The 71,441-nt window shown below is 37.6% G+C and overlaps 4 protein-coding genes and 1 pseudogene across 7 annotated transcripts; 4 read left to right on the forward strand and 1 right to left on the reverse strand.

Annotated features, from left to right (window-relative positions):
* Positions 1 to 2,006: 2,006 nt before the first annotated feature.
* Positions 2,007 to 2,726, forward strand: LOC115668088 (importin subunit alpha-9-like; annotated as a pseudogene).
* Positions 2,727 to 8,905: 6,179 nt separating this feature from the next.
* On the forward strand, positions 8,906 to 50,438 carry LOC115663711 (putative disease resistance RPP13-like protein 1). 3 transcript variants are annotated; one of them, XR_008818264.1, is made up of 5 exons: positions 48,154 to 48,173; positions 48,624 to 48,777; positions 48,970 to 49,030; positions 49,119 to 49,384; positions 50,330 to 50,438. XR_008818264.1 is itself a non-coding variant. In XM_056319132.1 (3 exons), exon 2 carries the CDS (start codon positions 12,414 to 12,416, stop codon positions 16,542 to 16,544), a length of 4,131 nt encoding a protein of 1,376 aa, XP_056175107.1. In that variant the 5' UTR covers positions 8,906 to 9,360; positions 12,400 to 12,413; the 3' UTR covers positions 16,545 to 16,584; positions 50,330 to 50,438. The 3 variants fall into 3 exon arrangements, 1 of the variants encoding a protein (XP_056175107.1); XR_008818263.1 differs by having other exon boundaries at positions 48,158 to 48,777; XM_056319132.1 differs by lacking the exons at positions 48,154 to 48,173; positions 48,624 to 48,777; positions 48,970 to 49,030; positions 49,119 to 49,384 and adding exons at positions 8,906 to 9,360; positions 12,400 to 16,584.
* Positions 11,794 to 54,804, forward strand: LOC115663653 (putative disease resistance protein At3g14460). Its single transcript, XM_056319131.1, has 10 exons — positions 11,794 to 12,415; positions 43,864 to 47,943; positions 50,522 to 50,606; positions 51,163 to 51,230; positions 51,654 to 51,878; positions 52,473 to 52,575; positions 52,682 to 52,781; positions 53,084 to 53,437; positions 53,986 to 54,050; positions 54,460 to 54,804. The coding sequence occupies exons 2-3, from the start codon at positions 43,864 to 43,866 to the stop codon at positions 50,570 to 50,572; spliced, it is 4,131 nt and encodes a 1,376-aa protein (XP_056175106.1). The 5' UTR covers positions 11,794 to 12,415; the 3' UTR covers positions 50,573 to 50,606; positions 51,163 to 51,230; positions 51,654 to 51,878; positions 52,473 to 52,575; positions 52,682 to 52,781; positions 53,084 to 53,437; positions 53,986 to 54,050; positions 54,460 to 54,804.
* LOC115663713 (uncharacterized) lies at positions 22,630 to 25,098 on the reverse strand. Its single transcript, XM_030585696.2, has 7 exons — positions 24,854 to 25,098; positions 24,568 to 24,759; positions 23,927 to 24,034; positions 23,681 to 23,769; positions 23,431 to 23,584; positions 23,180 to 23,359; positions 22,630 to 22,662 (listed from the first exon to the last, which is right to left on the reverse strand). The coding sequence occupies exons 2-7, from the start codon at positions 24,757 to 24,759 to the stop codon at positions 22,636 to 22,638; spliced, it is 750 nt and encodes a 249-aa protein (XP_030441556.2). The 5' UTR covers positions 24,854 to 25,098; the 3' UTR covers positions 22,630 to 22,635.
* A 10,080-nt stretch (positions 54,805 to 64,884) lies between the features above and the next one.
* LOC115693230 (protein tesmin/TSO1-like CXC 2) lies at positions 64,885 to 70,841 on the forward strand. 2 transcript variants are annotated; one of them, XM_030620212.2, is made up of 11 exons: positions 64,885 to 65,069; positions 66,294 to 66,457; positions 66,548 to 67,037; positions 67,137 to 67,304; positions 67,876 to 68,360; positions 68,459 to 68,533; positions 69,338 to 69,518; positions 69,622 to 69,717; positions 69,797 to 69,863; positions 70,023 to 70,185; positions 70,292 to 70,841. In XM_030620212.2, the coding sequence occupies exons 1-11, from the start codon at positions 65,019 to 65,021 to the stop codon at positions 70,641 to 70,643; spliced, it is 2,292 nt and encodes a 763-aa protein (XP_030476072.2). In that variant the 5' UTR covers positions 64,885 to 65,018; the 3' UTR covers positions 70,644 to 70,841. The 2 variants fall into 2 exon arrangements, with proteins under 2 accessions (XP_030476072.2, XP_030476071.2); XM_030620211.2 differs by having other exon boundaries at positions 64,886 to 65,069; positions 66,548 to 67,304.
* The last annotated feature ends 600 nt before the right edge of the window (positions 70,842 to 71,441 follow it).

Here is a 71,441-nt window from a genome sequence, read left to right on the forward strand (position 1 = left end):
AGTTGGAGAGAGATGTAAAGTCTTTGTGGGAAGAAATTAAGGGCTTTAATGGGTGCTATAGAGTGTTCTCTCCCTAGTGGAGTAGGCAAGTCTCGACCCTACATGTTCCAGATAAACGGTGAAGGAGTTACAAAACAAGAACGTGCAACTTACGTACAATCAAGTGGGGCACGCTTGGCGGGTTCGGAAAATTATGCACACTTTTTGCAAGAAGAAATTCAAATGAGGAAGAAGTGGAGAAAGATGTAAATGCACGAGTTGAAATATTTATTTTGCAAAAGTTTGTTGGAGATTTGGAAGCAAAGAATTTATCCCTTTAATTAGAATGTGAGAAACATGTTGGAGCCTCCAAATTATCCAATAAGTTGATTAATGAACTGGAGAGTGAAAATCTTGAGCAGCCGGTAAAAAGAGAAATGTTGGTAGATGAAATTGGAAGGTTGAAGACAACATTTTATCAAGTGTTCAGGGCTCATTCAAATTGATGCGGAAGTCGGGTGGGAAGGTGAGATCACAAGACAGCATATACTTTCCCAACTTGACAAATTGCCTCTAGAGCATATTTTGGATGAGGTATGGACAATTAAAGAAATCGCTGACAGAGAATAGGGATGAAGAGCAAAAGTTGCTGGTTGAGATAGGTTATTTTCTTGGTTAGAAAAGGAGAATTTATATTGGAGGTCTTGCTATGTGGCGATATTTGGTATGAGAAGAATTGATCTTAGAAGTTATAAGCTTGAATTGACATGTGAGATAGAGATTTACTTATGGTAAATAGGTGCGATCAGCTTGTGAACTTCTGAATAGCAGGTTATGATCTTATTCTACAAAAAAAAAAAAAATTTGTGGAACTAGTGGAGGCTGTCAGTTTCAGTTGCGGTTTTCGGTAAAATGATAGCACGAGGCAAGTGCTTCAGTCTTTGAATTAAGAAGAGATAATTTTAAGTGATGATTCTATAAGTTGAGAACTTGAGATCATTGAATTTAATGGAAACTAGATATGTTCCTATCTTAGTGATTTGGGAAGTTGTAAGCGTTCAATCGTAAGAGATGATCTCTTAAGTGGTAAAATGCTTAGAATTTATGGGTATTTGGGGAGACAATTGAGATTGGAAATTTGAATAAGTGGATCTTGTCTTGAGAGTGTTAAGAGTTAAGTATCTTATGGTATTAGATTGGCAAATTTTGAAATAGTGTTATCAATAATCTCTTCTTGAGGTGTTAGTAAAGACAGGAAAAGAATTCGAAAGTTTTTGTGCAATAAATAAGAGTTGATTTGCGCGAATCTTCAAGTGGCTGATGTGATATTCTTGGACTATGTACGTAATTGAAGTAAATGGAATGTTGAAAGGAGAATAGACAACTTGTGGAAATTCAGGTTGTGATATGTTTTGATTTGATAGATATTCTGTGGATTATATTTCAAGTGTTAGCGAATGATTATCAACTTTATGGTACTAGAGAAAATTGTTGTAACGATATTTTGTTAATTGATGATACTTTGGAGATAGTATAGACTATGTAGGAATTGATAATTTGGAGATAGTTTGGATACTAGTATACTGCGGTAGTATGATATTTTAGGCATGATAAATTGCAAGCAATAATTTTCGGTGGATTGATTTGAGGATAGTAATACAAAATGGGGAGACTAAGCAATAGATGTGAAATTTGGTGATGATTAGTAGAAGTGGACGGAAAAAGGAATTTCAGAATTTTGGTGATGAAAATGGTAAAGTTGGGCTTATGCTTGTAGACAGTTGAAATCACATGGCAGCGAGGTGCTTATGTCTTACCGAAGGCTTGATCTAAACCTAGCGACAAGGTAGTGAAAGGTTCACATGTTGCGCCATTCTTCAACTTCCCTCTCTCTCGATCGATTAAATTCTCTTGCTTCTCATGGGTGTTCGACAATGGCCAATGACGTCTCGCCTCTCTAGACAGATCCTATCCAGTCTTCAGTTGGCAATGTTGCAGCACAAAGGAGGTGGTGACAAGTTGCGGCTATGGGGAAAGAAAGAAGAGAATCATTAGTTTGTGCGAAGCGGTTATGCAGGATTGGGGTTAGTGGCAGTGCTAATGGTGATGATGATGGTGAAGGTGATGTCTCCTTTGGCAATGTATGGTGGTCAATGAGGTGCAGTCTTTTTTGGAAGCTCAAACTTCCTTAGTTGTCGAAGAGTTGAAGGCTACTATTACATACTAGGGAAAAAGTGCAATGCAGAAAAAAAAAGTGAGCACCAAGTCTTGAAGAAGGAAGTAGCATGGGTGTCATCTAATATAGCCAATGGTTAACACAAAAGGTTAATATATTCGAGTGAGGCATTGCCATGATCATTACGCCTCGTTTTATCAGCCCCATTTGATGTAAGAAAGGAGGTGGCATATGCCCTGGGAAATCTTTGTGTTGGCCCAACAGAAGGGATACAAGGCCCTATCTCACTTAGGAACACTTAATTTCACTTGTGGGTGGTGGATGCCTCTCAGAGTTTATTGATCTAGTAAGGTCTGCTGATATTGAGGTGGCAAGAGTGGGACTTTTTATAGAGCTGGTTTTGAAGGGAATGCCTAATGGTGAAGGGCTGAAGCTTGTAAAGCGAGAAGACAGGATTGAAGCCATGTAGAGGTTCCAATTTCATGAAAATGAGGACTTGCGAAATATGGCAAATGGTTTGGTCGACAAGTACTTCAGGGAGGATTACGAGAATGGTAAATTGGCCAGTTAATTCAAAAATGACCCTAATTATTGGCTTTTGAGCTTGCAATTGTGTACATGAGGCTTGCATGATAAACCTGAAATAGAAAAGAAAGCAAAACTGATTTTTGATCAGAGGCGCAGCGGAAGCGTGGTGGACCTTTGGGATGTGCTGATAAGCTTAAAAAAAGCAGAGGAGTTTATTGAGAATATATATAAAGATCCAATGACAAAATCGGAAAGGGCTTCTTGGGAATTTTTTTAGGACGAGAAAACACGCAAATATCCTTATTTGTTTGTTGATTGAGGTAAGTGCAAATTTCGAGGACGAAAGTCAAATTTAAGGAAGGATGGATGTAATATTCGGGTATTTGAAAAAAAAAAAAAAGTCAAAAAGTCAGAAAGTCAAAAGTTGCTACAGTGACTCAGTTTTTCTCATTTAAGCCGAGAGCTTGCTCGGCCAAGACAGAGAGAAAAAGGAGAAGAAAGAAAAAGAGAGAAAGGGAAAGGAAAGGAAGAAGAAGAAAAAGAAAAAGGAAAGGCTCACGTCACCGGAGCCTCGCCAGCTCGGATCAACTTCGTATTACAACGTCCGGTAAGCATTCGCGCCCTTCGTTCATCTAATCGGAGAAGTTTTCCGATTTAGGGCTTGAAATTCGGAATTTTGGGAAATTCGAGCGGCGAAGTCTGATTTTTGAGTCGTAGGGCTGCGTATTTTTATAGAATTGATAGTTTAGGGTGCTATGGAGCCGTGGGATTTTACGGAACCTGATTTGGACTTACGGTTTACCGGATATGAATTTTTGAAGTTAGCCGCGCAAGTGAACAGTGCGCGACCAGCAGGCTTTAGGCCGATTTTCGTCGGTTTTTGGCTCGATTTCGGGATGGGCAAGTTGGGGTTATTGTAGTGCTATGAATGGGCTTTCTATTGACTATAAGCCCGCTTGAAACGGGGTTCGGTGGAAAAAGTTATGGCGCGATCAAGTTTCGCGTTGCGGACGATTTGGATAATCGCTTTGGAGGAGCAATTTGTGGGCGTGTCTGAGTCGTTTTGGTTAGCGTCTAAGCTTAGTTTAGTCTAGTCGTTAGTGAAATGGTGTTTTATTTGGTGTTGACGTCGATTCTCGTTTAATTGATAGGATTACGAGATCTTCGGTTTGAGTGAGAGCCGTGGTGTGATTTTTGGGGATTCCAGGTGAGTGGTACTATCTCTTCTTTGAGTTTGTAAACTCATATTTCGAAAGCGATATGAATCGGATATGTTATGAATTAAATAGCATTGTTATTGCATAAAAGCTCGGATCGAGCATTTACTACCTGTTGATTATTTGAAATGGCATGGTAAGGCATTTCTGAAAAAGGCTTATATATCGATTATCGTGAAATGGATTATGAAATGATTTGGGAAAACTATTGTAATTTATGAAATGGATTATGCAAAGGTTTTGGAACCACATTATGATTTATGAAATGATTTAAGAAATGGTTTGAGAAATGGCGGATGAGCCGTGTTACGAGAAAGTTATTTGTTTGGTTTGTGGAATGTATTCTGGATTGGATTTCTTATATTGGATGATGATTGTTTGATGCTCAGTATCGCTGTGAGCCCAATGAGAGGCTTTGGGGGTATGCATACCGAGTTTAGGATATCCTTCTGGGCCGAGCCACCGGCTTTGTAGGTGGAGACCTTGCCAAGGGGGAATCTTGGTAGCCTTGTCACAAGGCTTTGTGTCGTGACCATGGTTAGATATTGAGCAATAGATTGGTCGATGGAATGGACCATCGACGTGTGATGTTATATGAGATTTATCAATGGAATAGACCATTGATGTGTGATTTTGAGATTAGTCAATGGAATGGACCATTGATGTGGTTTTTATAGAGATTGATCAATGGACTTGACCATTGATAGTTTGAATTGTGATGATAGATTTAAACATGTATTTGGGACTTGTATAAAGCTTTGATGAAATAAAACAACTCGTATTTGATTGATATATATATATATATATATATATATATATATATTATATCTTTGGTTTGAAGTATGAGTTTCTGGTATGACTTTATGTATACATGTATAGTGGTTGCTCGATCTGCTTAGAAGAGATACGCACTGCTTACTGAGCTGTGGTTGCTCACCCCCCCTCTTTTCCCAACCTTTCAGGTTCTTTGTTTAGCAGCCAATAGAACGAGAGCAATGTCATTGGGACTCTTGGGTAGTTTGAGGCTGCGTCCTTTAGGCGAAAGGACGGCCGTGTCATTCCCCATCTTGGTAGGTTTCGGGGTGTGACAGTAAATATATCATATAGGTACAAATTTAGAATTGTTTGTGTCACGAAAAATGTTTATGGTAAATATATCACGGTGCTTGTAATTGGAGGCTTTTAATGGCTTTTCCCCTAGATCAAACAAGATGATTGAGCTTTATTCTACTTTATCGTTAGTAATATGTCTAATTAATTTAAGAAAGGTGAAAGAATTGAGTTTTGTGATAACATGACTCAGCCATTTAACTGCACTCTACCTAACTTTCCTATCATTGATAGATATGTATATATATTCATAGTTTTGGTCACAAATGACACATAATAGCTGAATTTTCTTAGCACTCGTTTGTTTGTGTTTCTTAAAACTCAAAAACAATGTTTACTTTTTTGTTAAAATTCAAAATATTATTCAAATACAAAATATATACATAATTTGGTTTTACAAATAACACACGATAAAATAAAATGAAAGAAGGTAATCATGATGAATAAAGTTAACGGAGTTTTCTTAGGACTTATTTGCTTTTTAAAATGCAAAAACTAAATTTTACAATGTTATTTAAATATTAAAATATTTTGAAAAAATTTACGAATAAATTCCATATCAAGATTTAACGGTTGTGAAAATTTGACAAGCATCAACAAAAAAAAACTGTAAAAACTTGTTCAAGACTAGATTAGATTAAATATATATTATATATTATTTATGCTTTTTAAAATGCAAAAACTAAATTTTAAAATGTTTTTCGAATATTAAAGGATTTTGAAAGATTAAGCATAAATTAAATATTAATATTTAAGTGTTGTGAAAATTTCATATGTTTTAAGCCAAATAAAGGCCTAATTCCCTAAAAAACCCCCAACTTTAGGTTAAGTCCAAAATCTGCCATGAATATTTTTTTATCTAAAAAAAAATCCCAAACTTTAGGTTCAGTGCCAAATCTGCCCCGAACTTTTTTTGTCTTGGAAAAAATCCTAAACTTTAAGTCCAGTCCCAAATCTGCCCCGAATTTTGTTTTGTGTAAAAAAATCACCAAAATTCAATTTATTTTAAAAAATATACCCCCATGATCCGGTCTCAACTTGACGTGGCACTTCCACGTCGATAACAAATCCATATCAACAAAGTAATGGGGCTTTTTTTTAGACAAAAAAAAGTTCGGAGTAAATTTGGACCGAACCTCGGTTTTTTTAAAATTAAAAAAAGTTTTTTGGGGTGGATTTGTTATCGTCCCTAACTTTCATATCCCAAAATGGTTTTATTTTGGAAAATTTTAACAATTTTTATTTGGTTTAATTTGTTATCGAAGTGAAAATGCGACGTCGGTCTATACCTATCGTCCCATTATTTTGCTGATGAGGATTTGTTATCAACATAAAAGTGCCCCATTAAGTTGGGACTGGATCATGGGGGTATATTTTTGAAAATAAATTGAAATTTGCTGATTTTTTTTACATAAAACAAAATTCGGGACAGATTTGGGACTGAACTTAAAGTTTGAGATTGGATCACAGGGGTATATTTTTGAAAATAAATTGAAATTTGCTGATTTTTTTTACATAAAATAAAATTCGGGGCAGATTTGGGACTGAACTTAAAGTTTGGGATTGGATCACATCGGTATATTTTTGAAAATAAATTGAAATTTGCTGATTTTTTTTTTACATAAAACAAAATTCGGGGCAGATTTGGGACTGAACTTAAAGTTTGGGGTTTTTTCTTAGACAAAAAAAAGTTCGGGATAGATTTAGGACTTGACCTAAAGTTTGGAATTTTTTCTGAGATAAAAAAAAGTTCGGAATAAATTTGGGACTTGACCTAAAATTTGAGATTTTTTTAAGGAATTCACCTGCCAAATAAATAAAAAAAAACTGGTTCAAGACAAGATTAAATTATATATATGTAGATATTTTGTTAAGGACTGTGAGAACGCAAAGCATGAAATTCACCACAGGTGGTATGATATCATTGTCCTACGATTTGATGTGTCTTCTTTTTCCATTTGTCCTTTTTTTTCCTTACTTTTCTCCTTTTTTTTTTCCAAAGGCAACCATGAAAAGGGTAAAAAGATCACGTGTTTGGTAAAGCAAGGCAAAACAAAAAACAGCGCAAAAGCATCGTTCAGGTGGGATGCAATTGGACTTTCGGGGTGTGGGGGTGGAGATTTCGTGGGTACGTGGCAAATTTGGATTGGACAACTGCACAAAGATAGATAGGACGAGTTGGGTCCCACGGTTATGCACGACTAAGGCCGCCTTAAATAGGGTCGTGTGTATGAAGTCGTACTGCCATCTGCAGCTTGAGGAAAGCACAATAATTGCTACGCGATGGACATGGCCAAAAGGCAAGTGAACTCTACCATGGTCACCTAGTAACCCCACTATTTTCTTTTTCTTATTTTCTTGCTTGCGTCACCGTTGTCTTCTTCTTCCTGCTTTGCGTTCTTAGAGAGAGAGAGAGAGAGAGAGAGAGAGAGACTTGGCGCTTTTGAAACTCTAGATATTACGGGAAACTTAACTTAACATAGGTGCCCTGCCTCAATCATTGTACAAAAACACTCGTAAAGATAATATATAAATGTATAATAACATTAGACAATAAAAATTATTTAAATGATAAATACTGACTGCAGAACTTCTCGTGTCATCGATATATATATATATATGAAATGCAAGTTGATATTGATATATTATTTTAGAAACATTGTATTAGATTAAATAAGACGACAAAAATTTTTCTACTGTATTATAAAGTAATACGTTTGAATTTTGTACTAATGAGGCTGAATTTTGTAAAGAATTTTGTTATAAGAAAGCAGGATTGTGCAAGACATGCAAGACTCCAAGACTCCAACTTTGATGTAATATGATCGATCTCTCTCTCTCTCTCAAACCCCTCGAGTCGTTTCATGTCCACACGCATCATGTGTTCCACTCATGCATAGTTAGATTCTTGACTGTTGTTGATTCTTATAACTTACGATATCTAAAACATGATTGATAAAAGTATTCGAGATGATATGGCTAATTCTATGATAACAATCAGTAGTACCATACGAGTCTAATTTGCTCTTCTTTTCAAGTGAAGAACGGTGAACATTTTCATTTGAATCTAGTAAAAGATATGATTGTATTAATTGTGTGGAACTTTGCAGCCTTTAATTTTTGGCGGATGAAAGGCCCCTAATGCTATGCTTGATTGGACACGGTGACAAAAACGGCTAAAGCAAGTGCTTCCAGTTCCATCATTTTGTTTTAGCATATGTGGGACCGATCTTTGGTCACTATTGGTGAACATGATCCAATAATTGTTTTAGCATATACATAGCCTCCATGATTCCTCACATCCTTGGGTAAATTAAAGTTATGCCAAGCGTGAATGTCAAAAACTAACTAATCTATTAAATCAGGAAATTTGGTTGGACCCTTAAAAAATCTCTCCGTGACTCTTAAGTCGAGCTGATATGGGTTTCTACTCTTTACCATGTAAAATGCAAGGCAGTAAAAACTTTAACTACTTAAACTACTTTGATAGAGAACAACAAGAGGATTTGGCTCAATTCGATCCGAAAGAGAAACGTAATAGAAAATCCGAATAGGATTAGAAGTCGGATATAGATCCCAGTGTCCGAATCTGCACTGACATTACTTTGCAAAGAGAGGCGAAACGTGGGCAATAAGCAGACAGTTACAGCTAGGATCATCTGACCATCCCACATCACCTAAAATTAAGGAACCTCGAGTTACCAAAATAAGTATAAATAGCTCAAAAATAATCATTTGATAGATAAAACTTGTTGATACCTAAATTTTGCCCAAAGTCGATTTCATATATATTTGAAAAAATGGAACCGGTTTTCCTCAACAAAAAAAAAGTTTCTTGCATTTAAAGCATTTTATAAGTATATACCAGAATTTTAACAAAAAGGATTAGGTTCCTTCGAATTTATTCCCCAAAGAAAAAAAGAAAAGAAGAGATAAAATGGGAACCTCTGAGAAAAAATGCACACCTTAAAGCCACACCGCCTCACTTTTTCCTCAACCACCATCATCAGCTTCAAACTCACACCCACAGACTCCGCTTTCATTCAATTCACTTCTCGCATGCATGTTGATTGTCGCCAATCACCACCGTCTCTGATCTGCCCAATCCCCTACAAACCTGCTATAGTCGTAGCTCCATCAGTATTGTCGTTCGTCGTTGCAAGCGGTGGCCACGCATTGCCGGAGCAGAATTCACATACACAAACTGTGATCCGCCGAAACTAGTGAACGCCCCCCCTCTCAACGGTGTTCTCTTCCTGCTCGTTTGAACCTGGTGCTCATGCTTGCTGGATTACTGTCGTTGATCTAATCCCGTTCACCGGTCTACTCCAGGAAGTCTACTTGGAATAGGTAAGAGACATCTATCTACTTGCTCTCTTTGTCCCTCAAACTGATGCAACAACAATAATATTTTGGTTCTTAAACTAATTTCATGCCTATCTATAATCCCAATTCAAGTTGATGTCAAGTTTAACAAAAAATAATTGTTATTTTAATTTTTGTTAGATAGTAATATTAGGACATTAAGATTAATTTTTAATCTCTCTATCATTATTTTTTTGCCAAAACACACACTAACGTGAAATGGTTTTACACGATTAACAATCCCGAGATCAAAGTACTCAGTTTAAAATGGAACCAGCATTTTTATCCAGCTAACAAAGTAATTATTTTACACGGTGAATGTATTGGAATTTTAGTCCATGAAATTAGGTAAGCAACAATAAATATTGTAGGAGGATAGCTTCATTCCTGTTTAGCAGAGATTCATGAGAAAGTCACTATTGCCATAATTTCGCGGTGCCAAACCAAATAAATGACTTTTGTTGTGTCTTTAAATATTCACTCTCATAATAAAAAGTCCTTATTATGTAGATATAGTGGATTTACCATCAACCACAAGAGGTAAGATGAATTAAAAAGGTGTTTGAGATTTAGTATCTTTTAAGGTATGCTAGTGTAATCAATCGAGTCAAGTCAATACGGTTGCAATTCAAACTTCATGTGAAGTAGTTCCTGTTGAAGCCACAAGGGTGTTGCATGTGGACGACTTGTTTTCATCGTGCGAAAACCAATGATAGTTTAGTGCAAGAAAACTAATCCATTTATTTTCTTTCAAGACAAAGAAAACTGTCAGTTATTTGCGATAAAGAATTAAATTGTGAATTATGAAAATCAAAATTGTGCTTGTTAGAAAAAGAACACACATAGACTCGTGTTTTGTTAAAAAAAAAGGTATTTCTACATCAGAAATTTTTTTGAGATTGTTCATCTTTTATAATGCGCATTAATGTCATATCAAGCAGACTTCGCTTATTGTTCAACCCTAAAAAGCCCAGGTTGTCATTTTGTATTGCTCACTCCTTAAAGTGACCACTCCTTAAAGTGAGTAACTATCATATATTTATTGACTCCCCCTTCTAGGTTCTAATTCGCACCAAAGAATCTTTAGTCGGTCGTTTTTAAATTTAATTTTTGCGGGCGAAAAAAAAAATTATGATATAGAATCAATAGGTAACTTCATTATTTCTGCTCTATATTTTTTTTCTTTTACCTTTGAGAGAGAAAGAGAGAAGGGGGACCAATAATGCATGTAATCGGCAAATTAAGGGTTTAGTACATGTTTTAGAAATAATTCATAAAAAGAAGTGTGAATGAAAAGTAAATGTTTATCATCGGGCATGCCCACTACGAGAAAGTAAAAGATATGATATAGAGAACTGAGAGGGGAAAAAATAAAATACAAAGTCACCACCTAAAAGAAGTGAAATGCTCACACCAGAAAAAAATCATATTGTTAAGCACATAAATGTGGCTCCAACATCCTTGCGAATTTTTTAATATGATGTTATCAAATCGTGGAAAACTCGTCATTTTTTTCTTAATCGCAAATCAGTAAAACACGAAAAGAAAAGAGGAACATTTGCTTTCACCCAAGGTAAATAGGAAAAACATTGCTGGTAGCGACCTTCTTGTTTGTTCTTCACACTGATCAGAATCATCAGATCACCATTGCCTATGATGGAGAGGACATGATTTCTAGTTGAAATGCACATCTTTCTGAACAATTCCAAATATTAAACGTTTAAAGAACGATTCCAGAGAGGATGCCTTTCTCTGCTGCACATAAAGATCCAATATAAACAAATGAAAAGGCTGGATGGAGAGCACATGGTTTCTGAACGATTCCGAATACAATGTATAATAAACGAGTCTTCCTAGGCAGGTTTCTGTCGATTAATCCAATGTTAAAAGTTAATTTGACTGGGAGCAATGCAATGCATTTATTTTCTTTCCAATGGACCTCACCTTCTAGTCAAGCCAATATTGTTGGGTTGTGTCTGCTCTATGGACAAGAAGAGTATGGCTAATCTTTATCTCTAGATGCGAGCCCCCAAGTCAAGGCCAATCTTCGATGGAGAGCACATGAGTTATGGGTGGAGAGCATGTGCTTTCTGAATGATTACGAATCCTAAAATATTTAATAAAGAAAAGATACCTTCCTGCTGCACAAAAAGATGTCGATAAACAGATGAAAAGGCTGGATGAAGAGCACATGCTTTCTGGGTGGAGAGCACGTGCTTTCTGAAAGATTCTGCTCATTGGTCGCATATTTCGTATGCAATCAATGTAGGCTTTAAGTGGCAGTTACAGTGCTGAAATTCACAGCAAGATGGGTAGCAATGATCTGCCAAAGGGTGATGAGGTAATAGTTTGATGATCGAGAATCGCTTGATAGGAGATCATGGTCCTTTGAACACAATTTTCCTGTTAGTTATTGTGATGTGCAAAGGATAATTTTCAGTAGGTTATATAATGTTAGTTGGTGATTTTTGACTCTTCAATACTTGCAGAGAAAAATAAAGCAACTTGCTTAGTGGATTAGTTGGTGTGCTTGACCCTTTCTCTTGTTTAGCCCAAAGCATGTGTTTTGGTTTCCTTATTGAGCACATATGCACCAATAAAGCATAAAATAAAGACATTGAAATCATCTGAAAATATACAGATGCCAAGAAAGCCCACAAAACACTTGTAAGCAATTAAGTTTTTGACGAAAATATGCTTGCCCTCTAAATTGGTCATATATAGAAAAATCACCTTTTATCCTCTATTTTAAGTGCCCACAGAAAAGGTCCTCTATTTCGAATGATGGTATAAAAGTCTCGATCCGAAGAAAACGGAGAACAATTGATGAAACAAGCACTCATGGATTAAAAACTATTTTATTTTGATTTGTCTAACCTTTGGTGTGCATCCCTTGAAAGTCTTGGTCATTTTCTAATCTATTTGGTAAGTGAACATCTTGGGCTTCCTGGACTTCATAGTTTTCTCTCTCCATTAGCTCATTTTTACTTTGCTTCACCAAAACACCTTTGTTGTTCTCTACAGTGACCGATTCACCCATGGCCACCGGAGAGATCGTTTTGGGTTCCTTCTTGGCTTCCTTCTTTCAGGTCCTGTTCGACAAGTTGACTTCTCTCACATTGGGCTATGCACAACGGGAAGGAATCAGCACCGCCCTGCTCGAGGAGTGGAAGGAGATGTTGGTCACAATCAATGCAGTGTTGACTGATGCAGAGGACAGGCAACTCAGCGGTAACCCTCTAGTGAAGCTATGGCTAGACGATGTTAGGGACTTGGCCTATGACATGGAAGACTTGCTTGATGAGTTCGCGATCAAAGCCTCTCAGGTTGAGTCGGAGGCAGGATCCAGCACAAGCAGAGGTTTGGAGAAATGGAAGTTCTCTTTCTTTGGCCGAGATAAATCCTCCAGATCGAATCCAAACCTACGCTCGCTTGTGTCTGAAACCAAGGTACAAGAGATCAATGGTAGGTTGAAAGCGATTGTCACCAGGAAGGCTTGTCTATGCTTGAGAGAGAATGTTGTGGACAGATCTAACTACATCAACAAAAGGGATCCCACCACTTCTTTGCCGGAGCCTCAGTTTTTTGGCAGGGAGAAGGAAGAAGCACAACTACTCGAATTATTGATCAATGAGGTCGAAAATTTCAATGCCACGTTGACCATTGTCCCTATAGTTGGGATGGGTGGTGTTGGAAAGACGGCCTTGGCTCAATGGCTATATAATGATGCCAGAATATACAACTATTTCGAGATGAAAGCTTGGGTTTGCGTGTCAGATGTTTTTGATGTTCTTGACATAACAAAGACTATTTTGCGATCAATCACCGGGTTGTCTTGCGAGGGTGAAGATCTTAACAGCCTTCAAGTTAAGTTGAAGGACAATCTATCCGGAAAAAAGTTTCTTGTGGTTTTAGACGATATATGGAATGAGAAGTACGAAAAATGGACTGCCCTCTTAAAGCCATTTGAAACAGGGGCCAAGGGAAGCAAGATGATTGTCACCACTCGCAACCTTGCCGTTGTTTCCATAACAGGAGCATCTCCGTATCCTTTGAAGGAATTGTCCCTTGATAATTGTACAAGCTTATTAGCCTTTCATGCTCTTGGAGCAACAAATTTTGAGGGCCACCCGGATTTTGAAACAATAGGCAAGAAAATAGCCGAAAGATGTAAAGGTTTACCTTTGGCAGCGAAGATGTTGGGCGGAGTCCTACGTAATAAAAGGAATCCCGATGAATGGGAAGACACCTTAAATAACAAAATATGGAATCTTCCAACAGTAGAGAATGATGAGGTTCTCCCTGTTTTGAAATTGAGCTATATCCATCTTCCTTCCTATTTGAAGAGATGTTTTGCTTATTGTGCTGCATTTCCCAAGGATTACGAAATTGAGAGGGATGAGCTGGTACTCTTATGGATAGCGGAGGGCTTTTTAGATGGACAAAAAGCAAAGGAGAATAACTTGAGATTAGGACGGGATTACTTCAATGAGTTAAAATCTAGATCATTTCTTCAACAATCGAGTGTTGATGCATCTAAGTTTTCAATGCATGATCTTTTGAATGATCTAGCAAGGTCAATTGCGGGTGGGACTTGCTTTAGCTCAATGGAGTCTCAGCTGACAACTAATGAACATGATGTATCATCTATTGAAAAAACTCGTTGTGCATCATTCATCTCGTCAAGGTATGTCACATCAAAATGCATGAGAGCATATCACCGAATGAAGGTACTAAGAAGTTTAATCTTAGTGCGTGTTGGATCTAAAGGGGCCTCTTTATCTATTTCCAACAAGGTGCTACATGACTTGTTAACGGAATTGAAGTACTTGAGGGTGCTCTCAGTATGTCATTGTGACATCATAGAGGTGCCGAATTGTGTTGGTGATTTAAAACATTTGCGATATCTCAATTTCTCTTATACTAATATTAAAAGGCTACCTGAGTCAATTGTCGGCTTGTGCAAATTACAAGCTTTGATCTTACGAGGTTGTCAAAACCTTTCAAAATTGCCTCAAGAAATCACAAAGTTGGTCAGCTTACAATTTCTTGATATTAGAGATACTGGGAGTCTAAAAGAGATGCCATTGGATATCAGTAATTGGAAGAATCTTACTATCTTGTCCAAGTTTATGGTCGGACCAAAGAAAGGGTCACGGTTGGAGGAGTTAAAGAACTTGTCACATCTTCAAGGAGAATTATTTATATCAGAATTGCAAAAGGTGGAAGAAGTTAGAGATGCAGTTGATGCTAATTTGCTTCGAAAGCGAGGCCTTACCAACTTATCCTTGCATTGGGATGAACATTCAGGAAATCTCCTGAATCATGAGCGCGATGCTCAGGTGCTTAACTCTCTGCGACCTCACACTAATCTTGAAAATCTCACTATTTTGAACTATGGTAGTGCAATATTTCCATCATGGTTAGATGGTTCATCCTATTCAAAGATAGTGTCTTTGTGCTTACGAGGTTGTCCTAATGTTACATCGCTACCCCTACTTGGACAACTACCTGCTCTTAAGGAATTGTCTCTTGAAGGTCTACATGCAGTGAAAATGATAGGCTCCGAATTTTACGGAGGTAGAAGGCCTTTCTCATCCTTAACAACTTTGAAGTTGAAAGAGATGTTGGCATGGAAGGATTGGTTTCCTTACGCCGGGGGCCCAAAAGAAGAAGTCCCATTCCGCTGTCTTCAGCATCTTGTTGTCCAGAGTTGTCCTTCATTGGTCGGGACATTGCCTTGTCAACTTGATAGTCTCATAAAGCTTGAAATTCATTCATGCCCCCATTTGAATAACTCGACTAGTGAGGTTTGTCTTCCATCTCTCCGTGAGCTATACTTGGAGGATTGTAATAAGGAGATCTTAAAGAGCTTGGTCAACCTAACTTCTTTGACCATTCTCAGAATTGAAAATCTTGCCGAGCTTGTTTGCCTTGATCATGGGTTCATGAGCTGCTTGGTCAAGCTAAAAGAGCTTCATATAAGAGGGTGTGACAAGCTAAAGTACTTGTGGCAAGATGGAAATGAAATGCTTAATCTTACTTGCCTCCAGGAATTAGCCATTACAAGTTGTCGTCGATTCATATCTTTTGTGGCCGGAGAAGGACTAATAAAGCTACCCTGCAATCTTGAGAGAATGGAATTGAGGGATTGCACAAGTTTAGAAAAGCTTCCAAGCAAGATGGATACACTCAGATATTTGAAAATTTATGAGTGTCCAAAACTCGTGGGACAAACCATTCCTCCAAATGATCCCAACAGTAATAACACGATGTCTCAACTTGAATATCTTGAAATAGGTAAATGTGATGCTCTGACATCCTTTTCGTTTGTCAAGGGTAGACTTGCTGCTTTGAAGGAACTTACAATTATGGAGTGTAAGGGAGTAGAGTCGTTGAAAGAGATCACCGTGGGACAATCGCTGGAAATTTTTACGATTTACGGGTGTGAGAATCTGGAAAGCCTACCACAATACTTTCACACGTTCTCCCATCTCACTCGTTTGGACATAAGTAACTGTCTAGCATTGGAGATAGAGGACTTCCCTCCCCTTCCCATCACCTTGTCATGTTTCTGGCTCAGTAATTGTCCGAAGATAAAGTCCCTACCAAATGAGTGGCATTGTCTTACATCCCTCAGGTCGCTATGTATTATCAATTGCCAAAATATCAAATCCTTCCCCAAAGGGGATTTGCCTCCCAATTTGCGGCGGTTTGAAATTTGGGGGTGCGAGAACCTGAAGCAGCCAGTGAGAGAATGGGGCTTACACATGCTCACTTCCCTTGAGACATTTGGAATTGACGGAGCGAGCATGGGAGGGGAGGGAGAGAAGGTGAGGTTTCCTTCGGAGGAGAACGAGGAGGAGGAGGATGCGTGGAGTCTTCTCTTCCCTTCCTCTCTAACCGAACTTGGCATTTACGGGATGAAGAACTTGGAAAGACTGTCGAGCGGTCTTCGCAACGGTCTCTCCTCTCTCCAACTGTTATGGATTTACGATTGCCCGAAGTTGAGGTACTTGCCAGAGGATGGCCTCCCTCCCTCCCTCCAATATTTGTGGATAAGAGGATGCGAGATGCTGAAAGATCGATGCTCAAACCTCGGTGGCGACTATTGGCCCCTCATCCAAGACATCCCTCGCATCTTCATTGATGGCCATCGGATCCGGTGAATTGATTCGGCCATGTACGGTGGGGTTTTCTAGGGTTCGGGTGAGTTTTATGGTTTTTGGAGGCATCGATTTCCATTTCCAGATTTTTGGATGAGAACTATGGGCAATGTGGAAAGACTATCAACGGTGGAGGATGTATGATGCATGGAGTCTTCCGTTTCCTTCCTCTCTAACCTCTCTTTGGATGAGAAATATGAGTAGAAAGACTGTCAAGTGGTCATCACAGCCATCTTTTCTCTCTCAAACAGTAATATTTTCCAAGTTGCTCGAAGTTCGGGTACTCGCCAAAGGATGGCGTCCTTCCCTCCCTCAAAGTATTCCGCATAATTCAATGTGAGATTCCGAAGGATGGATCCTCTCTCGCTGGCGACTACTGGCACCTTATCCAGGATATCCCACTCGCCGTGGATCTAGTTCGGATCCAACGAGAAGATTTCTCTCCACTGTCTAAGTTTTGTTCTTCAGGTAATGATTCAGACTTCTTTCTTTCTTGCACCCTTGTCATTTAGCTGCTGCTGCTGCTCCAGGATCCATTTCCACTCCGCTTCCTCAATTCAATACTAAAAAGTTCATGTTTATCCATGGACATGCTTCACATAAATGTCCACAAACCAGCTGCTTAAGGGCCAACGTTGACATTTGGGTTGCTCTGTTTTGTTTACCAAGGAAGTACACAATGAAATGGTTATAATGCTAACGTGGTAAAGCAAGTGACTATTCCTCAAAAACAATATTATTTACATGGACTTGATCGCAGTGCCGGAATTATGATGCGTCAAATGTGCCTGTCTATATTGATTATATATCTAGAACTTTGTGTGATGGCCAAAAATTGCTTATCTTTGCACTTGGATGCCACATAAAGAATTTGTAAATGGAAATGCACTATGCTTTGCATGAGAATCATGAAAAATTGTTGCTCTTATACAGATATCATTCTGCAATTTCAGTGTTTGCTGTATTTTCTCTTCCAAATGTCTCAGGCCCTAGCTATTGAACTGAATTTTCTCGACTGTGCTTGTTTTGCAGAACATCCCACCGTCATCTGTATTGGGAAAAATCTCTCAGGAGGATCAAATGCAAACACTATTGAGGTAGGCAACTGATGTACTTATGTTCATCTTTTGCAGCTTGACAAAAGAAAAAAAAAGCTATTAATTTTGGTAGGTGCACCGATATGCTCAATTTTTTTTTTTTGGTGACATGCTCTAAATAAGATTAATCTGTACCTTGATGTCGATTATCCTTGTGTCTATTCAAGTTAAATTAAGATGCTTTCTTACTTTCAATAAGAGCTATTATAAAGATTCAAAAATAGGATCTAAAACTTTTTTTCAAGTTGGCAAATATGACAACTAAATTTTAATGAACCCTGCAGATTATAATCTATTCAAATCTGACTTTCTTGTTAAAGTTCACAATTTATCTTTCTTCTATTTAAATTCTCACACCATCTCAGAGAATATTTTCTTTTTCTTTGTTGTAAAGGAAAGGCGGAGAGGAGCAATCAAAGAGACTATGCTTTCTTGCTCTATTGAGTCATCATGAATCTGCCACGAAGTATTTTGATTTAAAATTGCAAGAAGGTTGTCATCCAATACCACTCACAACCCAGTTATCGCGGTTAGGCAAGTCTCGTCATTATATCCCCATCAAGCTGCCAGAGCTCCCATCACGGTTAATCTTCACAAAACCTAGCTCAGGTTTTCTCTACAGACCCTGCCTTTCGTCCGCCCAATCATGACTTAGCTCTCTTACACTTTTATAGGCAACACAGTCTAAGAGAGCTTTTCTAATCTGTGTAGTGACAGTTTCAGGATCAAGTGATTTTTGTTTAAAGGTTACTGCATTTCGAGCGTTCCAGATATACCAACAGGTGTAGGCAATCATTCGTAAGCGTTATCAGCCTGTTCAAGTCATTTGATCTCCTATAAGTCTCTATCACCAGTGATTAGTGGTCTCCCATACTTGTTAGTTAACATAATCATAAGAGTTTTCCAGCAAAAAAAAAATCATCAACAGAGTATCCCGGTTCATTTTTTGTTGCAGTCAATCAGGTGTGCATATAATTTTGTTCTGATCACTCTTGTAGTTGTTCATCATGCATGAAAGATAATTTTTATTCAGGAGTAATTGCTCGTCCTGTTTCAGACTTCTGGATGAGAAATATGAGGAAAGACTATCAACGGTGGAGGATGTAAGAAGAGTGGAGTACTCTATTTTCCTCGTGTCTAATTTCTCTTTGGATGAGAAATATGAGGAACGTGGAAAGATTATGAAGTGGTCTACGCAGCCATCTCTACTCTCTCAAACAGCTATCTTTTATAGGTTAGCGGTACTTGCTAGAGGATGGCTTCGCTTCCTCCTCCAAGTATTCGGCATAATGCAATGTGAAATTTTGAAAGTCGATGCTCAAAACTCAGTGGTGACTGTTGGCACCTCATCCAAGAAATCCCACTCATCGTAGTTGATCTAGTTCGGATTCAATAAGAAGATTTCTCTCCAATGTCTAATTTTTATTCTTCAGGTAATGGTTCCAACTTCTTTCTTCCTTCCACACTTGACTTTTAGCCACTGCTGCTGCTCCAGGATCCATTTCTATTACGAATCTATAACTCGATGCTTGAAAGTTCTTGTTTTTCCATGGACAAGTTTCACATAATTTGGCACAAGCCAGCTAGATATTTGGGTTGCTCTGTTTTGTTTGACAAGGAAGCACACGATGAAATGGTTATAGTGCTAACGTGGTACAGCAAGTCAACCAACCGTTGTTTCATACAAGTGACTATTCCTCAAAACAAATTATACTTACATGGACTTGCTCACACTGCTCGAATTATGATGAGTGGATGTGCTTGCTGTATTGATGATATATCTTGAACTTTGTTTGAAGCCCAAAAATAGCTTATCTTTCCACTTTGAACACCTCCAAGAAGTCCTCGAATAGTTCGGCAACCCTCCAATCAGCATGTTTAGTGGCTGAATACTGGCGGCCTTAGCCTAATCCCAAAAAAAACGTCAACACATCCATCTAATCACAGGCCTTCTTCAACATCAAATGGGTGGAATTCCACAATAAAAAAATTAAGTTTTAGCGACGAATTTTGCCACGAAAAATTTGGCAAAATTTGTCGCTAAACGAATTTGCGATGAAATTGACGACGAAAAAAAATTCGTCGCTAATAAGGCGTCGCAAAATTTAGCGACGAAATTGCGACGAAAACAAATTCGGCTCTTATTATTCGTGGCAAAATTCGTCGCTAATTTGCCACGAACTATATTCGTCGCAAAATTCGTCGCTAATTATTCGTGACAAAATTCATCGCTAATTATTCGTGACAAAATTCGTTGTTAATTTACAACGGACATTTTTTTTTTGGTCAGTAATTTGCAACGAACTTATTTGTGGCTAAATTCATTGCTAATTTAGCGACGAAAAATTTTGACTTTTGCGACGAACCTTGTTCCGGAACGAATTTACGACGAATTTTTTTTAGTTCTTTAGCAACTAACTCTGCAACGAATATTGTTTAGAGATGAAATTAGCAACGAAATTTTATTTTTGCAACGAACTTTTGTAATTTGTGATTGTATGATAAAATCATTTCTTTTATTTTTTGATTTTAAATCTAATTAACAGCAAAATTAACTTCTAGAATTTATATTTAACATTGATTAAGCACTTAATAACATCAAAATATTATAATAATATGAAAATGAATACATTCATCAACATTTTCCACAAGAATGGCTCTTTGCGCCTAGTTTATCCAACATTAGAAATCTCTACATAGCTCTGGTATGCTCCAATTCAACGCTATGAACCTGCCCAAAATTGGAAAGTACAGAAAGAAAGAGAAGTTAAAGGAGCATGCCAGGATGAGATCGAAAAGTCGAATGGACAATCCTCATAGAAACCTCGGTGGCATCAAGATCGCGTCACTCATTCCATGTCACCACCCGTCCCCTCAAAGGCCTCATACTCGTAATCCTCGTCAAGATTCTCCATTGTTTTTCCAAAGACGAAGGATTTCGTTCCCATCATCGTGAAAGGCATGAGGCCGAAAGTTCGAGCGGTTTTGATCTCCCTCACAACCTTCCTCTGCACCTCGGCGCTGATGCGAGTCTACAAAAAAAAAGGGTTTGTGCTTTTGGTAGATTGTTTTCATTGTGGGCGAGAGCATTAGGGCAAAGATATAACTAGACACAAACCTCACCTGGCCTAAATTATGCTTCTCTGTCTCTGAAAGCTCAATCAGATCTTCCGTAGCGAGTTGTTCCACCTTCGAATGGCATAGAGGCATAGAAAAACATATATCCTAATTAAAACGGACAAAACCAAATGGTCAGGCATTTTTCAAGAAAAAAGGAAGTTCAAGAAAAGGGACTAATTTGGTCAATGTGACAACTGCAACTAATTGAGCCATATCCTTCGCAATGATAGGTTGACCAATATGATAGATAAGACCTACAACGATAGAAATTCTTTCTTTTCTTTATCGAAAATAAAAGGTCATCAGACGGAAACAAAATCACAACCAACAAGTACAGATCATGATCATGTCCAATGGGCAATAAATGTAATCTTATACTGATCTCAGGATCACTTATACAACTTGGCTAATGAGCAACTTGCAATCGAGCCAGATATTTCGATAACAAGATATGTATGCATCAGCAATATCTTTATTGAATGCTAACAACAGGACAATGATGCCTCACGGGAATAAACTTCTGTTGTATAAAATAGGCTAAACAAAATAGTCTTGACCAATCCCATATATGGTTCCTGCTAGCTGAGAAAGCCCTGAAGGTGATCCCAAACTAGAGATTCAATCAAGTGACAGTACTTAGGAAATTTTGACAGAACGGAATAAGCACTATTAACAAGTAAAAGGTGCATGCAGCAACAGAAGCTAACACCAATTGCTGTGACTTACATGCTCTGAACAATGACCGCAGACCTCTTGTCGATCGGGACACGTAAGCACTGCAAGTCCTTTTGCTTCTTCCAGAGTCACCATCAGCAGTAAACACTACCACAAATTGAGAAGTGCACACTAATTCCCATGAATAAAATAGCATATTAGGGCAACAAATCAATAGACAGGATGATTATATAATGACCAGAAAGAACTAATTGATATAGTTCTTGGCGAGAAATGGCCTTTTAACAAAGTCCTGTTATTCACATGGCATAATTACTGCTTTACCTTTAGAATTGACTCTTTATTAAGTCATGAGAGATCCATCGTGTAAGATATTCGGCAGCATCGAGAGTCATGGATACTCTAGACGTTGCAGAAAGTTATAGGCGCCGTAAGGGCACAAATACCTCTTCCAATTTTTAAATATTTGAAATGTTATTATTAATACAAAACATGCTCTTCATGAGTACCAGCAAATTAATAAATACTAGCTTGCGTTTGTCATCACAAAGAGCTCTTTCAGATGCCATTGATTTGGCCTACATTAAGCCTATAAATTTTCAGGTAATTAGCTGTACAACTTCCTAATCTCGAGATACTTACATATACAGAAGCCATTAGTCCAAGATTGAAACGAAAAAATCAGAAAGAAGCATGGAAAGTACTTGCTTATACGAACGAAGAAGTAGCAAAGCTTTGCATTGCTTAGCTAATAGCAGCACTACGTCATACACATTCGTGGAAAATGACTTCGACATATATTCCAACAGAAGATAATGAGATAGTCCACAAAGTATCTGAGCATCTCAAGGAGGAGAAAATTACCGTAAAATACACTACATAATTACTGCAAAATGACTCTTCCCATGACAATTGTCGCTTCTTTAAGAAGTCCATCTCCACTAAGCAAAAAGGAGAGGATTAGTGACAAGTTCAGGGGGACACCCTCCATATCTTATATCTCATTTGACAAACCTTTCTCTGCAGCTGGTGAGGTCAGCACTGACATAAGAGAAAGTGGAAGAGTGGACTGAGGATATATCCATGAATTCAAAGCCGTAGAGCAAAAGCCCGTGGAAGCAATGTGGGTTCTTGAACAATGGCTAGTTCTTTGACCCTCAGAGCAAGCACAAAGAGATGTATGATTGGGAACACTATTGTAACTACCATTTGTAATTAACCTGTAAATCCTGGAAATAATGAAGGAAAAAAAGTTAATTGGACAACAAGAATGCATACACCAAACCCTGAGCAATATAAAAGAACTACATGAGTAAAGGAACACCATGCTTGAGCATGGTGTGTGAAAATTAATAACCTTGCCACAACTTGTGCTATTAATCAAAGTTGTCAATTTGCATGCAGATTGTAAAATAGTGTGCCACCCATTTATATGTTTTAAGAAAGTAAATATTTTGATATTCTTAGATGAGAGCAGACATTTCCAATAAAACCAAGTTTTGGTGTAAGTATATTTTTTTCCCATGTTTTTAATGCCGTTTAGAATTACATAAGAAGTCATCATGCACAGGCAGTGGAAAAATCTTCAAACCCTAATACAAGATTTAAAATAATTTTCATAATGACCCTATTGAGTAAAGACCAAAATTGAAATATCTCCAGATTAGGAACGAAATGCCCCAGGAGTCTCTAAGTAATTGTAGGCCCTCACAACACTATTAACTGCAAAAGACATTAGCAATTTACTGAAGAAGATGCTGCAATCCGCATGACGGTCTTCAAAGTGAAATCCAGAGGAGCCTTTTGGCCAACTATGTTGTATTGAGAGCAGCCCGAGTAAGTCGAGGTAGAAGTAAAATTTTCAGAACAACCATCAAATAAATGAGAAGATGGTTCTCGAGCAGCCAATCCTTTTAGAGCTTTATCCTACAAAGATAGTGGTGATATTACTGAAGGATATACCAACGGCTCAAGGGAAAACAGATGAGTGTAATTACCATATCGATATTAGCCAAGCTAGATAGTTTTTCGGAACTAGACGATATCTCGGCAACTGTACGGAATCTACTCTGGTAACACCTCTCAAGTGTTGACTGAGTTTGTACTCCATGATTTTCAGCAACTTTAGAAGAGAAAATAGAATCCTCGGAATTGCAGGGATATGAGGAACGAAACATATAAGAAGGTGTTGACTTCATCAATAATCATTAAGCGACATAAATTGAGTATTGGGCATCTCATCAATACCATTGAAGATGCTGTTTGCTTCTTGTAGCCATGTTCGAAAGCACAGCAAGATTCTTCATAGCATGACTCTGCTCCACTGTACTGGTTTCCTGCTTAAGAGCACATAACCAAGGAAATAACTTTTTATCTTGCTAGCACGCCAACGATAGACAATAACTCCCCCCCAAAGCTCAAGCTCTCGAAATTAATGAGTGACATAAAGCAGAATCTAGAACATCTATTAATTATACTGGAAAATGCCCTTACCTGCACATTCTCCTTCGGCGATGACATTTTAAACCTTGACTTTTTGGCAGGATATACTTCATTAACTCGCGTATCAATGTATCTTGGTAGTTTAAACACTTCTGATTTCTTAAGACCATCATTCGTGCCGGCATTGTCAGTGGAAGAAAAAAAACTCCTCAATGACTAATCTCATGCTTATAGAATGAAAACTCAAATACGATCGGTGAAACACTTTACTATAGAGAGTCAAGTAAAGGGGCAGCAGATTCATCTACAAGCTCAACAACACTGACGCGCTTCAGTTGCTCTCCCTGTATAGGACATCAATCCAGTCGAGCCACATTAATTATACATCGCCGCCGTCTATTTTCTTTAGTTTTTTCAACAACCAAATTGAAGACACGAGTAACAAAGCAAGAGTAATTGGAATCAGCGTGCCAACTTAAAAAGCTAGTGACTTTTGGAGCCTCAAAACAAAAGTCACATGCTCAAGCAGAGCGAGTCACATCTTAAGCTATGCTGCAGTCCATAGAAATACATCATCGAAAGCAAAGCGGGTCCAGAGAACCAGCTAAGCATCATCTTGTCACCACAGCCACAAAAAAGGAAAAAAAACAAACACTTGGCAAACGAATCGCCACAAATCTCTAGAGGATTACTCTCAGCTCCGACGGAGTCTTTCTTCTCAGCTTCGCGCCAATCTTCGAAGCTCCCCCTCCGCCGCCGCCGCCGCCGCCTCCGGGATGGAACTTATTCGGAGGAAACGAGCCCGGCCCCGCCACCGTTGCCATGCTCGCCCCGGTCGCTCCCACGGTCTCGACCGCGCCTCCAACGAATCGCGCTGCAAGCATCTCGCATCAAAAATCCCGGAAAATGAGGGATGGGACGAAGCGGAACAGCGAGAACGGGAGGGAGCGAGCGAGAGAGAGAGAGAGAGCGCCATACCTTCGCCAGAATCACCTCATTTCCGGGAAGATGACGATCGGCGGCGAGCCCTAGCCCGATTCGATCGAGGGACCGAGCTGCGATCCGGCTTCGACGCGCTCGAGAGATTGATCGAGGTGGAACCGCGAGGACGGACCGCAGATGAAGAGAGAGAGAGAGAAGCAAAAGCAAAAAGTGGAGAGGGAGAAGAGAGAGTTGGAGCCTTGGAGGCTTTTGGTTTTGAACACATTTCGATTTTCCCTCTATATGCCAAGAGTATCCGTGGCTAATTAGCCACGAAAATAAATATAGTAAGAAAAATGCCAAGAGTAGTTATTTCCGTGACTAAATTCGTGACTAATTAGCTATGAAAATAAATATAATAGGAAAAACGCCAAGATTAGTTATTTCCGTGGCTAATTTAGTCACGGATTTAGCCACGGAAATAAATATTGTAGGGAAAATGCCAAGAGTAGTTATTTCCGTGGCTAAATCCGTGACTAATTTAGCCACAGAAATAAATATAATAGGGAAAATGCCTATACTAGTTATTTCCGTGGCTAAATTAGCCACGGATTTAGCTACGAAAATAAATATTGTAGGGAAAATGCCAAGAGTAGTTATTTCCGTGGCTAATTAGCCACGGAAATAAATATAGTAGGGAAAATGCCGCGGGACTTTATTTCCGTGGCTGATTAGCCACGGAAATAAAAATAGTCCGGAACATGTCGTGAGACTTTATTTTCATGGCAAATTCCGTCGCTAATTAGCCACGGATTTAGCTACAAAAATAAATATAGTCGGAAAAGTGCCGTGAGACTTTATTTTCGTGGCTAAATCCGTGACTAATTAGCCACGGATTCAAATCCGTCACTAATTTGCAACGGAATTAGCGACAGCGACGACCTTTCATATTAACAATTCATCAAATAAAAAATTTTCCGACGAATTCAGTTTGTTACCAATTAGCCACAAAATTAGCGACGACATCTTAACAATTCAACAAATAAAAATGTCGCAAATGTCGTCACTAATTTTGTCAATTAGCGACGATCCAAATCCAATGAAAAATAAAATATCGCAATGTCATCGCACGAATAGTATTTGACTTGTCGCCATTTAACGACGACCTATTACATTAACAATAATAACAATAATAATGATCAACAACAAGAATAATAATAACGATAATAATAATAATAATAATAACAACAACAATAATAATAATAACAATTACGACAACAACAACAATAATAATTATGACAACAACAATAAACACATGTCGCAATAATAATAATAATTACACATAATTAGTAAAAAAGATCTAAAAAATTATGATCTTCATCTTCATCTTCATCTTCACCTTTATCTTCACCTTCGTCTTCACTTTCGTTTTCGTCTTGATCTTCATCTTCTTCATGAGCACTATCGTCATCTTCATCCTCTGTCTCAAAATCGGATTCTGCAACACCATCTAAATTTGATTTTTGAATTTCAGTTGAATCCACATCTATCATTGCTCCACATGGATCTCGTAAAATTGAAATGTTATATTCCTCAGTTTCAACCGTGTTACAAACTTCCTCTTGTTGATATGCTATATCTTTCCAGTGTTCCTCAATTTTTCTTCGTGCTTTGGTTTTACATACAACCCACCAATCAGCTTTGTCATGTTTCAAACTAAAAATATGATGCATAATATACTTGAATTGATTGTTGTGCCAATACAAATGATTCATATTTCATATACCTTTTCTAGTGATTTATTTCAACCAAATTAAACTTCGTATGCATCTCATTCCTTTGACGGGGTCAAACTACGTGTACTTAAATAACACAACACGCATTAATGGTCCATGGTACTCTATCTCTATGATTTCATCCAACAAGGCATAAAAATCATCTTTTAAACTGCCACCATTGGATGACCGAACACACACACGACTTTTATTGTGACTTTCCCATTTCATATTCTTGAGTGTGAAAATTATACTCGTTTATGAAATATGCTGGCCAACTTCGTACTCTTGACTTTGGACCCCATAACAGATGATATAGCAATCCTTGCTCTTCAACTTGATCATAATTACTGTGAACCTAAAGTCACACACGTAAAGTCAATAATATATATTTTAATAAATGATGTATAAAATATTAATAACTTGGTTTTGGTCCATAGGTAACTTACATATGTTTTGAACCATGCTGCAAATTGTTCATCACACAAACGGTCAAACTCATTTGGTGGTAGTCCATACTTTGAAGTTTGAAAAATCCTATTAACAAATACCATTTATATATTAGAAAATGTTTTGCAAACAATACATATATTTGCAAATATACACTTACTCGAAGTATGGCTCAGGTCGAGCGGCCTCACCCATGGCCTGTGAGGTCACCTCGCCCATGGCTGGCGAAGTCTCACCGGTTGCCAGTCGCCGAATCGGCAACCGGGGAAGAAGTTAGGAAAAAAAAAGAAACAGAAAAAAAGTCAATAAAAAAAAAAATTGAATCCAGCGATGAATAGTTTTGCAACGAAGAGTCACGAAATTAGCCACGACACTTACCGGCAGAAAAACTTTACCGAGATTGATTTGCGTGCGCGCAGAGAGGTTTATCGAGAGAAACGAAAAAGGGAGAGGGATGGAGAACAACGAAGGGGGATATGAGGAATCAGGAGAGAGAGAGAGAGAAATTAGGGATGGGGGTGGGGGTGGGATATCACAAAAGTTATTTTCCATCACAAATTACGTCACAAATTAGCGACGAATCCGTTTCGTCGCAAATTCTATTGAAAATTAGTGACGGATTATTTTCCGTCGCAAATTAGCTACAAATTTATTTTTTGTCGCAAATTCCGTCGCAAATTAGCAATGAATTTGTTTTTGCGTTGCAAAAAATATTTATCGCTAATTCCATCGCAAATTAGCCACGGAAAATTTTTCGTGGCAAATTCCTTCGTAAATTAGCCACGGAGAAGTTTTCGTCGCAAATTCCGTTGCAAAGTAGTCACGGAAAATTTTTCGTGGCAAATTCCGTCGCTAATTTGCAACGGAAAAATTTTCGTCGCAAAGTAGCCACGGAAAATTGTTTGTGGCAAATTCCGTCACAAATTAGCCACGGAAAATTTTGTCGCAAATTAGCGACGAATATTTTTTCGTCACAAATTAGCGACAAATTTTTTTTCGTTGCAAATTAGCGACGAATAATTTTTCGTCACAAATTTTCCGTGGCTAAATCCTTGTTATTTTTGTAGTGTTACACCTAGTTTTGACATCTAAATTGCCAAAGTCAATCACCAATCTCATGATTTCCGCACAAACAATTTGTGATTTGAGGGATATGGATATGCTTAAACGACAGAGTGCATTGATGTAACAAACAATATGGCCCTTTCTAGTGAACGTGACACAACAACAGGCATGGGCCTTTTGGTTTGTACACAAATCAGAAGTCAATGAGACCCGAAAGTTATTTCCGGATATTAGCTGCATTAACTCTGCTCTTTTCTCCTTGTATAGACCCTTGCATTCCCTGGCATTTGTGGTCCTTGTAGTGCCTGTCTAATTCGACTAAAATGCCCCTCCGATGAACTCGACGATCCTCGGATCATGGGTGAGCCCAAATGGTTCCTTGGCCTGGAGCATATACTTAGGCATTGAGCACGGCCCTCGTTGTACTTGAACCGACTTCCGGGTGGCCTGTTGGAACGGCAGCGGAGCTCCCCTTGGGCTGAGCCATTTCAGCAAGTCATTTCTCTTAGCACCTCCTCCTGTGGCCTCTCCCAACACTAGATTTTGCGGGTAATTTCACGCCCCGTCATGCAGATGGCCATCTTCTCACCACTGGGGAGGACCTCGATGTTGAACATTTGCCAAATCTTGGACCTTCGCCACAAAGGCCACACGGTATTGGTTGGAGTAGGCTACTCTTCGTAGCCAAAGGTCTGGGTCTGGCAATTGAGTTGGTTAATGTAGCTGAGTTGGGTCCATTGCGTATTAGTAGAAGTCAAGATTTTATTAGGAGCTATAAGAGAGTGATAAGTAATGAGAAACGGATGGAGGTGATGATGAAGGAGGAGGAGTTGAATTTGTAGGAGTTTTTTTTTCTTTTTGGGTGCGGCCGAATGATCACATTCCGCCACATTCATTTTTTTTCTAAAGCAACGGAGACTCAACGGTCACTGGCAGTGACCTTTGATAAAAAAAAATTGGGTCGTTTTTAGGCTAGCCTGTTTGGGCCTAAGGGGATGGCCTAGGCCCACCTGGGCCAGAGCCCGACCCGGCACAATGGTCGTGCACGACTGCCCTTTGAAGGGGCCGGACTGTGCAGTTCCTAGGCCGACAAGGTCGAGTGGCCATTACTAGTCACAATACCACAGTAAAGTTTGTGCTATCGGGTCCACTTGGTCAACTTCTTTCTGGGTTGGTTCTGCAATTTTGAAAGTCAAACGAGTGTTTTGGGAGTTCATGTGTGCTAAGACTTTAGAAGGGTTGATGCGTTTATTAAGGCTTCCAGGGAAAGTCTTTGGGGGAAGTGCAAAGAATTTGGGTGAGAGGGTTTTTCTTAAATGTAAGTAGTGTTTTGGTAAAGTGTAAATTAAAAGCGCATTGGGAACAACTTTAGTTTATATACTATTTGAAAAAAGAAAAACTACACTTACAAAGGAATTTTTTCTATTTTCTTTATTAAAAAAAACCTCAAACCTTCATCGGCGGTTCAGATCGGCACCGAATCTAACCTCGCCAACAACATCGTGATGAGGTATTTTTGGAATTTCAAAAGTTTAGTGAGGGCAAAGTTGAAAGAAAAAATATACATTAACATTCCAAAAATGCTTAAAACCCAAAGCTCCTATGAACCTGTCTTTGGGCTAAGGGACTTTAGAATACTTTAAAAATGCAATGCATTTTCCCAAAGTTTTTCAAAAATATTTGTCCAATGGCTTGACTTTTGGCCAAAGTCCTTTAGAGGCCCAAAGGCCTTTTGGCCAAATGGTTGCTAAACGTAGCCATATTATGGGACAAATTTGATTTGCAATTAAAACATTTGGTTGATGAGAACTTGAGAGTCCCGGTCAATTGATACATTATATGATAGGCAAATTAGTACTTCTCATGTAGACTACCATTTCTCCATCGCAACTTCATATGTCATGTTGACATATTAATATAAACACTTAACGAGTGTCAAGGGGTAACCTTTTTATATTTCGTCAATAGTAAGGTGTCCGGTTCTATTTAACGATTGATAAATTCACCACGGTTGGCAATCATTTCAGCTTTTGTTGTTGGTCTATATTTAACCACCTTGGCATCAACCAACGTTTATTATTTGTCCCAAAAAGTGCATATAGAATAAGGACTCATGATTCATATTTTAAGAGGAGCATTTAGAAATTATGGTTAGAGAAACATAAGAAGACATTTTGGCTCCCATAATACAATCGAAATCATTGGAGTCGTTTTGTTTCCAATTGAGTCTTGACCATGAATTCTATCTAAAAAAAAGAATCAGTTGGAATTGATTTCGTTGCCCCACTGGAGGAGCCAATTAGGTTTACTTATCATTCCATCTAGCAAACTTTGGTGCTTAGTTTAATGACAATACCCACTAGAGGAGCCACAAGATTTACTTTTTTTTTATTGAATAGTTTTTGGGGTAGAGCCTGATGGTCCTCTAGTGCTTACTTATGGAAGAGCGAGAATATTACATATTGATTAGTGATTATTCCATCTAAATAAATTTGGCTTAGTTATATGTTTAAGATGAAATTACACAAATCCTCTTGAACTTTGGGAATAGTGCATGTTTGCCCCCAGTTTCAATTATTACACAATGTCCCCTGAATTTTAATTTTGTAACAGCCACTAACCCTTTGATATTTTTTTTCCGTTAACATGTGTGCAAAGCATATGACTTGTAAAGTGCAAAAGCATATTTTAATCTCTTTCTTTGAAGAAAATATCTCTCTTTTACCCATAATTACCATAGAAAAATGAATAATACGGAAAATAGGAGAACACTAATCTAAATAAAATTATTGTATTGTTGATTTTTAGCAAGAGAACAACAATCAATGTTAATTGTCAAATAATATTTCATTCAAACAAAAAAAAAGAAAAAATAGAACCCATGTGAAAGGTGAAGTAACAAAGCTAATTCGCGTCCTGGAAAGTCTTGGTCTTCCTGAATTTTATTGAAGTTTCTTTCGCACATCTCCTTTTCACTTTTGCTTCTCTTTCTTTTTTTTTTTGTGAAGTACATGATGTCCCCTAAAGTCTTGGTCTTCCTGAGTTAATGGTTTATTTACATGAACATCGCACCTGTGGACAGAAAGCATCCTTGAAAGTCTTGGTCTTAGTTTAATGTTTATGGTGGGCGAAAGTTTTGGTCTTCCTGGACTATATAGTTTTCTCTCTCCATTAGCTCATTATCACTTTGCTTCACCATAACCCATCACCCCATGGCCATTGGAGAGATATTTTCCGTTCCTTCTTGGCTTTCTTCTTATACTAATTTATAAAATTGTTAATTTTAAGCAAGACATGCAACTCGTGGAAATTCTACTAGTAGTGGAAAAGAGACATTCACGTAGGGATGGAAGAGAAGGGATGTGAAAAGTGAAGCAATGAAGCCAATTTTTGCGTCCTGGAAAATCTTGGTCTTCCTGGATTATATTACAGTTTTTTTTTCCATTTGCACTTTCACTTTTGCTTCACTTTCTAGATAAAAAAAGGTACATGATATCCAATAAAGTTTGGGTCTTCCTGATGAGAAGTATTTTATTTGAGTGTATTATTACGACAATCCGTTTGAGTAAGACCGAAGAGCATATGTTTTGATGCACTTTATGTTCTTGAGGTAGATAAATCAATTGTTCCACTTTTTATTCGGATCAAGACTTTTGGCTCTCGTTTGAAACAAAGGACCTTTTCTTTTTTCTTGTGGCCATCCAAAACAGAGGATTAAAGGTGATTTTTCTTCATATGACCAACTTAGAGTGCATGCATATCTTTGTAAAAAAGATACTGCTTACAACTGTTTTTTTAGCCTTTTTTTTTTGGCAGTTATAGGCTTTTACGTGGCAGCTATAGTGCTAAAAATTCGTATCAAGATGAGCTACAATGATTAGCTGAAGGGTGCTAAAGTAGTTGATGATCATGAATCGCTTGTTCGGAGAATTGTGCTCCTTTGAACATGCAAAGTTAGCCCAAACTATGGTGCGCAACAAAGAGACATTCGCATTATGGATGATAGTGGGATGTGAAAAGTGTAGCAACAAAGCCAATTTGCGTTTTACAAAGTCTTGGTCTTCCTGGAATTGATTGAAGTTTCTCTCCAGTTAGTACGTTTTCTTAAAGTGCTTCACATGTCACGCGTAGAAATTCTCCACTTTTGCTTCACTTTCGAGACAAAAGAGCACGACATCCAATAAAGTCTCCGGAAATATTCTCTAAATATTAGGAAACAAGTACTTCTGGACAAAAGGTATTTTAAAATGATTTCTCTAGCCATTGATGAGCATCTTTTAAAGTCTTGGTCTTTGTTTAATATTTTTCGTAGGTGAAAGTCTTGGTCTTCCGGGACTTCTATAGTTTTCTCTCTCCATTACCTCATTATCACTTAGCTAGTTAGCTTCACCATAACTCTTGTTGTTCTCTACGGTGACTGATTCACCCATGGCCATTGGAGAGATCTTTTCCGTTCCTTCTTGGCTTTCTTCTTATACTTGTTTCTAGTATTGTTACTTTTAAGCAAGACCTGTAACGAGTGGAAGTTCTACTAGTAATGGAAAAGGAGACATTCGCATAGGGATGGAAGAAGAGGGATGTGAAAAGTGAAGCAATGAAGCCAATTTGAGTCCTGCAAAATCTCGGTCTTCCTGGATTTAATAATATCACTTTTTCCCTTTCGCCTCACTTTCTACATAAGAAAGTTGATGAGTTACAGTAAAGTCTTGGTCTTCCCAATACGCCAAGAAGTTTGAGATAGACCGAAGAGCGTATGTTTTGATGCACACTATGTCCTCAAGTGAGATTGTTCTCCTTTTTCTTCAGATCAAGACTTTTGGATGTCGTTTGAAATAGAGGACCTTTTCTTTTAGCCAAAGCACTTGATTTTGTTTTCATTATCAAACAGACAAACTTGCCGTCCTTCGTGACTTGTAGATGTATAATAGAAAATAAGATGCCATTGTTGGCTGTGTCCTTGATAATTTAGGTTTCAAAAACACTGACATAGCGGCGATCCTTTGATGCGATTTTGGCCCACGATGGTCAAGGAGCTGCCGGGGAGGCATATGTTGGTATGAGATGGCTAGCTGCAGAATACTCTGCTACATGTACCTTGTCATGATGGAGTTTGACATAATTTTGAGCCGTCGGATATAGATGTCCAGCTTCAAATTCATTTTACAGTCTATATTCAAGTCTCAAATTGTTTGTCTACAAGCTTTCGATAGTTTATGATTGTGAACTCTCTGGAATCACTATAATTAGCAAATACTGTAAGTGTACCAATTTGAGATTTTTTGTGATATTAATCCTAATAAATAATAGAAAGTATTTAAATGATAAATACTAATAATAGCAAAACGTCCCATTTCATCATTGCTCCATGTGTGCGTACACAAGAAAGATTAAGGCTCATTCATGTATGTACGGCAAGTTGATGTTCACATCTTGTTCTAGAAATATTAGATTAGATTTCATGAAAATGAATGATTTGAAAAATATTTTAAATAAACAATCACTTATATGGCTTGAAATAATTAGTAAATGGAAAATATTTCAATTATCAACATTTTCATAGACGTTACAAATATTTTCGTTCTTTCATTTTTGTAAGCAATATAAGTAATGATTTTTTCTTTGAATTCTTTTTCTGACATAAAAAACTTCAAATTATGCCTACTATGATACATTTGCTCTAAAATTTTTCTTGTGACATCAAGAACCCTGACCTTGCAGCCGTGTGTGTGATATATTTACTCTCTGTCAAGATTTCACCAGATAATTTTCCAATTAAAACGACGCCGTTTTTATTTCACTGAAACCATGTTGACGCCATGTCAACACCGTGTGCCTTTCGTCGTCCATATAGGTAGATTTTTTAATGGTGCTCATTGAAGGAACCATGATAGAGGGTAAATGTATCGCATAGGTACAAATTTGGAATTGTTGGCGTCACAAAAAATGTTTATGATAAATATGTCACGGTGCTCATAATTGGAGGTTTTTAATGGCTTTTCCCCTAGATCAAACAAGATGATTGAACTTTATTCTACTTTATCGTTAGTAATATGTCTAATTAATTTAAGAAAGGTGAAAGAATGGAGTTTTGTGATAATGTGACTCAGCCATTTAACTGCACTCTACCTAACTTTCCTATCATTGATAGATATGTACATATATCCATAGTTTTGGTTTCACAAATGACACATAATAGCTGAATTTTCTTAGCACTCGTTTGTTTGTGTTTCTTAAAACTCAAAACAATGTTTACTTTTTTGTTAAAATTCAAAATATTATTCAAATACAAAATATATACATAATTTGGTTTTACAAATAACACACGATAAAATAAAACGAAAGAAGGTAATCATGATGATCAAAGTTAACGGAGTTTTCTTAGGACTTGTTTGCTTTTTAAAATGCAAAAACTAAATTTTACAATGTTATTTAAATATTAAAATATTTTGAAAAAATTTACGAATAAATTCCATATCAAGATTTAACGGTTGCGAAAATTTGACAGGTATCAAGAAAAAAAACTGTAAAAACTTGTTCAAGACTAGATTAGATTAAATATATATTATATATTATTTATGCTTTTTCAAATGCAAAAACTAAATTTTAAAATGTTATTCGAATATTAAAGGATTTTGAAAGATTATGCATAAATTACATATTAATATTTGAGTGTTGTGAAAATTTCATATGTTTTCAGCCAAATAAAGGCCTAATTCCCTATAAAACCCCCAACTTTAGGTTAAGTCCCAAATTTGCCATGAACATTTTTTTATCTCAAAAAAGACCCCAAACTTTAGGTCCAGTCCCAAATCTGCCATGAACTTTTTTTTGTCTCAGAAAAAATACTAAACTTTATGTCCAGTCCCAAATCTGCCCCGAATTTTATTTTGTGTAAAAAAAATCACCAAAATTCAATTTATTTTAAAAAAATATACCCCCATGATCTAGTCTCAACATGTGTGTTTAGCCCAAAACACACACTAACATGAAATGATTTTACACAATTAACAATCCTGAGATCAAAGTATTCAATTTATAATGGAATCAGTATTTTTATCCAGCTAACAAAGTAATTATTTTACACCGTGAATGTATTGGAATTTTAGTCCATGAAATTAGGTAAGCAACAATAAATATTGTAAGAGGATAGCTTCATTCCTCTTTAGCAGAGATTCATGAGAAAGTCACTATTGCCATAATTTCGCGGTGCCAAACCAAATAAATGACTTTTGTTGTGTCTTTAAATATTCACTCTCATAATAAAAAGTCCTTATTATGTAGATATAGTGGATTTACCATCAACCACAAGAGGTAAGATGAATTAAAAAGGTGTTTGAGATTTAGTATCTTTTAAGGTATGCTAGTGTAATCAATCAAGTCAAGTCAATACGGTTGCAATTCAAACTTCATGTGAAGTAGTTCCTGCTGAAGCCACAAGGGTGTTGCATGTGGACGACTTGTTTTCATCGTGCGAAAACCAATGACAGTTTAGTGCAAGAAAACTAATCCATTTATTTTCTTTCAAGACAAAGAAAACTGTCAGTTATTTGCGATAAAGAATTAAATTGTGAATTATGAAAATCAAAATTGTGCTTGTTAGAAAAAGAACACACATAGACTCGTGTTTTGTTAAAAAAAAAGGGTATTTCTACATCAGAAATTTTTTTGAGATTGTTCATCTTTTATAATGCACATTAATGTCATATCAAGCAGACTTCGCTTATTGTTCAACCCTAAAAAGCCCAGGTTGTCATTTTATATTGCTCACTCCTTAAAGTGATCACTCCTCAAAGCGAGTAACTATCATATATTTATTGACTCCCCCTTCTAGGTTCTAATTTGCACTAAAGAATCTTTAGTCGGTCGTTTTTAAATTTAATTTTTGTGGGCGTAAAAAAAATTTATGATATAGAATCAATAGGTAACTCCATTATTTCTGCTCTATATTTTTTTTCTTTTACCTTTGAGAGAGAAAGAGAGAGGGGGGGGGGACCAATAATGCATGTAATCGGCAAATTAAGGGTTTAGTACATGTTTTAGAAATAATTCATAAAAAGAAGTGTGAATGAAAAGTAAATGTTTATCATCGGGCATGCCCACTACGGGAAAGTAAAAGATATGATATAGAGAACTGAGAGGGGAGAAAATAAAATTCAAAGTCACCACCTAAAAGAAGTGAAATGCTCACACCAAAAAAAAAATCATATTGTTAAGCAGATAAATGTGGCTCTAACATCCTTGTGAATTTTTTAATATGATGTTATCAAATTGTGGAAAACTCATCATCTTTTTCTTAATCGCAAACCAGTAAAACACAAAAAGAAAAGAGGAACATTTGCTTTCACCCAAGGTAAATAGGAAAAACATTGCCGGTAGCGACCTTCTTGTTTGTTCTTCACACTGATCAGAATCATCATATCACCATTGCCTCTGATGGAGAGGACGTGATTTCTGGTTGAAGTGCACATCTTTCTGAACAATTCCAAATACAAAACGTTTAAAGAACGATTCCAGAGAGGATGCCTTTCTCTGCTGCACATAAAGATCCAATATAAACAAATGAAAAGGTTGGATGGAGAGCACATGGTTTCTAAACGATTCCGAATACAATGTATAATAAACGAGCCTTCCTAGGCAGGTTTCTATCGATTAATCCAATGTTAAAAGTTAATTTGACTGGGAGCAATGCAATGCATTTCTTTTCTTTCCATTGGACCTCACCTTCTAGTCAATCCAATATTGTTGGGTTGTGTCTGCTCTATGGACAAGAAGAGTATGGCTAATCTTTATCTCTAGATGCGAGCCCCCAAGTCAAGGCCAATCTTCGATGGAGGGCACATGCGTTATGGGTGGAGAGCATGTGCTTTCTGAATGATTACGAATCCCAAAATGTTTAATGAAGAAAAGATGCCTCCCTGCTTCACAAAAAGATGTAGATAAACAGATGAAAAGGCTGGATGAAGAGCACATGCTTTCTGGGTGGAGAGCACGTGCTTTCTGAAAGATTCTGCTCATTGGTCGCATATTTCGTATGCAATCAATGTAGGCTTTAAGTGGCAGTTACAGTGCTGAAATTCGCAGCAAGATGGGTAGCAATGATCTGCCGAAGGGTGATGAGGTAATAGTTTGATGATCGAGAATTGCTTGATAGGAGATCATGGTCCTTTGAACACGATTTTCCTGTTGGTTATTGTGATGTGTAAAGGATAATTTTCAGTAGGTTATATAATGTTAGTTGGTGATTTTTGACTCTTCAATACTTGCAGAGAAAAATAAAGCAACTTGCTTAGTGGATTAGTTGGTGTGCTTGACCCTTTCTCTTGTTTAACCCAAATCACCAAAATTCAATTTATTTTAAAAAATATACCCCCTCGATCCAGTCTCAACTTGACGTGGTACTTCCACGTCGATAACAAATCTACATTAACAAAGTAATGGGGCTTTTTTTTAGACAAAAAAAAGTTTGGAGTAAATTTGGACTGAACCTAAAAGTTCGGTTTTTTTTAAATTAAAAAAAGTTTTATGGGGTGGAGTTGTTATCGTCCCTAACTTTCATATCCCAGAATGGTTTTATTTTGAAAAATTTCAACAATTTTTATTTGGTTTGATTTGTAATCGAAGTGAAAATGCGACGTCGGTCTATACCTATCGCCCCATTATTTTGCTGATGAGGATTTGTTATCGACATAAAAGTGCCACATCAAGTTGGGACTGGATCACGGGGGTATATTTTTGAAAATAAATTGAAATTTGCTGATTTTTTTTACATAAAATAAAATTCGGGGCAGATTTGGGACTGAACTTAAAGTTTGGGATTGGATCACATCGGTATATTTTTGAAAATAAATTGAAATTTGCTGATTTTTTTTACATAAAACAAAATTCGGGCGATTTGGGACCGAACTTAAAGTTTGGGGTTTTTTAGACAAAAAAGTTCGGGATAGATTTAGGACTTGACCTAAAGTTTGGAATTTTTTCTGAGACTAAAAAAAGTTCGGAATAGATTTGAGACTTGACCTAAAATTTGAGATTTTTTTAAGGAATTCACCCGCCAAATAAATAAATAAAAACTGGTTCAAGACAAGATTAAATTATATATATGTAGATATTTTGTTAAGGACTGTGAGAACGCAAAGCATGAAATTCACCACAGGTGGTATGATATCATTGTCCTACGATTTGATGTGTCTTCTTTTTCCATTTGTCCTTTTTTTTCCTTACTTTTCTCCTTTTTTTTTTCCAAAGGCAACCATAAAAAGGGTAAAAAGATCACACGTTTGTTAAAGCAAGGCAAAACAAAAAACAGCGTAAAAGCATCGTTCAGGTGGGGATGCGATTGGACTTCGGGGTGTGGGGGGTGGAGATTTCGTGGGTACGTGGCAAATCTAGATTGGACAACTGCACAAAGATAGATAGGACGAGTTGGGTCCCACGGTTATGCACGACTAAGGCCGCCTTAAGTAGGGTCGTGTGTATGAAGTCGTACTGCCATCCGCAGCTTGAGGAAAGCACAATAATTGCTACGCGATGGACATGGCCAAAAAGTGAGTTAACTCTACCATGGTCACCTAGTAACTCCATTATTTTCTTTTTCTTATTTTCTTGCTTGCGACACCGTTGTCTTCTTCTTCCTGCTCTGCGTTCTTAGAGAGAGAGAGAGAGAGAAACTTGGCGCTTTTGAAACTCTAGATATTACGTGAAACTTAACATAGGTTACCTGCCTCAATCATTGTACAAAAACCCTCGTAAAGATAATATATGAATGTACAATAACATTAGATAATAAAAACTATTTAAATGATAAATACTGACCGCAGAACTTCTCGTGTCATCGATATATATATATATATATATATATATATATATATATATATATATATGAAAGGCAAGTTGATATTGATATATTATTTTAGAAACATTGTATTAGATTAAATAAGACGACAAAAATTTTTCTACTTTATTATAAAGTAATACGTTTGAATTTTGTACTAATGAGGCTGAATTTTGTAAAGAATTTTGTTATAAGAAAGCAGGATTGTGCAAGACATGCAAGACTCCAACTTTGACGTAATATGATCTCTCTCTCTCTCTCTCTCTCTCTCTCTCTCTCTCTCTAACCCCTCGAGTCGTTTCATGTCCACACGCATCATGTGTTCCGCTCATGCATAGTTAGATTCTTGACTGTTGTTGATTCTTATAACTTACGATATCTAAAACATGATTGATAAAAGTATTCGAGATGATATGGCTAATTCTATGATAACAATCAGTAGTACTATAAGAGTCTAATTTGCTCTTCTTTTCAAGTGAAGAACGGTGAACATTTTCATTTGAATCTAGTAAAAGATATGATTGTATTAATTGTGTGGAACTTTGCAGCCTTTAATTTTTGGCGGATGAAAGGTCCTTAATGCTATGCTTGATTGGACATGGTGACAAAAAAGGCTAAAGCAAGTGCTCCCAGTTCCATCATTTTGTTTTAGCATATGTGGGACCGATCTTTGGTCACTATTGGTGAACATGATCCAATAACTGTTTTAGCATATCCATAGCCTCCATGTTTCTTCACATCCTTGGGTAAACTAAAGTTATGCCGAGCGTGAATGTCAAAAACTATCGAATCTATTAAATCAGGAAATTTGGTTGGACCCGTAAAAAGTCTCTCCGTGACTCTTAAGTCGAGTTGATTTGGGTTTCTACTCTTTACCATGTAAAATGCAAGGAAGTAAAAACTTTAACTACCTAAACTACTTTGATAGAGAACAACAAGAGGATTTGGCTCAATTCGATCCGAAAGAGATACGTAATGGAAAATCCGGATAGAATTAGAAATCAGATATAGATTCCAGTGTCCGAATTTGCACTGCATTACTCCGCAAAGAGAGGCGAAACGTGGGCAATAAGCAGACGGTTACAGCTAGGAGCATTTGACCATTCCACATCACCTAAAATTAAGGAACCTCGAATTACCAAAATAAGTATAAATAGCTCATAAATAACCATTTGATAGATAAAACTTGTTGATACCTAAATTTTGTCCAAAGTCGGTTTCATATATATTTGAAAAAATGGAACCGGTTTTCCTCAACAAAAAAAAAGTTTCTTGCAATTAAAGCATTTTATAAGCATATACCAGAATTTTAACCAATAGGATTAGGTTCCTTCGAATTTATTCCCCAAAGAAAAAAAGAAAAGAAAAGATAAAATGGGAACCTCTGAGAAAAAATACACACCTTAAACCACACCGCCTCACTTTTTCCTCAACCACCATCATCAGCTTCAAACTCACGCCCACAGACTCCGCTTTCATTCAATTCACTTCTCGCATGCATGTTGATCGTCGCCAATCACCACCATCTTTGATCTGCCCAATCCCCTACAAACCTGTTCTAGTCGTAGCTCCATCAGTATTGTCGTTCGTCGTTGCAAGCAGTGGCCACGCATTGCCGGAGCAGAATTCACATACATAAACTGTGATCCGCCGAAACTAGTGCACGCCCCCCTCTCAACGGTGTTCTCTTCCTGCTCGTTTGAACCTAGTACTCGTGCTTGCTGGATTACTGTCGTTGATCTAATCCCGTTCACCGGTTTGCTCCAAGAAGTCTACTTGGAATAGGTAAGAGACATCTATCTACTTGCTCTCTTTGTCCCTCAAACTGATGCAACATCAATAATATTTTGGTTCTTAAACTGATTTCATGCCTATCTATAATCTCGATTAGAGTTGATGTCAAGTTTAATAAAAATTAATTTTTATTTTAATTTTTGTTAGATAGTAATATTAGGACATTAAGATTAATTTTTAATCTCTCTATCATTATTTTTTTGCTAAAACACACACTAACGTGAAATGATTTTACACGATTAACAATCCCGAGATCAAAGTATTCAGTTTATAATGGAATCAGTATTTTTATCCAGCTAGCAAAGTAATTATTTTACACCATCAATGTATTGGAATTTTAGTCCATGAAATTAGGTAAGCAACAATAAATATTGTAAGAGGATAGCTTCATTCCTCTTTGGTAGAGATTCATGGGAAAGTCACTACTGCCATAATTTCGCGGTGCCAAACCAAATAAATGACTTTTGTTGTGTCTTTAAATATTCACTCTCATAATAAAAAGTCCTTATTATGTAGATATAGTGGATTTACCATCAACCACAAGAGGTAAGATGAATTAAAAAGGTATTTGAGATTTAGTATCTTTTAAGGTATGCCAGTGTAATCAATCGAGTCAAGTCAATACGGTTGCAATTCAAACTTCATGTGAAGTAGTTTCTGCCCAAGCCACAAGGGTGTTGCATGTGGACGACTTGTTTTCATCATGTGAAAACCAATGATAGTTTAGTGCAAGGAAACTAAGCCATTTATTTTCTTTCAAGACAGAGAAAACTGTGAGTTATTTGCGATAAAGAATTAAATTGTGAATTATGAAAATCAAAATTGTGCTTGTTAGAAAACGAACACACATAGACTCGTGTTTTGTTAAAAAAAAAAAGGTATTTCTACATCAGAAATTTTTTTGATATTGTTCATCTTTTATAATGCGCACTAATGTCGTATCAAGCAGACTTCGCTTATTGTTAAACCCTAAAAAGCCCAGGTTGTCATTTTATATTGCTCACTCGTCAAAGTGAGTAACTATCATATATTTATTGACTCCCCCTTCTAGGTTCTGATTTGCACTAAAGAATCTTTAGATGGTCGTTTTAAAATTTAATTTTTGCGGGCGTAAAAAAAATTATGATATAGAATCAATAGGTAACTCCATTATTTCTGCTCTATTTTTTTTTCTTTTACCTTTGAGAGAGAAAGAGAGAGAGGGGACCAATAATGCATGTAATCGGCAAATTAAGGGTTTAGTACATGTTTTAGAAATAATTCATAAAAAGAAGTGTGAATGAAAAGTAAATGTTTATCATCGGGCATGCCCACTACGAGAAAGTAAAAGATATGATATAAAGAACTGAGAGGGGAAAAAATATAATACAAAGTCACCACCTAAAAGAAGTGAAATGCTCACACCAGAAAAAAAATCATATTGTTAAGCAGATAAATGTGGCTCCAACATCCTTGTGAATTTTTTAATATGATGTTATCAAATTGTGGAAAACTCGTCATTTTTTTCTTAATCGCAAACCAGTATAACACGAAAAGAAAAGAGGAACATTTGCTTTCACCCAAGGTAAATAGGAAAAACATTGCTGGTAGCGACCTTCTTGTTTGTTCTTCACACTGATCAGAATCATCAGATCACCATTGCCTCTGATGGAGAGGACGTGATTTCTGGTTGAAATGCACATCTTTCTGAACAATTCCAAATACTAAACGTTTGAAGAACGATTCCAGAGAGGATGCCTTTCTCTGCTGCACATAAAGATCCAATATAAACAAATGAAAAGGCTGGATGGAGAGCACATGGTTTCTGAACGATTCCGAATACAATGTATAATAAACGAGTCTTCCTAGGCAGGTTTCTGTCGATTAATCCAATGTTAAAAGTTAATTTGACTAGGAGCAATGCAATGCATTTCTTTTCTTTCCAATGGACCTCACCTTCTAGTCAAGCCAATATTGTTGGGTTGTGTCTGCTCTATGGACAAGAAGAGTATGGCTAATCTTTATCTCTAGATGCGAGCCCCCAAGTCAAGGCCAATCTTCGATGGAGAGCACATGCGTTATGGGTGGAGAGCATGTGCTTTCTGAATGATTACGAATCCCAAAATATTTAATGAAGAAAAGATGCCTTCCTACTGCACAAAAAGATGTAGTCGTTAAGGATTCTTAAGTGTGGCGCCGTGGTGGTGGGTCCTGCGCTAGCGTCACCCCAAGTTTACCTCTCCGGCTGTCGGCCGTGCGGGGGGTTCCTGGGTTATCAAAAAAAAAAGATGTAGATAAACAAATGAAAAGGCTGGATGAAGAGCACATGCTTTCTGGGTGGAGAGCACGTGCTTTCTGAAAGATTCTGCTCATTGGTCGCATATTTCGTATGCAATCAATGTAGGCTTTAAGTGGCAGTTACAGTGCTGAAATTCGCAGCAAGATGGGTAGCAATGATCTGCCGAAGGGTGATGAGGTAATAGTTTGATGATCGTGAATCGCTTGATAGGAGATCATGGTCCTTTGAATACGATTTTCCTGTTGATTATTGTGATGTGTAAAGGATAATTTTCAGTAGGTTATATAATGTTAGTTGGTGATTTTTGACTCTTCAATACTTGCAGAGCAAAATAAAGCAACTTGCTTAGTGGATTAGTTGGTGTGCTTGACCCTTTCTCTTGTTTAGCCCAAAGCATGTGTTTTGGTTTCCTTATTGAGCACATATTCACCAATAAAGCATAAAATAAAGACATTGAAATTATCTGAAAATATACAGATGCCAAAAAAGCCCACAAAACACTTGTAAGCAATTAAGTTTTTGACAAAAATATGCTTGCCCTCTAAATTGGTCATATATAGAAAAATCACCTTTTATCCTCTATTTTAAGTGCCCACAGAAAAGGTCCTCTCTTTCGAACGATGGTATAAAAGTCTCGATCCAAAGAAAAAGGAGAACAATTGATGAAACAAGCACTCGTGGATTAAAAACTATTTTATTTTGATTTGTCTAACCTTTGGTGTGCATCCCTTGAAAGTCTTGGTCTTTTTCTAATCTATTTGGTAAATGAACATGTTGGGCTTCCTGGACTTCATAGTTTTCTCTCTCCATTAGCTCATTTTTACTTTGCTTCACCAAAACACCTTTGCTGTTCTCTACAGTGACCAATTCACCCATGGCCATCGGAGAGATCGTTTTGGGTTCCTTCTTGGCTTCCTTCTTTCAGGTGTTGTTCAACAAGTTGACTTCTCTCGCATTGGGCTATGCACAACAGGAAGGAATCAGCACCGCTCTACTCGAGGAGTGGAAGGAGATGCTGGTCACAATCAATGTAGTGTTGATTGATGCAGAGGACAGGCAACTCAGCGGTAACCCTCTAGTGAAGCTATGGCTAGACGATGTTAGGGACTTGGCCTATGACATGGAAGACTTGCTTGATGAGTTCGCGATCAAAGCCGCTCAGGTTGAGTCGGAGGTAGGATCCAGCACAAGCAAAGGTCTGGGGAAATGGAAGTTCTCTTTCTTTGGGCGAGATAAATCCTCCGGATCGAATCCAAACTTGCGCTCGCTTGTGTCTGAAACCGAGGTACAAGAGATCAATGGTAGGTTGAAAGCGATTGTCACTAGGAAGGCTCGTCTATGCTTGAGAGAGAATGTTGTGGACAGATCTAACTACATCAACAAAAGGGATCCCACCACTTCTTTGCCGGAGCCTCAGTTTTTTGGCAGGGAGAAGGAAGAAGCACAAATACTCGAACTATTGGTCAGTGAGGCCGAAAATTTCAATGCCACGTTGACCATTGTCCCTATAGTTGGGATGGGTGGTGTTGGAAAGACGGCCTTGGCTCAACGGCTATATAATGATGCTAGAGTATACAACTATTTCGAGATGAAAGCTTGGGTTTACGTGTCAGATGTTTTTGATGTTCTTGACATAACAAAGACTATTTTGCGATCAATCACCGGGTTGTCTTGCGAGGGTGAAGATCTTAACAGCCTTCAAGTTAAGTTGAAGGACAATCTATCCGGAAAAAAGTTTCTTGTGGTTTTAGACGATATCTGGAATGAGAAGTACGAAAATTGGACTGCCCTCTTAAAGCCGTTTGAAACGGGGGCCAAGGGAAGCAAGATGATTGTCACCACTCGCAACCTTGCCGTTGTTTCCATAACAAGAGCATCGCCGTATCCTTTGAAGGAATTGTCCCTTGATAATTGTACAAGCTTATTAGCCTTTCATGCTCTTGGAGCAACACATTTTGAGGGCCACCCGGATTTTGAAACAATAGGCAAGAAAATAGCTGAAAGATGTAAAGGTTTACCTTTGGCAGCGAAGATGTTGGGCGGTGTCCTACGTAATAAAAGGAATCCCGATGAATGGGAAGATACCTTAAATAACAAAATATGGAATCTTCCGACAGTAGAGAATGATGAGGTTCTCCCTGTTTTGAAATTGAGTTATATCCATCTTCCTTCCTATTTGAAGAGATGTTTTGCTTATTGTGCTGTATTTCCCAAGGATTACGAAATTGAGAGGGATGAGCTGGTACTCTTATGGATAGCGGAAGGCTTTTTAGATGGACAAAAAGCAAAGGAGAATAACTTGAGATTAGGACGGGATTACTTCGATGAGTTAAAATCTAGATCATTTCTTCAACAATCGAGTGTTGATGCATCTAAGTTTTCAATGCATGATCTTTTGAATGATCTAGCAAAGTCAATTGCGGGTGGGACTTGCTTTAGCTCAATGGAGTCTCAGCTGACAACTAATGAACATGATGTATCATCTATTGAAAAAACTCGTTTTGCATCATTCATCTCGTCATGGTGTGTCACATCAAAATGCATGAGAGCATATCACCGAATGAAGGTACTAAGAAGTTTAATCTTAGTTCGTGTTGGATCTAAAGAGCGCTCTTTATCTATTTCCAACAAGGTGCTACATGACTTGTTAACGGAATTGAAATACTTGAGGGTGCTCTTAGTATGTCATTGTGACATCGTGGAGGTGCCGAATTGTGTTGGTGATTTAAAACATCTGCGATATCTCAATTTCTCGTATACTAATATCGAAAGGCTACCTGAGTCAATTGCTGATTTGTGCAAATTACAAGCTTTGATCTTAAGAGGTTGTCAAAACCTTTCAAAATTGCCTCGAGAAATCACAAAGTTGGTCAGTTTACAATTTCTTGATATTAGAGATACCGGGAGTTTAAAAGAGATGCCATTGGGTATCAGTAATTTGAAGAATCTTACTATCTTGTCCAAGTTTATGGTCGGACCAAAGAAAGGGTCGCGGTTGGAGGAGTTAAAGAACTTGCCGCATCTTCAAGGAGAATTATTTATATCAGAATTGCAAAAGGTGGAAGAAGTTAGAGATGCAGTTGATGCTAATTTGCTTCAAAAGCGAGGCCTTACCAACTTATCCTTGCATTGGGATGAACATTCTGGAAATCTCCTTAATCATGAGCGCGATGCTCAGGTGCTTAACTCTCTGCGACCTCACATTAATCTTGAAAATCTCACTATTTTGAACTATGGTAGTGCAATATTTCCATCATGGTTAGATGGTTCGTCCTATTCAAAGATAGTGTCTTTGTGCTTACGAGGTTGTCCTAATGTTATATCGCTACCCCCACTTGGACAACTACCTGCTCTTAAGGAATTATCTCTTGATGGTCTACATGCAGTGAAAATGATAGGCTCCGAATTTTACGGAGGTAGAAGGCCTTTCTCATCCTTAACAACTTTGAAGTTGAAAGAGATGTTGGCATGGAAGGATTGGTTTCCTTACGCCGGGGGCCCGAAAGAAGGAGTCCCATTCTCCTGTCTTCAGCATCTTGTTGTCCAGAGTTGTCCTTCATTGGTCGGGACATTGCCTTATCAACTTGATAGTCTCATAAAGCTTGAAATTCATTCATGCCCGCATTTGAAGAACACGACTAGTGAGGTTTGTCTTCCATCTCTCTGTGAGCTATACTTGGAGGATTGTAACGAGGAGATCTTAAAGAGCTTGGTCAACCTAACTTCTTTGACCATTCTCAGAATTGAAAATCTTGCCGAGCTTGTTTGCCTTGATCATGGGTTTATGAGCTGCTTGGTCAAGCTAAAAGAGCTTCATATAAGAGGGTGTGACAAGCTAAAGTACTTGTGGCAAGATGGAAATGAAATGCTTAATCTTACTTGCCTCCGGAAATTAGCCATCGCAAGTTGTCTTCGATTCATATCTTTTGTGGCAGGAGAAGGACCAATAAAGCTGCCCTGCAACCTTGAAAGGATGGAATTGAGGGATTGCACAAGTTTAGAAAAGCTTCCAAGCAAGATGGATACACTCAGATATTTGGACATTTATGAGTGTCCAAAACTCGTGGGACAAACCATTCTTCCAGATGATCCCAGCAGTAATAACACGATGTCTCAACTTGAATATCTTAAAATAGGTAAATGTGATGCCCTGACATCCTTTTCGTTTGTTAAGGGTAAACTTGCTGCTTTGAAGGGACTTCGAATTGCGGAGTGTATGGGAGTAGAGTCGTTGGAAGAGATCACCGTGGGACAATGGCTGAAAATTTTTATGATTGACGGGTGTGAGAATCTGGAAAGCCTACCACAATACTTTCACACGTTCTCCCATCTCACTTATTTGGACATAAGTAACTGTCTAGCATTGGAGATAGAGGACTTCCCTCCCCTTCCCATCACCCTGTCAGTTTTCTGTCTTCGTAATTGTCCGAAGGTAAAGTCCCTACCAAAGGAGTGGCATCGTCTTACATCCCTCCAGCATCTGGAAATTACGGATTGTGAAAATATCAAATCCTTCCCCAAAGGGGATTTGCCTCCCAATTTGCGGTGGTTTTGCCTTTGGAGGTGCGAGAACCTGAAGCAGCCAGTGAGAGAATGGGGCTTACCCTTTCTCACATCCCTCGAGGGACTTGGAATTGACGGAAGGAGCATGGGAGGGGAGGGAGAGAAGGTGCGGTTTCCTTCGGAGGAGAACGAGGAGGAGGAGGATGCGTGGAGTCTTCTCTTCCCTTCCTCTCTAGTCGCTCTTGATATTAGACATATGAAGAACGTGGAAAGACTGTCGAGCGGTCTTCGCAACCGTCTCTCCTCTCTCAGACGTTTGGTGATTTACGATTGCCCGAAGTTGAGATACTTGCCAGAGGATGGCCTCCCTCCCTCCCTCCAAGAATTGTGGATAGATAAATGCGAGATTCTGAAAGATCGATGCTCAAACCTCGGTGGCGACTATTGGCCCCTCATCCAAGACATCCCGAGCATCAACATTGATTGGCATCGGATCCAATGAAGTGAAACCGATCCACTTTCGCTCTCATTTGCTGAGATTTCGCTATTCCTTCTTCCATCTGCAGTCCTTTTTCTAGGGTTTGGGTAAGTCCTTTGGTCTTGAAGGCATCAATTTTGGATTCTACGATAACTTTCAAGAAACCTCACGTAGTTTTGCTTGATGAGCCATCCAATCATCTGGTCAGGTTACTCATTTCTCTCCACCTCATGACTTCGATTACTTTTTCAGTTATCCTGTTATTGTTCTTGCACTTATTGAACTTATTGGAATCTAGTCTTCACATTGAAAATACAGTAGAACCAATCAGTGGTCCCAGCTACAGGGAGCCTCTCTCATCATGCATCTAACTTATAATGTAACAGAAACCAATCTAATTGTTCCAACTTGGAAAATATTCGGAATAGAACAGTTATGCTAGCTTGATCAGTTTTTTCGTATTTGAGTAACGATATCTGTGCCTGGGCTCTGCACATAGTTAATGTGGACCTCCTTTTGTTTATAGATGTTGTATTTAAGTTCTGCTTTAATGACGAGTGACTACTAAAGAATTATCTTTGTAAATTGTTAGTTTCTTGTCCAAGGGTGATTGGTTGTATGATTCTGCTCTTTTTGCCTATCCACAACTGTAGGATTCGGATGCGGCTGAGACACTCATTCGAGGTCTGGTCTTGTTCCTAGGACGAATTCTGATGGTGAAATTGATTTTCTTGTCAAAATACTTCAATTTGACCAACGATGGATCATTTTCACAGCTAGTAGCCCTCTATTCGCCTTGATTTGCAGGTTAGTTCTGATATCTGTGCCTATAGGCATTAGTGCACATAATTGATGCGGACCTTTTTTGTTTATTAATGTGGACTTTAAGTTTTGCTTTAATGATCAGTGACTACTAAAGTGATATCTTTGTAAATTGTTAGTTTCTTGTTTAAGGATAGATGAGTAAGATTCTGCGTTTTTTGCTATCCCCAACTGTAGGATTTGGACAGTTGATGTGCTCATTCAAGGTCTGGTCTTGTTCCAAGGAGGAATTGTGATGGTGAGATCGATTTTCTTGCCAAAGTACTTCAATTTGACCAACGATGGATCATATTCACAGCTAATAGCCCTCTTTTTGCCTTGATTAGAAGGTTTGTCAAGATGAACATCTACAAGTGTGGACGAGCTCTGGGTGGTTTCTCAAGGCAAGGCGGCGCCTTTCCATGGAATTTCCAGGATTATAAGAAGATACTTCAGTCCTCATAGAATCAGGTGACCTAGTTCTTGTCATCAGCAAAGAGTGGTTCACCGGGGTCACATTACCTTACAGAACTGAAAATGAGGCTTAGCTACACATAGAAAGCTAAAATGGACGAAGAGAGGATGGCTGCTGATACACAGGACGTACTCACAGGTACAGAGGCCCTCATTTGTCATTTAAACTTGATTAGGGCCCATGGAAGGATGAGTCTAAGTTTTTGACATCGAGTATGCAGAATCATTTGCCAATAGCTTTAGAGGCAACTAAGGGTCTATGTTATAAGAAGTCAGATTTACGAAAACATTTTTCCCCATTTTTGTTGTTTGGCACTGTTTAGGAGGATTATATGTGAAATATTTCCATGGCCAACAAAAAATTTGTGCTTCCAACTCTAAGTACGAAATTGCTTTTAGTAACTATGATGTAGGCCTTGTCTAGCCAGAAAAATACCATAATGATAATCTGTATAAATATCTGAATCCATTAGATAATATCCTTTGACCTGTTCAGGTCAATGTTCAGAATATGAAGCTTTCTTTGTTCCAATAGCAACTACTGTATTGATGGAAGAATGGTTTGAAAACGGAGGTTTTAAATATGCAAATATAACAGCTAAATTCTGAATGAACCCTGCACATCAGAACCCATTTACAAACAGATTGCCTGGTCAAAGATTAAAGTTCATCTTTCTTCTATTCAAATACCCACTCCATCTCTTGACTACATTTGAAGCAATCCTACATATTATTTTTCCTGTACAGGAGAGGGAAGGGGAGGGAGTATCAATCGCCGTAACTACTCTTTGGATGATATTTTGGGGATTCTACGTAATAAGACCCATCTGAGTTAATCTTCACAAAACCTAACTCAGGTTTACTCCACGCACCCTGCCTTTCATCCACCGAATCATGACTGAGCTTACATTTTTACCTGCAACACACTCCAAAAGAAATTTTCTAACCTGTATAAGTGACAGTTTCAGTATCTGGTGATTTATGGGTAAAAGTTACTGCATTTCAAGCTTTCCAGATATACCAACAGGGGTAGGCAATCATTCTTAGGAGTTTTATTTAGGACTAATTGATAGTCCTGTTTCAGATTTTTGGATGAGAAATATGAGGAATGTGGAAAGACTATCAAAAGTAAAGGATGGAAGAAGCGTGGAGTATTCTATTTCCTTCATCTTTACCTCTCTTTGGATGGGAAATATGAGGAACGTGCAAAGACTATCAAGTGGTCTTCGCAGCCATCTCTCCACTCTCAAACAGCTAGTATTTGGCATATTGGCACCTCATCCAAGAAATCCCACTCATTGTAGTTGATCGAGTTTGGATCCAATGAGAAGATATCTATCCTATGTCTAATTTTTGTTCTTTAAATAATGCTTCGAACTTCTTTCTTTCTTGCACACTTGTCGCTTAGCTACTCCTGCTGCTCCAGGATGCATTTCTATTACGAATCCTCAACTCAATGCTAGAAAGTTCATGTTTTTCCATGGACAAGTTTCTCATAATTTGGCACAAGCCGGCTAGATATTTGGGTTGCTCTGTTTTGTTTGACAAGGAAGCACACAATGAAATGGTTATAATGCTAACGTGGTACAGGAAGTCAACCAACCATTGTTTCATACAAGTGACAATTCCTCGAAACAAATAATACTTACATGGACTTGCTCACAGTGCTGGAACTGTGATGCGTGGATGTGCCGGTCTGGATTGATGATATATCTTGAACTTTTTTTGATGCCTAAAAATCGCTTATCTTTCCACTTATGAAAATGCACCATGCTTTGCATGAGAATCAAGAAGAATTGTTGCTATTATATTGATATTTTTCTGCAATTTCAGCATTTGTTATGTTTTCTCTTCTAAATGTCTTTTCTTTCATGCCCTAGCTCAGTAACATGAATTCTCTCAACTGTGCTTGTTTTGCAGAATATCCCACTGTCATCTTTTTTTGGCAAAATCTCTCAGAAGGATCAAATGCAAACACTGTTGAGGTAGGCAAATGATGTGCTTATGTAGGTGTACTGATATGCAACTTCACAAAAGAAAAAACAAAAAATAAAAAAATAAAAGGCTATTTGTTTTGGTAGGTGTACTGATATGCTCTAAACTGTTTTTCTGGTGACCTACTCTAAAATATTAATCTGTATCATGATGTCAATTATTGAGGTCTATATTGAAAGTCAAACGAAGAAGCTTTCTTACTTCCAACAACAGCAGCTACTGTAAAGATGCAAAAAATAGGATTTAAGGTGTTTTCGAGTTGGCCAGTATGACAACTAAATTTGAATGAACCCCGTAGATTATAATCAATTTAAATCCGACTTCTTTGTAAATGATCATAATTCATCTTTCTTCTGTTCAAATTCCCATACCATCTCAGAGCACAGTTTGTTTTTCTTTGTTGTCAAGGAAAGGCGGGGAGGAGCAATCGGGAAGACTATGCTCTATCCAAATTCTGGAGATATTTTTATGCGAGATTCTGAAAGATTCATGCTTAAAACTCACTGGCGACTACTGGCCCCTCATCCAAGAGATCCCTCTCATCTACATTGGAGGTGTTCGGATCCAATGAATTGAAATTGATCACACCCAAGCCATGACAAAATATTTATCTCCATTGACTACTTTTCCTTCTTCAGGTAATTCCTATAACTTGTTTCATTCTTTTGCTTTCATTTGCTATCTGCCGCGATTCGTTGTTCCATCTAAAGTAAGCTTTTTAGGGTTGGGGTAAGTGTTTGGGTTTGAAGGCATCAATTTCTATTCAGTTCTTCAGTTCGATGCTTCATACGGATTGATTTTTTCCCGTGGTGATGTTTCCCATAGAATTTTCAGAAAACAGCCACTGAAGGTCAGAGAATGACATTTGGGTGTGTCGTGTGTGTCCTCAATGGGATTTTTCTGTTTAGGCCTACAACTCGCGGTTGAAATAAGCAAATGTGATAAGAAGGATGAAGGATGCGGATGTAGATCCCAATTTTGACAAAGCTACCCAATGGGCACAAAACATTTGCTTTTCGCGAAATACAACTAAAATTCAGAGCTGCAAAACGATCTTTAGCTTCTTGAATCCCAGCAGGAGCGTCCATTAGTCTTTAATTGCACTGTTTGGGAAAGTGGAGATATCCTTGTATACCACTGCTGCATCCAGCTCCACTACTACCTTGGTTCAGCTCTTTCTTTAGCTACTGCAATGCTCTTTCAAACAGCAAGTAATTCAGCCTCCTTTGCAGATCTAGCTTGCACCACCATGCCCCTTCAAGCAATCATCTCCCCTGTTTCATTTCTAGCCATCATCCTAACAACAGCATGTTTGGTTCCTTCAATGTAAGACCCGTCACAGTTAATCTTCACAAAACCTAGCTCAGCTTTACCCTACACACCCTACCTTTCGTCCACCCAATCATGACTCAGCTCTGTTACATTTTTACAAGAAACACAGTCTAAAAGAGCTTTTCTAATCTATATAAGTGACATTTTCAGAATCAGGTGATTTATGGTTGAAGATAACTGCATTTCGAGCATTCCAGATATATCAATAGGTGCAGGCAATCATTCTTAAGCGTTATCAGCCCGTACCAAGTCATTTGATCTCCTGACCTCACATTTGTAGAATAGCAGCCCGTATCAATAAGTCACCATCACCGATGATTAGTGGTCTCCCATACTTGTTAGTTAACATAATCATAAGAGTTTTCCAGCAAATCATCAAAAGGGTATCCCGGTTCATTTTCTGTTGCAGTCAATTGGGTGTGCATATAATTTTGTTCTGACCACTCTTGTAGTTGTTTATTATGCATGACAAATAAATTTTATTCAGGACTAATTGCTCGTCCTGTTTCAGACTTTTGGATGAGAAATATGAGGACTGTGGAAAGACTACCAGCGGTGGAGGATGTAAGAAGCATGGAGTATTCTGTTTCTTTCGTCTCTAACCTCTCTTTGGATGAGAAATATGAAGAATGTGGAAAGATTACCAAGTGGTCTTCGCAGCCATCTCTCCTCTCTCAAACAGCTATCTTTTATAGGTTACTGGTACTTGCCAGAGAATGGCTTCACTCCCTTCTCCAAGTATTCGACATAATCAAAACTCAGTGGCTGACTATTGGCACCTCATCCAAGAAATCCCACTAATCGTAGTTGATCGAGTTCGGATTCAATAAGAATATTTCTCCAATGTCTAATTTTTATTCTTCAGGTAATGGTTCGGACTTCTTTCTTTCTTCCACATTTGTCCTTTAGCTACTTCTGCTGCTCCAGGATCCATTTCTATTATGAATCCTCAACTCGATGCTAGAAAGTTCATGTTTTCCATGGACAAGCTTCACATAATTTGCCACAAACCAGCTACACATTTGGATTGCTCTGTTTTTTTTGACAAGGAAGCACACAATGAAATGGTTATAATGCTAACGCAGTACAGCAAGTCCAACGTTGTTTCATACGAGTGACTATTCCTCAAAACAAATAATACTTACATGGATTTGCTCACAGTGCTGGAATTGTGATGCGTGGATGTGCTTGTCTGGATTGATGATATATCTTGAACTTTGTTTGATACCCAAAAATTGCTTATCTTTCCGCTTCTGAAAATGTACCATGCTTTGCATGAGAATCAAGAAGAATTGTTGCTATTATATTGATATTTTCTGCAATTTCTGCGTTTGTCATGTTCTCTTCCAAATATCTTTTCTTTCATGCCCTAGCTTAGTGACCTAAATTCTCCCAACTGTGCTTGTTTTGCAGAATATCCCACTGTCATCTTTTTTTGGCAAAATCTCTCAGGAGGATCAAATGCAAGCACTGTTGAGGTAGGCAAATGATGTGCTTATGTAGGTGTACTGATATGCAACATGACAAAAGAAAAAAAAACAAAACAAAAGGCTATTTGTTTTGGTAGGTGTACTAATATGCTCTAAACTGTTTTTTCGGTGACCTGCTCTAAAAGATTAATCTGTATCATAATGTTAATTATTGAGGTCTATTGAAAGTCAAATGAAGAAGCTTTCTTACTTCCAACAATAACAGCTACTGTAAAGATGCAAAAAATAGTATTTAAGGTGTTTTCAAGTTGGCCAATATGGCAACTAAATTTGAATGAACCCCATAGATTATAATCAATTTAAATCTGACTTCTCTGTAAATGATCATAGTTCATCTTTCTTCTATTCAAATTCCCACACCATCTCAGAGCACAGTTTCTTTTTCTTTGTTGTCAAGGAAAGGCGGAGAGGAGCAATCAGGGGGACTATGCTCTGTCGCTCTGTTAAGTCATCATGAAAGCCTCACGTCTGCCACAAAGTATTTTGATTTAAGATTGCGAGAAGGCCGTCATCCAATAGCCCACTTGCAACCACTTATCAAGGGTAGGCGAGTCTCGTCACTATAACCCCACTAAGCTGCTAGAGCTCCCATCATAGACAAGGCAAAATACATGCACTATCATTGCTAGTGGGCTATCCTCGTGACCTTGCGCTTGTGGAAAATCAGCTTGTACCATTAGGCCACAATCACCAATGATGAGCGGTCCCCTGTGGTTCTATATTAGCAGAATCATAAGGGCCACATCTTTTAGACTTGGAATGGGAAGTACCCTAGTATGTCTTTGTCGTTGATTTTTGGTTGCAGTCGGCTGAGAATGTGTATAATTTGTTTGTCTGATTACTCTTGTAATTGTTTATTTGGCATGACAAAGTAATTTGTATGAGGGGCTACGTGATTTTCTCGTCCCATTTTCTCAACGATTTGTAAGAATCTTAGATGTCTTCAAAGCACTTAACTTCATCTAGTCAACCAAAGTTAGTTGCCTTTATACAAAGTGATATGATTCTTCTTGTCTTTTCTTTACAATGTATATTAATTCTTTACTATTGAGTTAAATAATGAATGTTTCTCGAATATTTAAATGTCTTGTCTCCATTGATTTAGATTTGATTGATTTTTCCAACAACACTACATGATATACTAATTTATAGATGTAAATCGATGATATGAGCAGATTCATAAGTCAAGAATATCATTTGCTAAGGTTAAAATAACTAAGAGAAATTTTCCCCTTGTCAAAAAAAAAGGCTTTTTCGAAATTTCAAAATATAGTCAATTTTTCATTATCCATGATATTAAATTGTTCTTCTTTTCTTTGCCAAAAAATCGACATAACACAAAAGCGAGCCATCCCAATCAACTGAACTTAATATTTGAAGCAGGCTCCTAATAAGAAAAGGCCGATGATATTGATATTTCGCCTGTGAAGCGATATTTGATACCTTGGAGCTTATATATGTGTCTTAATAGAGTTCCTAGTTTAATACCAAAAGAAGCAAAGAAAAAGAGTTCCTGGTTAGTTCCCCGAAACATGCCCCATTTTCGAAGTTTGTAATATGAAATACAAATTAAAGTTTTGAAAGAATGGGAAGATTTTATACATAATTTACAAGCCATCGAAGAGTTTTAGGTGCTCTTATCAATTAAAAAGTTAAATGCGAATTCCACCTAATTTTGATAATTGTAATAGTACGAAGCCCTAATACCATGCATCAGAGGCATTGAGTGGGCCGTTATTGGCATGTTCGGCCTCAAAATGTAGATAGCCCCATCTCATCTCTTGATCCTTATTCCCAATGGATCAGATTGCACTTGGACTTGACAAATAATTCGAGTAACAAGTTCAAGATTTGGAAACTATTATATTTTCTTCGTATAAATGACGTCAGGGTGAGCCAGAGCCCAAGAAGAAATTACTTGTCCAGACTCGTTCAGATCGTGCATTCGCCAAACCATAAAACCATGTCGGGCAAGTCTTGGTAGCTCCAAGCTCTAATAGAAGAGCCATGGCCCCAAGGTCGCACAATTGTTTTCACTTATATTTGGGCTAGTTCAAGCCGAGCCAAGCTCGATGGGCAATTCTTTTTTCGCTCTCAAGCCTACTCAAATGAACGAGCATGTTTCGCATTCGAATTTAGTGCGGGCTAATTCGAAGTATCTCGTTTCATCCCGAGAAAAAAAAATATGATAGATAACATGCTTGATATCAATGCGGGTATTTTTTTGCGTAGGCTCAAAACTTTGGGCCTAATTATGTGCTAAAACACACCAAAAAAATATATATGGAGAACAATGATTTATTACAATGGCTCTCTTTAGATTTAGTTGATAGCAGGCTTTGTAATCTTTCTAATTCCTTCTCCTTCCTTATTCTTAGCGTAATAAGATGAGTCATCATCATCACCTAACAACAACAATTTGATTGGAATTGTACGATGAGTCGACCAAAAGAATCAACATCCATGGAAACCCTTAAAAAGACAAAACTTGATCCTCGGTCCTTTTGTCGAAGGATTCAGTGTGAAACAAAAGCCATCCCACAACACACCACCATGCAAAACAAATAACCACCCTCCTATACAAATTTTTTTTTTTTAAAAAGCCAAGAAAATAACCAACTATACTGAACCAGAAAAGCCATTCTAGGCTAGAGTATTCTTATGACGAAAAAAAATCCAATGTTAATTCATTTTTACTCAAACACACTGTGTTTGCCAATATTAGAAAGTTTAACCTAAACATTAAGCTAATAGATGGAGAGAGACCGATTTGGGATACTTCAATACTTATTTTTTATACTTAACATTCCCTTTTGAGTGCAAGTTAAAAATAATTTGGGTAGAACTTGATTCATGTACCATATTAGAAAGTCCAATTCAAACTTAAACTAATTAATAGAGAAAGATCACATGTATATAAAGAGTATATAAGCTGGATAAATAAAAGATGTAGAATACTTTAACAACCCAGAATTGACCTTACTTGCTATCTGGATTTTTCCCAAGCTCCCCTCCCAATCATTTCACATTTTTTAGTTTATTTTTTTGACTTTATGCAAGAGCAATTACATTGATTCTGAAAATATCATGAGCAAAAAGTCAAAATTGTTGGGTCAACTAAACTTTACCATATAATTTAGTGGATTGTGTAATCTGACAAATCACATGATGTTAAGAAGACTTTCGCTCCTTAGTCTTTATTTTCTTTTTCTGTTTTTGCCGTAAATGAATCTGACTCAAGTATCATCGAAATCAGAACCCTAAGTATAAAGGACACCCATGCCTGACCAAAGCCCTAAACTTCAACTTTCAACTTTCATCAGACTGTGTTTACCAAGAACTCTGCTTCTTCTTGTTTGGATCCAATTTGTCATTTTATGGAAGAGAGAGAGAGAAGAGAGAGGAAAGTGGCACGTGCTAAAAGCACGCGTGTAATGGACACTATGGCTGGAATGATAAGCAATTCTGTTTCTCATTTTACATTCGGAAATAGGTTTGGAAACAATCCGTTTAAGAACGCAATTTTAATTTCTATTTACGGAACAAATTTTTGTTCCAGAAATAGATTTGAAAGAGAAATCAGAAGTTAAAATTTTTAGCTTCTCTATTTCTGGAACAGAAATGAGAAACAAAATTTTTTTGTTCTTCTCATCACTTTCCCTCACTACTAGTCGGTCGCTCACCCGCCGCCCATCGCCGGCCGCCGCCACCCGCCGACCGCCGCTACCCTTCATTGGCCGCCGCGGCCACCGCTCTCGCCACCGGCCGCTCCCACCACCGCCGCCGCCGACCACCGGCCACCTCCCGCCACCATCGGGCCAGCCGCCTTTCGCCGGCCCAAAAAAAATTCCAAAAAATCCTTAAAAATTGAAAAATTCCAGAAAAATTCATAAAAATTTCTAGAAAATAAAAAAAGTCAGATTTCGGGAAAATAGGAAATTTGTTCATTTTTTCCAAAAAAATAAAAAAAATTCAAAACTTCACAGAATGGCTTAAAATACTTGTGGCCACTCACTTTGAATGAAATTTAAATTTTTTGAAGTGCCAAAAAAAATAAAAATAAAATCAAAAATTTCAAAACTTTACATAATGGCTTAGAATATATGTGGCCACCCACTTTGTGTGAAATTTAAATTTTTTGAGGTGCCCAAAAAAATCCAAAAATCAAAAATTTCAAAACTTCACATAATGACTTAGAATATATGTGGCCACCCACTTTGCGTAAAATTTAAATATTTTGAGGTGCCCAAAAAAATTTAAAAATAAAAAATTTCAAAACTTCACAGAATGGCTTAGAATACCTGTGGCCACCCACTTTGCGTAAAATTTAAATTTTTTGAGGTGCCCAAAAAAAACAAAAAAATTTAAAACTTCACAGAATGACTTAGAATACTTGTGGCCACCCATTTTAAGTGAAATTTAAATTTTTTAGGTGCCAAAAAAATAAAAAAATAAAAAAATAATAAATTTCACTCGAAGTTGGTGGCCACAGGTATTCTAAGCCATTCTGTGAAGTTTTGAAATTTTGAAATTTTTTGATTTTTTTTTGGCACTTCAAAAAATTTAAATTTCACTCAAAGTGGGTGGCCACGGGTATTCTAAGTCATTCTGTGAAATTTTGAAATTTTTGATTTTTTTTGGAAAAAATGAACAAATTTCCTATTTTCCCGAAATCTGACTTTTTTTTATTTTCTGGAAAATTTTATGGATTTTCTGAATTTTTTTTAGATTTTTAGGAATTTTCCAGATTTTCTAATTTTTTTATTCTATTTCTAAAAGAAATGAAGCGATTGTCCGCCGCCCGCCGTCCACTCGCCGGCCACATGAGAAGGAGAAATTTTGTGCCGTTATCAAACAAATTTCTGTTTCTGAAATAGAAATTTTGTGTCATTATCAAACATGTTTTTTAGCTTAGAAACTCCTCCAGAAACAGAAATAGAAAAATCAATTTCTGGTCAGAAATTGATTTCTGAAACAGAATGGTTATCATTCGCAGCCTATGATGCCGCATGAACTTCTCTCACTCTCTCACACTGACAACGTGAGTGCAATGCTATCATTGCTCATCGATTTGGTGAAGTCAGTGTCTATCTCTTCTTCTTTTGGGTTGACATTGAAATGGAGTTCTTGATTTGGTGGGATGTAAATGAGGGTGTGGAAATTCACGTGACATGAGTGCAGTACAATCTGCTCATTTATGTGTACAAGAACGTTCATGGAATTCATTGGAATTTTGGAAAATGTGAAGAAGCTTTTGATTGGATCACGCATCAAGTTCAAGGACAGTATTTTCTTGATCTTTTAAAGTTAATTCTTATCTAACCTGGGAAGTGACTGACTTTATTGTGTCAAGATATCAATAAAATCTTACATAGTTCTTGTGCGCTGTGATCTTGCTCATGTTTTCATATTTATTTTCTAGCATCATGTCACTTGTCAATTTGATTAAAGAGGTCATTTCTTCTTATATAAACGCATATTAACATTGGAAATTCTTTGTTTATTTGTGTCGTCGAAGATGAGTGAATGGTATATGCTCAATTGGCACACGGGATAAGGCATCATGTCTTGAATTGGATTTAATATACAATTCATTAGACGAAGCCTTGATATGACTACAATTACCATCATGGCAGTAGTTTTAGTTATTGATGAGAGGAAAGGGCGGTGCTTAAAAATCCCCCGTGTTTCATGCAATACATCCTTGTCAATTGTAGTTTGCTATGTTTTCTTGAAAGAAATGGTTTGTTTCCTTTGAGCACTGAAATGTGAACACAATTGGAGGAAGATATATATCGATGTACTTACATTGGCAAATTTGGAATAATAGAGGGAGAAAATGTACCGGCTGCCTATCCCTGCCTAGACACTAGCTAAGGTCATATGCTATACTAGATAAGTTTCAATGACAAAAAGACATGGCGAACAATATGTTAAAACACACTCGACAACTTTTCTATGACCAATAAATCTTATTTGTCTGAAAGAAAGATTTTTATGTCTACTTAAAATGTTAAGCGATCTATTCAACAAAATATCACAAGCTTCATTATTCTCTTCAAAGATAGTATCTCGTTAACATTTAGTATTTAGTGGTTGGTTTGATGAGTATAAAACTCAGCAATATTTTCGTTCGAAATTAAAACTAAGCACAATAGGGATCCATGGATATCACTATGTTTAGAAAGATACAACCTTTTATTCAAAGCCAACATGGACATCGCAAAACATTGGTATGAACATTCGGGTTTTGTTAATTAAGGTTTCAAGAGAACTTATTAATCATACTTAACAAGAAAAAATTGTCATCCTCTATGCATTGGCTATACATATAAAGCATGGCAAACAATACGTCGAAAGATAAGCATTTCTTTCTTTAGGTGTTTAATAGCCGTCTCGATGTATCCGGCCTGGGCCGAAAATTGATTCATTGAACTTCATTGGACATGATACGTGTCACGAGACCCATGAAGAAGGCAAGATAAGGGTGGGTCCCAAGAACTACAAAATTTAAAAATTAAAAAAAAAAAAAAAAGACACACCCCGATGTGAACGGCCAACGAACCCTATCATGTCTTCTAGAGTTGGGTAGGGCAAATTTGTTTGGCCCACCTCATTCTTAGGGGAACAGCAATAATAATCAAATCGAAATCCCGAGGAAGCGGTCAAAGGGAGCAGTTAGAGATTCTTCCGTAGGCCTGGGGTCCATCGCCTAATCATGCACCGCCCGTCATCGATCACGCCCGCGAGGAGTTTTCTGCTTTTCAACGGTGGATAAGCCCAATCATGGTGCGGATCTATGGGCTAGCAGCGTGGACCTGAGGCCTACCGGATAACTCGGCCTTCGAAAACATTTGCGCGCCAAATTGTTTTCCTCCCCGACCGGACGGCACGTGACGAACGTAAGGGAGAGAGAGAGAGAGCGCATGTGTTGGGCAGGCGAGGGTAGATCCGGACGGGTGTAATCTTTTACAGTGAGGAAGCTTCCGACCGAATGTCGACACTTTAATAGAAAAAAGTTAATAATAATTATAATTCGGAAAAACAGTATAGAATATGATATTGGTAAATCGAGACATTTGAATCAGATAACAAATATGTGAAATAGAGAACTGTGTGATTCTTATATATTTCTGTGTTTAATAAATATTCTTATATAAATCGAGACACTTTAGGTTTTTTACGATGATTTGTTTAAGGTAACAAAATCGAATGAATGTCATTTTACATAAAGCTCAAATAAAATTAATTCTGTGGATAAACAGTCACATATATGTGCATTGCGGACTAAGAGTGTAGTATTACTTGATCTCAAATGTGTATACATGTACAGGCAAATACCACAAAAAAAAACCTTAAACTATACCCATTGTGACATAAATACCTCTAATTTTTTAGTGTCACAAAAAAACTCAAACTTATACATGTGTGACGTATATACCTTATATTAGAGTTCCATCCGAGGTATATTTATCACGTTGGTAAATGTTCAGAGTTTTTTATAACACAAAAAATGTTTGGGATATTTCTATCACAATTGGCAAGTTTAGGATTTAATATGACAAAAAAAATTAGGATATTTGTGTCATATTGGGTATAAGTTAGGATTTTTTGTGATATTAATCGTAAATGGATCAAAAGTAAGTAATTAAAATCTTTATGTCTCCTCAATAGCCTCCTAAGCTCGTACTTCTAGGTCAACCAATGTCTGCAAGATGAGATATCACTTATCTCCTTTGCCTTTTCTTTACACTTGGAAAAAATTATTGCCAGGCATTCTTATTTTCCCATTTAAAATCTTTATTTTTTTTTTGTTTCCTAGTCTTTGATTTTACAACATTAAACTTCAATCACAAGGCAAGTATAACATGTAAAGACTCATGCTTTAGACTCTCTTTAACAAAAGAAAGAAAAGAAAAATTCACACTTCAGATTGCCAAACCCTAAAAAGCCCAAGTCTTCATTTTAATATTCTATACTCCTAAAAGTGAGTTAACTCTCTCATATATGTTGACTCCCCCTTCTAAGTTCTAATTCATATTAAATATTTTTTAGGGGGTCATTTTTTTTTTTATTTTTTCTGGCGTCCAAAAAATAATTTATCTTATGCAATCAACAGGTGGGCCTGTGAAGATAAGAACAAGGTGATTGGATTTTGCTCTATTTTATATTTCCTTCTAAGCCCGAGAGAGAGGGGACCAATAATGCACGGGATTGCTAGAAGCGAATTAGGTTTTTAGTACCTGTTTTAGATTTAATTTATAAAAAAATGTGTGAATAAAAAGAAGTAAATGTTTTTCATGTGCGAGCCCACTACGAGAAAGTAAAAGATATGATAGAGAGAAGGGAGAGCGAAAGAAAAAAAAATGCAAAGTAAAAAGCAGCTGGAGAAATATAAATAAAAAAAACAGAAAATTGATGTTTTAAAATTTATTAAAGAGTAACATTACTGGGACATAAATATCTATTTGCAAGATTGGCTCACATAGTTCAAAGTAAATAGAAAAAAAAAAGCTTTTTTAGCATATAATAAGAACTCGTCACGTCACTTCGTAGACTAATTTTATAAATCCGTTTTTGATTTCCAAAATTGTTCTTTTTACTAAGCATGCACCGATGTAAATGATTTCACACAATTATCAATCTCAAGATGCAAATATTCATTTATAATGTAATTAATATTTTTATCCTACCTGCGGAATAATTCTTTGACACCATCAATGTATCAAATTTTGAGCCCGTGAAATTGGGCAAGCAACAATAAATATTGTAAGAGAATGGTTTCATTCTTCTTCATCAAAGATTCACGGGAAAGTCATGTTTTCCATAATTTCACGGTGCCAAAAAGTAATTTTTACTGCTTTGCCACAGCTTATCAACAAGCATGTCAGCCCTGCCAATTTTTTAGATAATATGCGGTTATGTTAATGATTAACGCGAGTCAGAGACCCTTTCTTCTAATTAATTAAGAATATCGAGAGGACTAATATAATAGAAGCACACATTTTATAGTCATATATAGACTTCATTGTTGGTCGACATAGAATGTTTCCATAGGCTATTTTCACCAAAATAAATAACTTTTGTTGTGTCCTTTCACATATTCACTCATATAATAGAAAGTCCAATTATAATTTTTCATTTATTAAATCAAACTTGTGTTTTGTTAGAAAAAGAACACGCATAGACCCATGTATTGTTAGGAAAAATATTTCTACGTCAGTTTGGAAATTGTTCATCCTTTATAATCCGTGTTAATCTCGTATTAAATGGACTTTTCATATTATTCAACATATTGCACGTATTTTAAGAATTTAATTTACACAGTACCAATTATCCTCTTTCGTATTCATTGGGTATAAATTACTAAAAGTACGTACATTAGATTATATTTGGCTTTATCGCGTAATTAACTTAGAGTCCGGAATAATATTATTTTCGTTCATTGTCAAAATTCAAAATTGACAAATTTTCCCAATCCAAGGTGGCCAAAGAATAACTACTTTAGTGTGGTGAGTTTGTAACAGAAAAACAGGATAGTAAATACATATTTAAAGTGTGACAAAAAACAAGATGTGATTTAATGACATAATATTAATATTATTTATGTCGTTCTTAATATTAAAATGTTTTGGATTTCCAATTAATGGCAATAGGATTTCGTTGATTTGTACACGCCTTTGTGCATTTACTTTTTTCATCTTGAGCGCTGAAATTAATATTGTAAATGCTGAAGAAACACATTTACAATACCTGAAGAAATTATGAAAAATGTAATAAATGGAGATTGAGAATTCAATTGAGAGAGAGATCTCCTCCAAGTGGTGATTAAATTATAAAGTACGAAATTGTGCACATTTAATTGGCCCAATGAAATTATTATTCATGACATGTTAATACTTATTGACTACCTAATTCCATATCCATTCTTTTGCGTCATAATTATGTGACGATTTTTTCTAATTCAAAAAAAGAAGAAGAAAATCTCTTTGTTGCCCTTTTCAAATAAAGACTTAAAAGTGGATTATTTTCACCAGACGTAACCTGATTCATGAAATAAATGCGTGGGGATTTCATATGACATTTCAGATAATACAATCATCGAATTCAATGCATCATTTATTTGACAAAACGTCACGCATTCGTCATCACATCCGAGTTTTAATAAAGTTAAATGTATCGATAATCTCATTAAAAAACTGTATTGATAATCTCCTTAAATACTTTTTAGTTAAAAAAAGAAGAAGCTAATTTTCCAATTAAAATTTCAGATTTCGAATAGTAGGAGCTCGTATTATTTCTTCATTGATGAAAATTTGGGAAGTTCGTACGAGCTAAAACATAAATTCTAATTAGAAGTCATGTAAAAAAAAATCACAACACCTGCCTATTTAAAAAAGCAAATATTACTTCATATATCCACCCGATGCCATAATAAAAAAAAGGGAAAAATAATTACCACATTGTCCCAAAAAGCCAACATTTATAATTTATTTATGTATATGGTAACACCAAACCCAACAACATTTTCTATGATATTTTGTCCCAAAAAGCCCACATTTATTAATTTTATTTTTTTATTTATGGTAACACCAAACCCAACATCATCTACAAAAAAACAATTTCATTATAACGTAAAAGGAGCAACAACATGAGAAAATAACGGACAGCTGTGGAGTTTCGAGGTGGGTCCCGACCTCTACTAAAGTTCATCGCCACGAGAAAATCTCTCTCTCTCTCCCGCCTTCCCGCTCCTTCTTGAATCTCATCTTCCTCTTCCTGCAATCTCCTCCACTTTTTTTTTACTCTCTCTCTCTCTCACGCTCTCGCTCTGGAAGATACCCAGAAAGGGAGAGAGGCTTCAGAGGAGGAGGAGAGAGAGAGAGAGAGAGTGGAGGGGGGTGGGGTGTGCTCTAGAGAGAGAGAGAGAGATGTGAAGCAGCTTCTTCTCTGGAAATGGATACTCCAGAGAGGAACCAGATCGCCCCTCCCATCTCTAAGTTCGAGGTAACTTACGCTCCCCCCCGCTGAGAATCTCGAGTACCCATTTCGGTTCTGTCGTCAAATTCGTCTCTTTTTTTCGCCTTTCTTCGTGGGGCGGTCGAGGTTGGCTCTGGCAAGTTCTTGGATCTCTTGAGGCTTGATTGTGGGGTGTTGACTCGATCCTTGCCTGGTCTGCATGTTCTTCGTGTCGGTCGCATCTGGGTCGTTGACCTTCAATTTGAAATGGGGGTTCTTTTCATTCGAGTTGATTGTAGTGACTCAGCTTCTTTGGAGTTTTTGAGAAGAATTCGGGGGTATTTGAAGGGGGGAAAGAAGGAGCTTCGAATTATTTAAGGTTGTCTGGAAGTATGGTGGTCTGAACTCAAGCTAATTTGAGTAGATCTCCACTTGGTGCTTTAAATCTCTCTATGTTTAGATCTCTGGCAAGTCAATGCTGGTGGACCTCGCTTTTCGATGATAATCTTCTCTTGATTTTACTTTGAGCTAGTTTGGGGGGCATGGTTTTGGAAATTTGAAGCAATTGTCTGGAGTTTTCTGTCTAATTTCTCCTTTTGGGGGTCAGAAATTTCTGACTAAGTGTTTAATTAGTCAAAAGTGGTGTTTTTCGGGGGGAAATGGCTAGAGATGTTTACTGGCAACCCCTTTTATGAGTGAGCTACAGATCCTTTGGTTAATGCACTCGAGGTGGTCTCAGCGAGGTCTTAAGTGGTTACACTGCTGCTTCTTCTTTTATGTAATTTCTTCACAATTCCCACATGTCAGTATTACCGTCTTGGGTTGAGGAGTGGATCTGACTGAATGTCCTCTTTTTGTTGATCTAACAAGCCCACAAACAGCTTTGCCAGGGAGAATTTATCATATACTCACCATAGTTTTGCATTTGAGAGCCCTCAGTTGTGAGCCCTTCTATTTTCTGGCCTATAATTCTAGTTGGCATGTTTTATTGCAACAATTCTTGAGTCTGTTTAACACGGAAATAAGGTATGCTGTTTTGCAGGTAATGAAGTTATGCTTAATTAAGTTTTGCATTATATACAGAAGCAGAATTTGATTTGAGAATCGGTTAATTAAACGTTTTTCTTGAGTTCAGTGCTTTCTGGTCAAGTGTCTCCACTTTGCGTTTGTTTTTTATGTGTATAATTCTACTTTTACATCGCTTCCGTGCATTTCTTTCTTTGGATGCATATAATGTGTGGTCCGAGAATAATAGTTTCTCCATGATTGCAGGACTCGCCAGTTTTCAATTATATCAACAGTCTCTCCCCCATAAAGCCAGTGAAGTCCATACGAATCACTCAGGCATTCGGCTCGCTGACTTTTGCATCTCTTCCATCCATTTTCACTTCTCCACATGTCAGTTCTTCTCACAAGGAATCGAGATTTCTGAGAAGGTGATTGTCTGTCTTTCTTGTTTACCCCTGCACAGTTGGCTCAGGCTGCCATATTTGTATGTGTCTTCTAACAAAAGTCTCTTTTTTTAGCCATCAAGACTCAGATCCGTCAAATAGCGGAACTTCTTGTAAAGATGAGAATAAAACTTCAATAGCTGAACGCGATGTTTCTGATGTGGCTCAGTTGGCTGAAAATGAAAGCGAGCTGCAGGAAAACTTCGATATCTTGGTTCCCATTGGAGAATCTTCTGTTGAACCGCTTCACGAACACCAAGAATTTGCGCTTGAACTGCCGCAATCCTTAAAGTACGACTGTGGCAGTCCAAATTGCAACCCAACGCCGTGCAGCACCGATGCAGAGTGTACTGTTTCCAAGTCAGATGCTCCATTTGTTGAAAAGAACTCCCAAATAGGCTTACCTGATGGTAAATCACATCAGGAGGGAATTTCTCAACAGAAAAACAATACAGGGTGTGAATGGGAGACTGTGGCTTCAGAGTCGACGGACCTTTTAATCTTTAGTTCCCCTAATGATGCTGCTGCTTTTAGGGGACTGATCCAGAGATCACCAGATGTAGAGGTGGGATATTTCACTTCTATGGTGTCAAATTTTGCTCAGAACGAGGTTAACGATGAACTGAAAAAGCAGCTACTGTATCAACTCACTTTTGACGAACAGCATGAAGCAGAGGAGCCTTCTTGTCAGCCTGTAGATTCCAGCGAGCAGAAAGACACAAATACTATCCAGAATGGTGTCGCAATAAGCAATCTGGATAATCATACCGGTACTTATTTGAGTGTAAATATGGATGATGAGGTGGGAGCGCTAATTCCATTTGTTAATAAGGTAAAAGATACAGCTTGATTGTTACTCCATGTTTTCTCTTACAAATTTTGCTGTTTCTTATGTGCTGGCACAGTATCCAAAGTATTTGCGGTCATCTGCCTCTTCAAGAAGTAGACCAGATGCACAGAAATCCCTGATCCAAAATTGCATCTTTCTTCTTATTCTCACAGAAATTGTATTAGAACTTAATGATACTGTCCCACATTTTTTTTATTTTCATAGCTTCTAAAACCAGTTATTAATCCATCTGCGAACTCATTCTTATTGGAAACACATGTGACGTGCTTTTCTGTAACATGCCGTGATGATGCTGAACGTAGCTTTTTAATTGTATTTGCAACTTTTTAAGCATCTTGAGTCAGAAATTCCCGAAAAAATCTCTTATCTGCTTTTAGTTTCTCGATACTTTTAGCTCTTGTTTTAATCTAATGGAGTTTCAGTACTATTTAGTCTTCCAGCTGCACTTTTAACCATTTGTAGAAACATTTTTTGCTTGTGTTAATTGCTGAAACACATAGAATTCTGTTGGATGGTATAACAAACTGAAGTACCTCTGTCTCTTGATTTGTAGCCTATCTCTGATCTACCTCGTGGTTTGAGAAGGCGCTGTCTTGATTTTGAGATGGTGGGAACTCAGCAGAAGAGCTTGGACGGCAGTTCAGGTGGTAATTCTTCGCCACTACTTAACTCTGATGAGAATAATGTACCAAAAAATAAGCAATTGGTCGTCGTCAAACGTGGAGGTGATTCTTCACGGTGTATTGTACCTGGAATCGGCTTGCACTTGAATGCTTTGACTTCAACTACAAACGACTCCAGAATCGTTAAACACGAAGGCTTGTTATCTGATGTCCAAGCATTAAACATGCACATGTCCACAACCTCGTTGCAGTCTCCCTTGACCAATCAGGAGTCGCTTCATAAGTCTTTGACTTCGAGTAATGCTGAAGACATGGACATTGCTGATCATGGGCTTCAGGTTGCTGAAGAAGCTTCTCAGGCACCCGCAGATCTGAACTATGAAGAGCATGGCCAGACTAGTCCCCGAAAGAAAAGGCATGTATAATCTGTTTATAACTCGATCTTCAAGACCGTATTTTCGGTATACTGCTTTTGATGCTTCCCTCTCCTTATATGCCCCATTTGATTTGCAGGAGACGACTGGAGAATGGCGGAGAAAGTGAGAGCTGCAAGCGCTGCAACTGTAAAAAATCAAAATGTTTGAAGCTGTAAGTTCACTTGTTGACTCAATTTTTTTCCTTTTTAAACCCTGGAACTCTGGATGCATTAAATACCCTTTGTTGTATTTAATTAACATACTTGCCATCCAGTTTTTGGCCCACAAGCCAGGGAAAGCACTTAGTCATTAAAGTCTTCTATGATGTAGAAAACCGATAGTTTCACAATGCTGTACGTTTCAAACCTAAGTAATCGGTCCTCTCTTTTTGCTTGGCACTAAATAACTGTTCTTGATTCGCTACAAAAGAATCTTGTGGCAGAAAACTGCTTGCAGAAGTGCTGAAATGATACATGGAAAGAAAACTGAGTTGAGGTGTTATGTCAATTGTTTAAGCGAAGTACTTGTCCCAACAAGGGCTGACTGTCAAATGCAATCTTATCATACTTATAAGGTATGTAATCATTTAGATCTGAACTTCAACCCTTTAATAAAGACTTTGCACTGGGCCCTTATGTCCTCAGCGCAGGATGAGTCTCCAATTCCCTTTGAGTGACAATTTCATAGAAGCCAAAAGGGTGGCCTTAATGTCATTGTATTTGGTCATAACTGGAGTGTAATGCTGATAACTTAAATACTTGAGAGATGGTATTTGTAAGCAACCCAGAAAAGCAGGATGTTAAAGATACTCTGTCAGCTGAGTCATTCCAGTGAAACTTAAAAATGGAAGCCACCCAAGAGACGAATCGTCCACGTTAGGTCATTTTTGGCAAATCAAAAGGGAATTAGATGAACAATTTCAGGAAGTCTGGAGACTATTAGTATGCTATTTGACCCATCGAATTTGTCTATGCAGTTACTGTGAATGTTTTGCTGCTGGTGTCTACTGCATCGAGCCATGTGCATGTCAAGATTGCTTCAACAAGCCTATTCATGAAGACACTGTTCTTGCAACTAGAAAACAGATCGAGTCGCGTAACCCGCTTGCATTTGCTCCAAAAGTTATTAGGTCTTCTGAATCTGCTTCTGAATTTGGGGTAAGAAAATATGATTTGTCAACTCTTTTACTGCTCATTGGCCAAAAAGGGGATAAAAATGAAACACTGCCTAACATGTCACTTCTTCGTTTGCCCTGTGTAGGATGATTCTAGCAAAACGCCAGCTTCAGCACGGCATAAAAGAGGATGCAATTGTAAGAAGTCCAGTTGCCTCAAGAAATACTGCGAATGCTATCAGGTTTTTACTTTCAGATTGCACTGTCCAATTTGATCTTCGGCTATAATTCTTTATTAATGGTGATTTTTATTTCAAAAAGGGTGGTGTTGGATGCTCCGTCAACTGTCGATGCGAAGGGTGTAAAAATGCATTCGGTACAAAAGATGGTAAGTGATCCTCATGCCGCCTTAGCATGTTGCTCACTAATTACCATCACCAACCTTCTACCCTTCTGCTACTTTATTCTGATGCGTTTGTTTACACTATTTTATGGTCTCGAAACTAAATGAAATTCCTTGATTGAAATTGTTCACTGTGGAATTCAGGGTCTGCTCTAAGAGGACCAGATTGCGAAGAAGAAGAAGAAGAAGAGACTGAGAAATGCGAAAAGAACAAAGCGGAGAAAATTCCATGGAAAGCGGAAAATCAGAATAGTGATGAGCTGAATTTAGCTTCTGGTCTTCCAAGCACACCATCCAGGTTTCGCAGGTTTGGTTAACTTAAATTCTTGCAATCCTTTAGTCTCTCTCATTTTAGCTCCTTCGCTAACAAATATATTTTCTGGTCATTTGACTCTATTTTGGGCATCTGGCAGACCTTTGGTTCAGTTGGCATTTCCATCGAAGCTCAAGCAGCCTCGTTCGTCTTTCGTCACCATTGGATCCTCTTACGCATTGCACTCTAGCCAGAAAATGGGAAAACCGGATCTTCTACTACCGCCGCCACCGAAATTCGAGAAACTTCCTCTAACTAACACGGAGGACGAAATTCCCGAGATCCTCTGCAGCAGCAGCACGCCAACGGCCAGCATAAAGAACGCCTCTCCCAACAGCAAGAGGGTCTCTCCCCCACACAGCGACTTCGGGACCTCCCCGAACCTGAGGAGCGGTCGGAGGTTGATTTTACAATCTATCCCATCCTTTCCTTCTCTCACTCCTCAACACTAGGAGTGAGCCGTGTCATGATTTTCTGCTCGAGAATCGCCTTGGTACTTCCTTGAACTTCGCCTCGTCGAGAGGCTTGTCACTCAATTGCAATTTTTAAGTGTCTTTTTCGTTCAGATGGACCTGCAGTATAATAAAAGTTGTAACCTGCTCTTGAGAATACCAATGTATATTGTAAAATAGTCAATTTTCAGCTGATTCTTGGTCCACATTCCCTTTTGCTTTCTCTTGACTGCATTCATTGTTTAAGTGTACTTTAAACTCCATTTTTTTTCAAGCTTGTATCAATCTGGGAGGGACATGATGAAAATATTATCAGATGAATCTCGGGAATTTGGAAAAAGGATGCGATCTTTTCATGCTTGATATCTGACCATTTCTTGAATGAAGGGCTTATGCCTTGGTTTTCATAATTTTGGAGTGTGATCTGCTCCTGCAAATTTTAAGGCCCTGGTTCTTGATATGTCTTGTCTGTTCCCGAAGCTCCGACTCAACTGGAACAGCAAATTCAACCTCTAAGCAACAGTACTCGGGCATGCCTGTGGTTTATTTTCTCAAGAGTCGAGTGGAGGATAAACTTCAAAAATATATTTTCTGAAGGATGCAAAGAGATATACATTATTTTTAACTAATGATCATTTCTCCGCCTCTACTTTTTTTTTTGTCGGATCCACCTCTACTTTTGAAAATACCATATACACACTTGAATTTTGCCTTTCGAGACTACTTTGTGCCTTCATATTCATTTTTTTTGTGTCCCAATTTAGGAAAATGTCATTTTCTTTGCAAAGATGACCATCC

This window comes from Syzygium oleosum, unplaced genomic scaffold (assembly GCF_021117445.2).
Source record: "Syzygium oleosum isolate NSW1041296 unplaced genomic scaffold, Sole_v2.1 Sole_v2.17, whole genome shotgun sequence".
NCBI lineage: Eukaryota > Viridiplantae > Streptophyta > Magnoliopsida > Myrtales > Myrtaceae > Syzygium > Syzygium oleosum.

What these genes read in the sequence shown, in the direction of transcription:
- LOC115663711 (XM_056319132.1), top strand. Translation starts at nt 12,414, where the DNA reads ATGGCCACCGGAGAGATCGTTTTGGGTTCCTTCTTGGCTTCCTTCTTT.
- LOC115693230 (XM_030620211.2), top strand. Translation starts at nt 65,019, where the DNA reads ATGGATACTCCAGAGAGGAACCAGATCGCCCCTCCCATCTCTAAGTTC. An exon ending in TAATTCCATTTGTTAATAAG is followed by an intron (nt 67,305 to 67,875) that starts GTAAAAGATACA and finishes CTTGATTTGTAG; the next exon opens with CCTATCTCTGATCTACCTCG. An exon ending in AATACTGCGAATGCTATCAG is followed by an intron (nt 69,718 to 69,796) that starts GTTTTTACTTTC and finishes TATTTCAAAAAG; the next exon opens with GGTGGTGTTGGATGCTCCGT.
- LOC115663653 (XM_056319131.1), top strand. Translation starts at nt 43,864, where the DNA reads ATGGCCATCGGAGAGATCGTTTTGGGTTCCTTCTTGGCTTCCTTCTTT. An exon ending in TCGGTGGCGACTATTGGCCC is followed by an intron (nt 47,944 to 50,521) that starts CTCATCCAAGAC and finishes GCATATTGGCAC; the next exon opens with CTCATCCAAGAAATCCCACT.
- LOC115663713 (XM_030585696.2), bottom strand. Translation starts at nt 24,759, where the DNA reads ATGCTTGCAGCGCGATTCGTTGGAGGCGCGGTCGAGACCGTGGGAGCG. An exon ending in GCTTGGCTAATATCGATATG is followed by an intron (nt 23,360 to 23,430) that starts GTAATTACACTC and finishes CTATCTTTGTAG; the next exon opens with GATAAAGCTCTAAAAGGATT. An exon ending in GGATTGCAGCATCTTCTTCA is followed by an intron (nt 22,663 to 23,179) that starts GTAAATTGCTAA and finishes CATTATTTCCAG; the next exon opens with GATTTACAGGTTAATTACAA.